The sequence below is a fragment of the Saccopteryx leptura genome, chromosome 8 (genome assembly GCF_036850995.1).
Source record: "Saccopteryx leptura isolate mSacLep1 chromosome 8, mSacLep1_pri_phased_curated, whole genome shotgun sequence".
Classification (NCBI taxonomy): Eukaryota; Metazoa; Chordata; class Mammalia; order Chiroptera; family Emballonuridae; genus Saccopteryx; species Saccopteryx leptura.
In genome coordinates, this window is record NC_089510.1 from 17355419 (window position 1) to 17427507 (window position 72089).

The 72089-nt window shown below is 36.4% G+C and overlaps 1 pseudogene; it reads right to left on the reverse strand.

Moving 5' to 3' along the window:
* Positions 1-49182: 49182 nt before the first annotated feature.
* LOC136379487 (survival motor neuron protein pseudogene) lies at positions 49183-56225 on the reverse strand (annotated as a pseudogene).
* Between the last annotated feature and the right edge of the window lie 15864 nt (positions 56226-72089).

Genomic DNA, 72089 nt, shown 5'->3' on the forward strand with positions numbered 1-72089 from the left:
TCCGGTGGGAGGAGTGATGTCAGCAATAGAGCAGATTCCATAGTCCCAGCTCTTCTTCCCTCAAGAAGACACAGACTTAAGAACAATATACAACCAGAACACTTTTATAATAACTCCAGAAACCTGTTAAAAAGTTGTAGTGTCACAACAACAACAAGTAAAAAATTGAGAATTGTTTACATCAAAATGAATAAGAAGAACTTTTCTTTTTACTTAAAAATTCCCCAGTCCCAACCTGGCCTGTGGTTTCTCCCTTGGGAAAGAAAGAAAAGAGTGGAATATATGTGCAATATGCTTGCTTTTTAGAAAGCTTCCCAAAGGGAATGATTTGTGTCTCACCTGACTTGAGATGCTGATGAAACTGTCATCGTTTTTATGTCTCGGCACTGCTAGAAGCAAAGGAGAGTGTGGGAAGCTTGTTGTGGCTGGAGAACCACCAACAGAGATTGGTACCGTTTAGCATAATTGAGGGGAGGCATCCAACTTGTGGCTTCTCCCAAAGAAGTGAGAAAGACTATAGAAGCAGGTGTTCAGTGTTCTGACGATCTGCACAAAGAAATGATATCTGTCTGGCCTGATTCTAGTTCCGGGGTAGCCAGCATACTTTCAATGCCTGGAAGACACAGAGAACAAAGAGTGGGGGTGACTTGCTACTGTAGCACTAGAGAAATTGAAATACTGTTGACAGACACCAGAGACCTCAAAAGGTTGTGAGCTCCTGAAAAAGAAATGGGCAATCCTCTAATTGAAACCTTCCATGCATAAGTCCAGATAAATTGTATTCTTCTCCCTCGCCAGAGGTTTCGGAGACAATCAGAATATCTAGCCAGATTGATAGTGAAAAAGATCTTCCCCTGTAGAGAGCCAGTCAGTAAAGACAGAGAGAGGTAGCTGTTTTTGAAATGCATAAACCTCATTTAAAAATATTATGTGGCATATGAAAAAACAGAGAGCATATCTAAATAAAGGGGAAAAATCAACCTCCAGAAATCACCTCTGAGAAGATGAAGATTTATGAATTATTTAATAAAAAATTCACAATAACTGTCTTAAAGGAGCTTATGATTGAAGAAAGAACACAATGAAAATAAATAAAGAAATAATGTATAAAAAATAAGACTATCAAGGAGACAAAAATTATAAAAAAAGAATCAAACAAAAATCCTGGAGCCAAAGAATACAATAACTAAATCTGAACATTTTATTTAGGGTTAACAGCAGACTTATGAAGAAAAAATAATCTTTAAATTTTTAGAAGGTCATTTAAAATTATCTAGACAGAAGAGTAAAAAAAAAGATAAGAAAAGAAAGCCTGGAAGATTTATGGGACACCATCAAGTAGTCTAAAATACATGTTCTGGTAGTTCTAGAGGAGAGAAAGAAATGAACAGAGAGCTTATTTGAAGATTTGAAAACATTCCAAATTGGAGGAAGGAAAAGAACATCCAAATTCATGAATCTCAAAAAAATCTAAGATGACCAGAAAGAGTTCCACACCAAGATCACATTAAAATCAAACTGTCAAGGCCCTGGCCGGTTGGCTCAGCGGTAGAGCATCGGCCTAGCGTGCGGAGGACCTGGGTTCGATTCCCGGCCAGGGCACACAGGAGAAGCGCCCATTTGCTTCTCCACCCCTCCGCCGCACCTTCCTCTCTGTCTCTCTCTTCCCCTCCCGCAGCCAAGGCTCCATTGGAGCAAAGATGGCCTGGGCGCTGGGGATGGCTCTGTGGCCTCTGCCTCACGCGCTAGAGTGGCTCTGGTCACAACATGGAGACGCCCAGGATGGGCAGAGCATCACCCCCTGGTGGGCAGAGCGTCGCCCCATGGTGGGCATGCTGGGTGGATCCCGGTCGGGCGCATGCGGGAGTCTGTCTGACTGTCTCTCCCTGTTTCCAGCTTCAGAAAAATGCAAAAAAAAATCAAACTGTCAAAAGTTAAACATACACACACACACACACACACAAAGAAGAAGAAGAATCTTGAAAGTAGAATAAGAAAGGCAGCTTTTCACATACAACAGAACTCCCATAAGATTTCAATGTATTTCTCAGCAAAAATTTTACGATCCAGAAGGTAGTGGGATCATATAAACAAAAGTGCTGAAATGAAAATCTGCCAAGAATAATATATATCCTGCAAAATAACTTTCAAAAGTAGTGATTTTTTTAGATGAATAAGATATAAGGGAGTTTTACCTCTCCACACTAACAAAATGCACACAAAATAAAAAAGTGTTCTGGTGAAGGTATATATATAAACTAATACACATGCCATGATATTGTAATGTTAGTACCTGAAGCACTTTTATTTGTGGTAAATAATTCAAAATACCAAACATAAAAATAACTAGAACCATGAAACTGTTAATGGATATACAATGTATAAAATAAAATGAAAAAAATTTTTTTTGAATAAAATTGAAGGTAAGTAGTCATTATTAGTTTACAATATCTTGTTATAACTATAAGATGTTATACCACTTACAGTGGGTTTCTATTATTATGAGATGTAAGCTCCATGGTTACTACAAGAAAATAACTATAGAAGATAAAAGAAAATGAGAAAAGAATCAAAGACTGTCAGTACAAAAATTCAATGAAACAAAAAGTAAAGCAATAAGAGAGGAAGAGGCAGAAAAAAGTAATTAGCAAAATCATCATGTTAAGCCCTTTCTTATCAGTAGTTACTTTAATTGTAAATAGATTAAACTCCCCAATTAAAAGAAAACATAGAGTAACTGAATGGATTTAAAAAATCCAACTTTGTGTTATCTACAAGAGACTCATCTATAATGACACATATAGGTTGGAACTAAAAGACTTTTAAAAAATGATATTCTATGCAAATCATAATGAAAATGTTACCATGACAGATGAGGATTCATGTTGTCTGTAACCATGTAATGGCCTCCTCTTTGTTTCCTAACTGACTTCTTTTTCCTGTTTCCAGGATGAGTCCTGGAGACTTGAAAGCTTGTTGAAAGATCTAGGCTTTTTCTCTGGATACTTTATTTGCTTTTTTGGGGGGAGGTTGTTTTGGGTTTTTTTGGTATTTTTCTGAAGTGAGAAGTGGGGAGGCAGATGGACTTCTGCATGTGCCTGACCAGAATCCACATGGCATGCCCACTAGGGGGTGGTGCCCTGCCCATCTGGGCTGTTGTTCCAGTGCATCTGGAGCCATTTTAGCTCCTGAGACAGAGGCCGTGGAGCCATCCTAAGCACCTTGGCCAACTTTGCTCCAAGGGAGTCTTGGCTAAGGGAAGGGAAGAGAGAGATAGAGAGAAAGGAGAGGGGGAAGGGTGGAGAAGCAGATGAGTGCTTCTCTTGTGTGCCCTGGCTGGGAATCGAACCGGGGACTTCCACACGCTGGGCTGAAGTTCTACCGCTGAGCTAATCAGCCAGGGCCTTCCTTGGATACTTTATATCCACAGTCAGCCAGGTGATTCAAGGTAGCTAGGTATATCTAAACAATGTTCAAGGATGCTCCTGTTGAAGGGGAAGACATCTACATATTATAGTAAGATGCCGTTGCTTAACTTTAGCTTCGTTAAACCCTAGCCTAACACTTCACTAAAGAGAGTGGGAGAATTCTGGAACCTGTGTGGCAGGACTATCCAGCAGTGTTGTGTCTTAACTTGTGAATCTTGGTCCTGTCATTCAAAAGCAAAAAGCCGTTGAGACTCTGCAGCTATCAAAATACAAAAGAAGGCATCCTTCAAATCTAAGACAGAAAACCAATTAGCATTCTCTGGAATGATGTTGATTAACATGTAGGGCTTCGGAAGAGTGGGGTATATATCTTGTAGAATATTACTGATGGCTCTCAGATCCTGAACAAACAGATGTCCCCTGTGCCTGACTTCTTTACTGGCAGAATTGAGGTGTTATGTGGGAATCGGCAAGACCTAGTAAGTCCATGTTCAGCATAGGCTTGAATAATTGGCTGAATCCTCCCTAACGTTTCCCGTTTCAAGGCACACTGTTTCTTATTAGGGGTCCAGGATTCGGGCTTCACAGTAATAAAAATAGGGGTTGCATTTCTTGCTTTCCTGGCCGGCCCAGTGGCCCATACACAGGTGTTTACCTGGTCCTGAAGGGCGATAATCCAACCATCTTCTTCCTCTCATTTCAATTCCCAAGGCTTGACTAGAAAATGCCAGGCTTGCTCCCACCGCACCTGCAGGTGGAGCTCCTGATCCTCAGAATTGAAAGGTATTTGTGCCCGCAAATTGGCAAGTAAACCTCCTTCCGGCATGAGTAGAGGACGTTCCCAGATATATTGACATAAAAAGTTGTGACTCAAGACGGATTCTCCCACAGCGCACTCCAGTGGTTCTAGGAAAAATTGGGAGTCTGGCCTTCCTGTGACCCCAGTGATTGCGCCTTCCTATTTCAAGATCTGGGTCAATGGTATGTTAACCACAATGAGATACCACCTGAGACCTGTCAGAATGGTGCTTATTAACAAAACAACACATAATAAGTGCTGGCGAGGGTGCCGGGAAAAGGGAACCCTCCTGCACTGCTGGTGGGAATGCAGACTGGTGCAGCAACTGTGGAAAACAGTCTGCAGATTCCTCAAAAAATTAAAAATGGAACTGCCTTTGACCCAGCTATTTCACTTTTAGGAATATATCAAAATAAGAACAACAAATCACTGATTAAAAAGAAGATATGCACCCCCATGTTTATTGCAGCTTGTTTACAATAGCCAAGGTCTGGAAACAGCCCAAGTGTTTGTCAGTGGACGAGTGGATTAAAGAGCTGTGGTACATATATACACAATGGAATACTACGCGGCTAAGGAAGAAGGAAATCTTACCTTTTGCGACAACATGGATGGACCTGGAGACTATTGTGCCAAGTCAAATAAGCCAGGCAGAAAAAGAAAAATACCATATGACCTCACTCATTTGAGGAATCTAATAAACAATGTGAACTGAACAATGGAACAGAGGCAGAAGTGGGATCAAAGGGACCAGAGGGAAAGTGGTCAGAGGGAAAGTAGAAGAGAAGATGGGATCAGAGAAGGGAAAGAGATTAATAAAATTATATAAATATATAAATAACATAGCATTATAGAGAACAGGACAGCAAATCCTGGAGGAAAGGGGGGAGGGTGTTGGGGGGAGGGGACATAGAGGGTGAGGGGGGTAAGGAATGGGGGGGATATATTCGGTGGGACATGAATCTATGTAAACACAAATTAAAATCATTTTAAAAAACATGAATACAAGTAAAAAAAGAAATAGCAAAAAAAAAAAAAAAAAAAGGAATGAATGCACTAGAACATAAAAATACAAACTTTTTAATAAAGGGACAGATACTGTTTTTGGCTTTGCCTCTGATGACATTGTTGAATAGTCAGATGTTTGCATCTACCTGGGAAACCATGGTAAGTTCAGGAAGTTTAAATAAAAATTAAAGGACATGTGCATGTGAATGCATGTTGGCAACTCAAATAGCATTGGTAGTAGCATTGTGGGGGATGACATAGTTTTCCAAAATTGTAAATGATACTTGGTAAAATATGAGCCAAATAAAGAACAAATTATATGCAGGGTCTTTTTATTTACATGAACACTTGGTAAAATTAGAAATTGCTGGAGCCATACCAATAGTTGGGACAATAAAAAAAGTAATTTGCCCTGGCCGATTGGCTCAGTGGTAGATCGTCGGCCTGGCGTGCGGAAGTCTCTGGTTCGATTCCCGGCCAGGGCACACAGGAGAGGTGCCCATCTGCTTCTCCACCCCTCCCCATCTCCTTCCTCTCTGTTTCTCTCATCCTCCCGCAGCCAAGGCTCCATTGGAGCAAAAGATAGCCCGGGCGCTGGGGATGGCTCCTTAGCCTCTGCCCCAGGCGGTAGAGTGGCTCTGGGCTCTGGTCGTGGCAGAGCGACACCCCGAATGGGCAGAGCATCGCCCCCTGGTGGGCGTGCGTGGAGGATCCGGGTCGGGCGCTTGCGGGAGTCTGTCTGACTGCCTCCCCGTTTAAAGCTTCAGAAAAATACAAAAAAAAAAAAAAGAAAGAAAGAAAAAAGTAATTCTACACATTTCTAAAATATCTTTCTGATAGTGCGACCATGCCCCTGGAATCTTAATTTCTGTTAAATTATTAAAAATAAAAACTGTATATATCACAAATAGTTATTATTGTGTTTTATTTATATAAAAATTCAAAGTAGTTGTATCCTTTCTGAGCTAGGGAATGAGCATATAACTTTCTAACGAGTACATGATTAGTAAAAAAGGTTTATTTAGATGGATTTCTCTCACACTGTTCTTTAACTGCCATATTTGTCACTTAATCTTATAAATTTATAAAGATATATTACTTAATTTCATCAGAAAGGGGCACAGAAAAATCCAAATATCATGAGGAGCCAGGAGAAAAAGGTGGGCAAAAATACCAACTTGTTAAAAACTGGAGTGGTGCAGTGTCGCAGTCTCTGGGTGTGATTGTTCTTGAAAGCTGGCTGCATAATGGAACTTCATTGTGAGTTTCTCTATTGCTGGGATCTTTTTTGGGGGCATGCTCACTCAACCCTGTCTGAAACCCTAAGCATCTGAAGTCACATAGAGCTTTTTGCTCGGTTACATAAAGCTGAAGTCGCACTCTTGGAGAAACGAGGGTTGCCATTTAAACTTCTCTAATGTATGGGGTCCACAACTTCTCCTCAAGAGACATAATTCAGTTTTGACCATGCATATTTCCTCACCCTTTTTTGTTGTCAGGTGTGAATTAAACACCTGACTTAACTTGCAGAGGACAATTTTGAAACTCCTGAATTCTCTCCACAAATTGTTTTCCTCACTTACTTTAATATAAAGAAAAATAAACCCACATCCACAGCGAAATAGAGCTTTCACTAAAATGCTACTTAAAAAAAAAAAAAAGAAAGAAAAACTAGTTAATTTCTCAAATTTCTCCACAACTTGTATATTTTACGTGGATAAAAAGAGACATAAATATGATCTTACATTTTTACCTTTTTTTTTTGTGCATGAACTACTGATATCATCAAAATTTACTTTGTCCTTGAACTTTGCTGGACATTTTTACTTGAAAACAATGCTATTTCTGCCTGAAAAAGGACCTAGGTAAAATCTTGTTTTACTATAAAGTGTTCAGAAGCTGAGGTCTGGGGAAGAGACAACAGAAATTCAAATCCCAGCTGCACCACTTTTATCAGATTTTAGAGCACAGATAGCTCTAAAATCCCAACCCTCCGCATAGATACCAAAATATATTAGTAAGAAAGCGATTTGATATATTAAAGAACAGTGCTTATGTAACATGGTAAATTGTCAATAAGTGTTTCCTAAATATCATCATTGGTTGTCACAAAAATTCTTCTTTATATTGATATGTAACAACTATCTTTCTAGCTTAAGATAGGTTGACACAGATTGTAGTCAGCTGCAGGGTAGGGGGAAAGAGGTGATAATTGCCTACTACACTGGGTTGCATTTGGTTTTGTACTATTTTTTGGTTTAGATAATTTTGTGACATTTCCCTCTTCCCTCCATAAAAGTAAATTATTTTTTACTCCCTTAACTAAGTCAGTTCGTAAGTGAGGCTGCCTATAATATGCTAATGACACGAATCAGAAGATGTGCGTGCTGGAACAAATTCATTGCCAATTAAGAATAATCATTGCTTAAGGATAAAATTGTATGTTAGACAATATATGCAATGATGCACCTATTCTGGCCATATCAGCAATCAGATTTGTTCTCCCATGAAAAAATATATGTCCTTAATATTTTTGCTTTATAAATATGACATCAAAATTTATAGATTGAATTTTGACTGTAATACCATACTGATTTTTTTTTCTTAAGCAAAATTTTTACAATTTTTTCTAAAGATTTAATTTTTATTCATTTTAGAAATGCGAGAGAAAGAAAGGGGGGAGGAGCAGGAAGCATTGCCTCCTGTATGTGCCTTGACCCAGCAAATCTAGGGTTTTGAATTGGCAACCTCAGCGTTCCAGGTCATCGCTGTGTCCACTGTGCCACTCCAGATCTGGCAGCAAATTATTTCAGTTCTTCCTCTACTCCCTTACCTTGTTGCTCCATTGTACAGAGATTTTTGTCTGTCTTGTTTAGTATTGTATTCTCAGGACTGATGTTTATACTTATAATGTACTTAAATATTTTTAAAAAATAAGCCAATAGGAAAATAAATGGATACTTTTGCATGAAATAAGTTTGCTGATTTTATATTAAAACATATCAAAACTAATATGCTCTGAAAAATTTAGTTTTAGCTTAAACATAAGAGTTAAAAAGTTATCCAATCACTATGCAGGGGTTGCCTTCTCTGTATAAACACTTTGTACGTTATATTTTGGACTGTTGTATGGGTATTTAAGAAATGCACTTATATAATTTAATGGTGAAAGATATATTAATATTATGGAATGATCTAGACACACTTAAATATTAACGGATTGTAGTGGTGAGAAAGGTGAACAATGTGAAAAAATTTACTTTACATGTGACCCTCATTGATTGTAATTCTTGGCTCTTTTGCCCAGACAAATGACTGTCTATAAAGCAGTGGTCCCCAACCTTTTTTGGGCCATGGACCGGTTTAATGTCAGAAAATATTTTCACGGACTGGCCTTTAGGGTGGGACGGATAAATGTATCACGTGACAGAGACAAGCGTCAAGAGTGAGTCTTAGACGGATGTAACAGAGGGAATCTGGTCATTTTTAAAAAATAAAACATCGTTCAGACTTAAATATAAGTAAAACAGAAATAATGTAAGTTATTTATTCTTTCTCTGCGGACCGGTACCAAATGGCCCACAGACCAGTACCGGTCCACGGCCTGGGGGTTGGGGACCACTGCTATAAAGGACAGCTATTTCTTTAGCAGCAAGAAATAAAGGCAATGCCTGGTTTAGGGACTAAAAATGTATTTAAATTTAGAGATTTCATTTCTAAACATCTCCGACATTCGAACTCTTTTCAAATATATCGCTCAATTTGCTCTATTCCAGTTGGTCTGAGCTGGTGTAATGTATTTACTAACATGACTTGAGGGTTGTGGTTAATGAGAGCCAGGGTGGCATGATGGTAAAGGATGTTGGCTGTGGAGTTAAATCACCCTGACTCAAACCAAGTGCCAGCTAGCTGAGTGGCTATGGGCCACTCATTCTGTCTCTCCAAGCCTTTTCCGTAAATAGGCATGATAATAATAAAATTATTCTGTATATTAAAATGAAATAATGCACATAAATGCAAGAAACACCTGTAGCCCTTCAAACCTATTTGGATGACAATGTATTAGCATATGGAAACAATACATTAAAAAGTGTTAGTATTGGAAAGAATTAGCATGTGGAGAGCAATATTACAATTTTATCTGATGTGCTCTGGTCATCAACTGATAGAAAAGCACCTATGAGTGACCACTGGGAGAGTTGACAACATAGTGTCATGTGGGTCTCTGGTGCTGCTTTCTTTTCCTATTCAGTAGACAAGTCTACAGGTTTTTAGGTCAGTGGAGCAGTGCCCAAGTCATTAGCTAATAATATGGTTTGTATATCATCTTTAGATGATTTGGAGAAAAAATATTTTTACTAGTTAATATTTTATTATTATATTATTATTTTTAGCTATTTTTTTTTCATCCTGAGCCTATGAGGTTAAAGACAGTGAGTGTAAAAATGACAACACCACCTCACAACACAAACATATTAGTTTTGTGCCCTCAAAGGCAACTCCTGACATTTTATTTCATCTTTACACCTGTCCTCCTATCCTTTTCCAGAGGAAGGGCTGGGATCCATTCATTTCCAGATATATGTGGTGTCGTGACCCAGTTTACTCCCATTGTTTTCTATTTAACTTAGTATCTTCAATCTCTTTCCTCTTTGATACTATTAGAAAGAATAAAAACATCCCAAGCCTCAGAGCTTTATAGATGTAGCTAAAAGAAAAGCTTTTGCAGAGACCAGAAATCTAGCATATAAAGTTAACTTTTTGATCAACAAAAGATGAGTGTTGCAATGAGAAGAAAAATAGATTTTTTTTAAAAAAGGCTAGTAACACAAATGTGTATATAAAAAAGAGTGGAATATAATGTGTGACATTTGTGACTGCAGAAAATATATTTTTTGTATTTTTGCACAGGTAGTACTTTCTGGAAAAAAAAAAAGAAAAGAGAAACTTGGGACCTGAATTAAAGAACAAGCCTTTACCTGAAAGGTGACTGAATAAATAGTAAGAGTTTTTACATTGGTTGAGACATATTTTTAAGTGTTAAAATGGGGGATAGAATCCAGAAAAAAACTAATATTCCAGAAAGTGAAACAGATGACAGTGGAGGTGTTTGCATTGTTATATCTTATATGTTTTGACCTCTATTCCTTTGTTTGAATTGTTAAATATTTTACTAATAAGGAAAAACATGGGACAGGTTGAGTGGAAATAGATGAAGGAAAACATTTGTTATTTAAAACACGGATCAGGGATTGTTTAGGGGAAAGATCAATATTATTCTGTTCTTCAGTGGCTGGAAAAGCGTTCTACACCCCCTTTTATTTATTTATTTATTTATTTTTATTTTTATTTCTTGTATTTTTCTGAAGTTGGAAACGGGGAGGCAGTCAAACAGACTCTTGCATGCGCCCGACCGGGATCCACCTGGCATGCCCACCAGGGGGTGATGCTCTGCCCATCTGAGGCATTGCTCTGTTACAACCAGAGCTATTCTAGAGCCTGAGGCAGAGGCCACGGAACCATCCTCAGCGCCCGGGCCAACCTTGCTCCAGTGGAGCTTTGGCTGTGGGAGGGGAAGAGAGAGACAGAGAGGAAGGAGAGGGAGAGGGGTGGAGAAGCAGATGGGTGCTTCTCCTGTGTTCCTTGGCCGAGAATCAAACCTGGGACTCCTGTACGCCAGGCCGATGCTCTACCACTGAGCCAACAGGCCAGGGCTTACACCCCCTTTCCTATCCATAGCTCTGAATAATATAAATTATGAAACTGTTAAACGACTTGGTCATTTATTTCCATACTTCATGTCTGCAATATTTTTCTTAGCTTTGATCATAAGAAATTCTTCTTTTAGTATGTCATGCTTTCGATATTGTGTCTAACTTAATTTTCCTTCATCTCTTTATCTTATGGCATACTTAAGTATAAGAAATTTAGGGGAACTAAAGGGAATAAGCTACCTGATCCTCTTTTATTCATCTAAATTTTCCTGTTCTTACCAATTAGAATAGAACAGGAAGTCATCACCCTACTCCCAAACCCATGTAATGCTTTATTATGAAAGACATTCATTCTGTTAAGCTCTTTTCTCTGTATTGTAGTCATTTTGAACAGACTTCAGAGACAGACACCACATGTTAAATTTTTTATAAAATAAAATTTAAAAAGTATAGAAGGCTCTACCAACGATTAAATTGTGATGTACTTTTTCTTATTTATAGCTGATGAGTCTAAATTGTAAACAGTTGTGTTCTGGCGACATCCAAATACACTAACACTTTAAATCCTTTGACGTTTCACAAAATATTCAAAACATAAGCACTCAATAACTTTTAAAATTTGAATGACTTCTTGTTTTATTTTTTAATGAGCACAGGGTTTATATTTTTAAAAAGTATAGGAAAGGGGAGAGATAGAAATGAGAAAAAATAAAATAAAAGTTAAAAATAAAGAGATAGAGAAATACAAGATAGAAAAGAAGAAAGAAAAGAGGTGTACAACATGAACTATATCACAGAAATATATTATTGCATCAGAGTGTAAAAGTTTGAACAGTGATAGTGTTACTTTAGTTTTATTTTTTTATAATGTTTTCATTAAAATGCTTTTTAAAATATACTTGATAACATTAAATATTGATACAAAGAAGAATTTCTGTGATGATATTTAGGACACACTTATTAAAAATTTACCATGTTACATCAACATTGTTCTTTAAATATATATATATATATATATATATATATATATATATATATATATATATGTATATATAGTGACAGACAGAGAAAGGGACAGATAGGGACAGACAGATAGCAAGGGAGCAGATGAGAAGCATCAATTATTTATTGCTGCTCCTTAGTTTTTCATTGATTGCTTTCTCATATGTGTCTTGGCAGGGAACTACAGCAGGGCGAGTGACGCCTTTCTCAAGCCAGCGACCTTGGGCTTCAAGTCAGTGACCTTTGGATCAAGCCAGCAATCATGGGGTCATGGCTATGACCTTACGCTCAAGTTAGCAACCCGTGCTCAAGTTGGTGAGTCCCCATTCAAGCCAGATAAACTTCTGCTCAAGCCAGCAAACTTGGGGTGTCACACCTGGGTTCTCTGTGTCTCAGTACAATGCTCTATCTACTATGCCACTGCCTGGACAGGTTGTTCTTTGAGGATATTAAGTTGCTTTCTTACTAATATCTTTTGGTATCTATGTGGAATGGTGGGATTTTAAAACTATTTGTGCATGTCACAAATCTGATGAAAGTGGTACAGTTAGATTTGAATTTCTGTTATTTATTTCCCAAACCTCAACTTTTGAACACTTTGTAAAACAAGATTTTCACATAGTTACTTTTTCAAGAAGAAATGGCATCATGTTCAAGTGAAAATGTCCAGCAAAGTTCAAGGACAAATTAAATTTTAATGAAACCAGTAGTTCATGCATAAAAAAAGGAAAAAATGTAAGATCATGTCTAAATCTCTTTTTCTACATAAAATATACAAGTTGTGGAAACATTTGAGAAATTTACTAGTTTTTTTTTCTTTTTTTTAAGTAACATTTTAATGAAAGCTCTGTTTTGCTATGGTTGTGGGTTTGTTTTCCTTAATATTCAAGTCAGTGGGAAACAATTTATGGAGATACTTCAAGAAGATTCAAAATTGTCCTCTGCAATTTAAGATAGGTGTTTAATTCACACCTGACAACAAAAAAGGGTAAGGACATATGCATGGTCAAAACTGAATTATGTTCTTTGAGGAGAAGCTGTGGACCCCATATATTAGAGAAGTTTTAATGACATCCCTTATTTCTCCAAGAGTGCAACTTCAGAGGGAAGTGGACCTGAGCAAAAAACTTTATGTGACTTCAGATGCTTAGGGTTGAAGACAGGGTTGAGTGGCCAGCAAAAAAGAGATCCCAGCAATAGAGAAACTCACAATCAAGTTCCATTATTCAGCTTTCTTTCAAGAACAATTACACCAGAGATCATGACACTGCACCACTCCAGTTTTAAACAAGTTGGTATTTATGCCCACTTTTCTCTCCTGACTCCTCATGATAGTTTGATCTTACTGTACCCTTTCTGTACAAAAGGGATATGAAAGAGAGGTTAGTAAACTGAAGGATGAGCTTACATAGATAGAAAGTGAAAAGAAAAGAACCAACCTTCACCAACTTCACACCCTACATAGTCAGACTTACCAAGTCTGGCTAGGGGATTAGGACTTTTTGAATTGAAATAAAGTTTAAAGTTATTTTTTTATTAATTTCATAAGAACAAACATACTTATCATTTATTTTAATATAATTTTTATTATAGCTTTATAATCTTTTCACAGCAAATCTAAAGAGATAGTATGAGAAGTTTCCATAAACTTCCTACCCCCAAGTGCCTAGAGCCTGCATGAGTATCAAATCCCCTACTGGAGTGGTACATGTTATACTTGATAAATGTATTCAATGTTTTATTACCATTCAAAGTTTTTAACTTACAACAGTGTTACTCTTAATGGTCACTGTTGATGCTCACTCTAGCACAATCGGAGGATCATATAGAAAGGGTATAATCATTTTGTAGGAAACTGTCAAACTATTTTCAAAGTGGTTATAAAATACTGCATTCCCAACAGTAATAAATTAAAGTTCCTGTTGTTCCACATCCTTGTCATGGGTTAGTGTTGTCAGTGTTTTGGAGACATATGCAATATTGATCAAGAGATACTGAATCACAGGTACATGAAGGCCCTGGCCAGTTGGCTCGGTGGTAGAACATTGGCCTGGCGTGCGGAAATCCCGGGTTCGATTCCCGGCCAGGGCACACAGGAGAGGCGCCCATCTGCTTCTCCATCCCTCCCCATCTCCTTCCTCTCTGTCTCTCTCTTCCCCTCCTGCAGCCAAGGCTCCATTGGAGCAAATGATGGCCCGGGTACTGAGGATGGCTCTATGACCTCTGCCTCAGGCGCTAGACTGGCTCTGGTCACAACAGAGCAATGCCCCGGATGGGCAGAGCATCACCCCATGGTGGGCGTGCCGGGTGGATCCCGGTCGGGCGCATGCGGGAGTCTGTCTGACTGCCCCCCCACCCCCCCGTTTCCAGCTTCAGAAAAAAAAAATACAGGTACATGAATATAAACTGAAGATATTTTGCCAAAACATCTCTTGAATTATTCAATTATTAGCCCTACAAATTCATAAAAAGGAAAGAGAAGAGTCAATTATAGTTCCTGAATAATATAACTGAATGGTGATACGTACATATTTTGTTACATAATTAAGATGTGTCCAACAAAAACAAAAACAAAAAACACAAATTAATAAATCGGTAGAGAACCTGAATAAACACTTCTCCTAAGAAGACATACACTGACCGACAAATATATGAAAAGATGCTCAACTTTACTATTAAGGAAATGCAAATCAAAGCTGCAGTATACCACCTAATACCTGTTAGATGAGCTCTTATCAACAAGACATGTAATAGCAAGTGTTGGAGAGATTACAGGAAAAAAGAAGCCTCATTTACTGATGGTGGGAATATAAACTGATACAGGAACTATAAAAATCAATATAGAGTTTTCTTACAAAACTAGGAATAAAGTTACCATATGACCCAGCAACACCTCTTCTGGGTATCTACCTGAAATATTTAAAGACATTTATTTATAAAAATATATGTACCTCTATATTCTTTGCAGCATTATTCACAGTGGCCAAGACATGAAAACAACTGAAGTGTTTTTTGTTAGATGATTGCATACAGAAGATGTGGTATGTATATACTATAGAATATTACTCAGCCATAGGAGAGATGAAATACTCCCATTTGTGACAGCATTGATGGATCTTGAGGAGATCATGCTAAGTAAAATATATCAGAAAGAAAAAGTCAAAAACCTTATGATTTCATTCATGTGTAGAATATAATATTTAAAACATGAAATGAGACTGACTGCTGACTGTGGTGGTGCAGTGGATAAAGCGTTGACTTGGAATGCTGGGGTGGCCGGTTCAAAACCCTGAGCTTGCCTGGTCAAGGCATATATGGGAGTTGATACTTCCTACTGCTCCCCCCTTCTTGCTCTCTCTTTTTCTCTCCTCTGTCTCTCTCTAAAAAAATGAATAAATAAATTTTAAAAATTATTTAAAAACAACAACATGAAATGAACTAATAAGTTAAACAAAAATTTATAGACACAGTCAATAGTATGGTGGTTACAAGAGTGAGAAGGTGTTGGGGAGTATTTAAAGGCAAAGGGAGAAGTGTCTATTCATTTCTTTTGCCCATTTTATTTTATTTTATTTTATTTAATATTTTATTTATTGATTTTTAGAGAGAGAGATAGGAGAGAGAGAGAGAGAGAAGGGAGGAGCAGGAAGCATCAACTCCCATATGTGCCTTGACCAGGCAAGCCCAAGGTTTCGAACCGGCAACCTCAGTGTTCCAGGTCGATGCTTTATCCACTGCGCCACCACAGGTCAGGCTCTTTTGCCCATTTTATGATTGGATTATTTATCTTCCTGGTGTTGAGTTTTACAAGTTCTTTATAAATTTTGATTATTAACCTCTTTTCAGACGTATTGTCAAATATGTTCTCCCATTGTGTAGTTTGTCTTTTTATTCTGTTTATATTGTCTTTAGCTGTGCAAAAGCTTTTTAGTTTGATATAGTCCCATTTGTTCATACTGTCTTTTATTTCACTTGCCTGTGGAGATAAATCAGCAAATATATTGCTGCAAGAGATGTCAGAGAGCTTACTGCCTATGTTTTCTTCTAAGATGCTTATGATTTCCCTACTTACATTTAAGTATTTTATCCATTTTGAGTTTATTTTTGTGAATGGTGTAAGTTAGTGGTCTAGTTTCAATTTTTTTGCAGGTAGCTGTCCAATTTTCCCAACATCATTTTTTGAAGAGGCTTTCTTTACTCCATTGTTTGCTCTTACCTCCTTTGTCAAATATCAGTTGGCCATAAGGGTGGGTGTATTTCTGGGTTCTCTGTTTTGTTCCATTGATCTATATGCCTGTTCTTATGCCAGTATCCGGCTGTTTTGAGTACAATGGCCTTGTAGTATAACTTAATATGAAGAAGTGTAATGCCTCCCACTTTATTCTTCCTTTTCAAGATTGCTGAGGCTATTTGTGTTCTTTTTTGGTTCCATATAAATTTTTGGAATATGTGTTCTATATCTTTGAAGTATGTCATAGGTATTTTAATTGGTATTGCATTGAATTATTAAATTGCTCTGGGTAATACGGACATTTTAATGATGTTTATTCTTCCTAACCATGAGCATGGTATATGCTTCCAATTGTTTGTATCTTCCTTGATTCCTTTTATCAATGTTTTTATCAAAGAGGACATACAGATGGCCAATAGGCATATGAAAAAATGCTCAACATCATTAATCATTAGAGAAATGCAATTTAAAACCACAATGAGATATAACCTCACACCAGTCAGAATGATGTTCATCAACAAAACAACACAGAATAAGTGCTAGGAAAGATGTAGAGAAAAGGGAACCCTCCTGCACTGCTGGTGTGAATGCAGACAGGTGCAGCCACTGTGGAAAACAGTATGGAGATTCCTCAAAAAATAAAAATTGAACTACCTTTTGACCCAGCTATCCCACTTTTAGTAATATACCCCAAGAACACCATAGCACTGTTTCAAAAGGAGAAATGCACCCCCATGTTTATGGCAGCATTGTTCACAATTGCGAAGATCTAGAAACAGCCAAAGTGTCCATCAGTGGATGAGTGGATTAAAAAGCAGTTGTATATATATACAATGGTATACTATGGGGCCATGAAAAAGAAGGAAATTTTACCTTTTATGACAATATGGATGGACCTGGAAACTATTATGTTAAGTGAAATAAGTTAGGCAAAAAAAAAGAAAAATATCATAATACCTCACTCATTTGAGGAATCCAATAAACAGTGCGAACTGAGGAACAGAATTGAGACAGAGGAGGGGTCAAAGGGAACAGAGGAAAAGAGGACAGAGAGAAAGGAAATGATGGGATGGGATAAACCTGAAGGGAAGGGGGGAGGGCGCTATGGGGAGGGGGTAAAGGAGATTTTGAGGAGAATACGGGGGAGGGGGGATGCATTTGAGGCAACACTAGAATCTATGTAAACACAATAAATTAAAATCAATAAATAAAAGAAGCAATATTAAAATATCCTAAACAATAGATTTATTGTTTTTGTCAGGTATTATTTAATATTTTTTCATTAATGTTTTAACACTTTCTTATAATATAATCTAGTTTGTGTACCTCTTTTAACATTCTTATTTAAGTATTAAATGCATGAAATAATAAACTACAAAAAATAAAAGCAAAGAGAATCAAATATATAGTGATTGAAGATTTTACTTTGGGTGGTAAGCACACAATGCAATATACAGTGATGCATCATAGATTGCTACACTTGAAATAAATATAATTTTATTAACCAATGTTACCCCAATAAATTGAATAAAAACTTTTAAAAGATATTTCTACTATACCTATTTTAAAGCCCTTTAAATTAAATACAATTAGTTTACACATGTTTTAATGATGTCTCAAGCTGAATTCAGCCTGACATTTCTTATATTTGGGGACATCTAAAATTGTTTGCTGTGGCTGACTTTAAGAATATTCATTAGTTTTACTTTTTAACATTTACTAAGTATTTTACATAGAATATTCTGGGCATTATGCTAAAACTGGAGGTAAATATATGAATAAAACATGGATTTTATCCTTAACTAATATACTGATGAAAGTTGTTTTGGCTAAATGTGACCTAAGCTCTGGTCACGCTGCTAAAACAGAAGTAAGAATTTATTGCTCAAATAACTAGGGTGTTTAGTAGTAGAGCCGCCTTCAGTCCTGTAGGGTCCTTATGTGCCTTTCTTTGTTTCTGTCTCTTAGACTCACTGTCTCTTTCTATAAGAATTTATTACTTCTTTGTGTATTGTCCAAATCACTCTTTGCCTAGCTACAGATGAAGTCCTGATGAATAGTACAGGTAAGGGCCTTGCTGAAAAAAACTCTAAAAATAAATCATTTCCATTTACAATCCCAGGAAAAGAGAGAGTTTTCCTCTATCTCAGCATGTCCTTGAGGATCTTATTCACTCGACTTTGTTTATATGTTCATCTAGGTTTTATTTTGAGTATGTGGGAGGGGATATTATGCCTAGTTAAAGATGGGTTAATAGTTGGAGAGTACTTTGAATAGTCATGACCAGATAATTCAAAAGACGCAATAGATCTCACAAAGTGTACTTATATAAGGCTTTAATCAAGATAGGGAGTATGGTAAATTAGGAGAAATGAAGCATGGGGAAGAATGTGGGGTTGAAGATTTCCAGGTGTAGCTAATTAGGATTCTTTTATAGTCGCACAGAAAGTGTTTCATCTCTGGATTATGCTCCATCAAGATGTGTGTAAGAAATGTGGGTTAAAGGAGACATTGTGCAAAAGTTTTCAATGGAGAACTTTAAACCCCTGTGATCAGGTAGCTAAGCCAGATTGTGCATGCAGTTAATACAAGAATAAACCACCAATTTATAACTCCAAACCATGTAGTGATAACAAACAAACAAATACAACAAAGACTAAATCTGGCTCAGAGTGTCACCACAGAAATTCTGAATTTTAAACAGCAGATTATAGAGTATCACCTAACTTCATTATTCTTGTCATGGCCAAATCATCAACATTAAACTTTCAAATGTCCCCAAAAATAAGCACAGAACTCTTCTAGTTCAAGTGAAAGATAACTCTTACATGAAGTGTCTGTGTGACCAGGTACAAGGAAAGTGTGCTTTCTTATAGTGTGATAATTGGAACAATTTATACTACTGGGAAAGACCAAAAATGAAAGGAAATGATTGAAAATCCAGGTTAGAAAAGACATTGTTACTTGATTAAGTAAATAAAGAAGTTGGAGAAAATGGGATAAAAAAGAGATAATGCACTTAACTTAAAAATAATAGAATGAATAACTCTTTTAAATGAAAAGAAAAGGGGTAAGAGCTGATGTAGAGAAGCAGACTGTGGTCAATTTAAGAAAGATATCTAACCTTGCTCTGGAGGAGAAATGACAAAAAAACAAACAACAACAACAAAAAAAAAAAACAAAAAAAACCCAGACTTGTGAAAAGCACCTATCATCCGGATTATACAACCGGAGATGTTCAGTACACAAATGATAGAATTCCAGAAGAGAAAGATCTTCCAACTTTTGTTATATTCCGGAATGGTCCTCTTTCCTTTGTTTCACAGGAGCCTGAGTTGTTAGTAGGTTTATCTGTCTTTAAAAAGGTTCTATCTAACTTAGACCTTACACGTATACTTGGCATATACATATTTATTCATTATGACTTGAAGATAGTAGTGAGAGGCTGACAGATGGGTCTTAGTCAATTTCCTGGTCCTTCTTTTATCATTCATACTATAGTGAGGACTCTTAGATCATTCATAGCTTTTCCCACTGGAGGAACATGGAACTGCCTAGCTACAATGGACTAGGAGAAGTTTCAAGTTAGAAAAAAAAAGCAGAGGCCTGAGGCGCTGGAGAACCATAGAGACAGGAACCACAGAGAAGACACAGGGAAGTGACCAGTCTATGGAGTCACCAGTTACTTTAAAGAAGAGACCACCAAGAACCTGAGAATAGCATACAGTTCCCTGCGGCTTTGAGGACACAGGTCTTCTTTAAACAACGAGATGCCATCTTTGGAAAGAGAAAGGAATATTTCTAATTTGAAAGACTTATAATATGCTAACAAATAAAGTCATGCAAAGACATGATTTAAAGACATCAGATCTGTTTAAACTAAATACAGTGGTACCTTGAGATACGAACAAACCAACATAAAAAATTTTTTTAAGATACGAGCTGCGACTTGGTCTGTATTTTTGTTTGATTTCTGAGTGAAATTCTGAAATATGAGTCATGATTTGGGAAGCTGATGCTAGTTGGCACGTTGGCACACGGGTCCAGTATCGGCAGTTTGATATACAAGTTGACTGACTTACAAGCTCGGTTACAGAACGAATTAAATTTGTATCTCAAGCTACCACTGTAGTTAAAATTAAAATAAAACTCTAATGAAGTTTGAAAGTGTTATGTAATAAGTTTAACTGCCCCACACCTTGAATAATTGGGTGTAAGAGAAGATTCTGTGTCTTATAAGAATAATATTCTGAGTTTTTTACTGATTTCTATCATGTTCTCAATTGTTTATGACAACAAAATTCTCATTTTTTATTAAAACAATTTCTCTTTAAATTTCTGCTCCCTCTTATGAGTGTTTTTAAAAACTTTCATTGTCATTTTGATTAAATTAACAACTAAGTACTGTTTCTTGATAACCCATAATCCTATTTGTAGTGGGTTGAATAACAACACCCTAAAATCCATGTGTACCTGGGTCCTCAGAATTCGATGTTATTTTAAAATAGAGTCATTCAAGATGTAATTAGTTGGAAGAGGTTATACCATATTGGGGTGGGACATAAATACAACGACCAGAATTCTTAGAAAAGAAGAGAAGGCATACAGAAAAACTTACAGGAAAGAAGGTCATGTAAATGAGAAGACAGAGATTGGAGGGAGTTGTCTACAAGCTAAGGAATCCTGGAAATTGTGGGGGGATCCAACAGAAGATAGAGGAAGACAGAGGGATTGTTTCCTAGAGAGCTTCAATGATAGCAGGGCCTCCTTGACGTCTTGAATAACTGAAAAGTATCTCCGACTTCTGTCTTCTGAGAAATTGCCCATTGCAAAGGACTGCCCGTGTATTATAAGAACACACCACCTGTACCCTGTCTTCTTTCTTCTTGATGACTCTTCTAAGACTTCCTGTTCATACTTCCACACTTTTCTTGTCTCTATAAAACCCCAGGCCCTGTTTCTTTTCTTTGAAGCACTTCTCATTAATAAAGAGTCTACCTATTGAGATAGCCTAAATAAAATTATTACATTAATTGCTTAGTGCATTTTTATTTCTCATAACCCTGCTTAAAGAACATTTTGGTATAAAAGTGTCAGAGTACAAAATATGAATTTCTTGGAGGGGAGGAAAAGAAAAAGAACAGAGGAGATTGCAAAATGATTCCTTGAACTTAGATAGTGAGTTATTTATTTATTTATTTATTTGTATTTTTTCTGAAGTTGGAAACGGGGAGGTAGTAAGACAGACTCCTGAATGCGCCCGACTGGGATCCACCCAACATGCCCACGAGGGGGCATGCTCTGCCCATCTGGGACATTGTTCTGTTGCATCCAGAGCCGTTCTAGCACCTGAGGCAGAGGCCATAGAGCCATCCTCAGTGCTCGGGCCAACTTTGCTCCAATAGAGCCTTGGCTTCAGGAGGGGAAGAGAGAGACAGAGAGGAAGGAGATGGGGAGGGGTTGGAGTAGCAGATGGGCACTTCTTCTGTGTGCCCTGGCTTGGAATCGAACCCAGGACTCCTGCACGCCAGGCTGATGCTCTACCACTGAGCCAACCAGCCAGTGCCACAATTTATTTTTTTAAGTGAAAAAGGCACTGTACTTATCTCTCCATGAAACAAAAAGGTATTATAAAAAGAAATTTCTTGCATTAATGCTAACTATCTTGACCCAGGTTGCTATGCAGAGTATTGGCAAAGTCCCTGATTTCAATTGGGTAATTTTTAGAGGAGCCACAAAAATGGTCTTACATTATCTTTTTATTTTCTTATAAGATGTAAAAGCACATGTGTCCAATTGCAAAGGCTCCAATGATTTATTTATATCAAAATATTCATTTGATTTAAAGAAAAAAATCATACCTCTTGTTGAAATCAAATATTTTCTGAAGAAACATATGTTTCTAAAAAGTCATCTTAAATTCTTGAATAGTTTCAATAACATCAAGGGAAGAAAAAAATGAGTCAATGTAAACAATAATTGAATAATTTTAGCAAAGTCTTAGCAAATAGAATGAATAATAGAAACAACTACAATTTTATAATATGTAGGTTAAGCCACTGCTTTTTGAAATGCATAGTTATAAAAAATTGTTTGGGTTCTTGAGGATATATATAATATTATTAAAATTATTAGCTCTAAGGCAGTGTGATATAATTATCCCTTTAACCATTTTAAGTCTCATTTTCATTATAAAATATGATAGGCAAATTTTGATTTTGACTTTTTATTTTTGGTTTTACATTTCAGGTTTCAAATATTGCCTCTGCAGAGATAACTAGGTGCTTTAGGCAAATTGAGATAAAATCTATTTTTCAGAGCATACTTATGGATCTTTTATTTACTAACTACAATTTAAATTTTCAAAAAGTTACACAGGATTGTAGCTCCACATAATTCCTATTTACTCTGTTAGAAACTGTATTGATTAGTTTTACAGTACCTGTAACCATTGGATAAGATTAAAAAAAAAATGTAAGTATTATGGTAGCTAAAGAAGCCTAAGACAATACAGATATGAGCAGCATGTTTTTCAAAAATCAACTGTCTTCTTCTAGTTATTCTAAATAGATACATGAAGATAACAATTTTACTATATTAGGTAAATAACCTCCCCCTAAGAGTCTAGTTAACCTATAACTATAGAGTTATATAATGGATAATTGTCATTAAGTAAAATTCAAACAACCAAGCATATTACTTCTAATGTTTCAAGTAAGTGTTTCATTGCATCTCTGGTTGTTCCTGTTCATGGTCCAGTATTTCATTCTTTTTCCATGGAGGAGACAGACATGCATTAAGAGGATAGAGGACTGCCAGCCCAGGCAGTGGCGCAGTGGATAAAGCAGGGGTCAGGAACCTATGGCTTGTGAGCCAGATGTGGCTCCTTTGATGGCTCCATCTGGCTTGCAGACAAATCTTTGATAAAAAAATAGTAACGTTAAAAATATAAAACATTCTCATGTATTACAATCCATTCATTTCCTACTACTCATGTTCATGGTTGCGGGTGGCTGGAGCCAATCACAGTAGTCCTCCGGGACAACTCCAAATTTTTACTGGATAATGCATAACGTACATGAGTCATTGTGAGGTCAGGAAGTAAACTTCCCTCCTTTTAATAAAGTAGTCAGCTAGCTAATTTTGACGAAGATGATGGCTAAAAGAAAAAAAGATGAGGAGTATCATATTTTTCAGCAGGAATGGACAGAGGAATTTACCTTTGTGGAGAGAGCAGGTTCTGCAGTGTGTCTAATATGCAATGATAAAATAGCATCGATGAAATGGTCAAATATAAAGCGGCACTTCGACACAGTCCATAATACATTTGCATCGAAAAATCCAGTGGGGGACAGCAGGCAGAAAGCATGTCAAGAGCTACTGTGCAGAGTGCAAGCTAGTCAGCAGCAACTCCGTGTTTGAACCCAACAAGGTGACTGGAATTCGGCTAGCTTTGCTGGTGCTTTAGCAATTGTGAGAAATGGAAAGCCATTCACAGATGGGGAAGTATGCCAAAACATTCATGCTTGATGTTGCCAATGACCTATTTAATGACTTTCCGGATAAAGATAAGATAATAAATGAATAAAATACATGCCTCTGTCTGAAAGAACTGTTCATGATCGTACCATCATGATGGCAAATCAAATTGAGGCAACACAAGTGAAGGACATAAATGCAGCACCATTCTTTTCTCTCGCTTTGGATGAGTCAACAGACGTAAACCATTTATCCCAGTTCAACATGATTGCAAGGTATGCTGTCGATGACACACTACGTGAGGAAAGTTTTGCTGTTTGGCCTATGAAAGAGACAACAAAAGGGGAGGATTTATTCAAGTCTTTCACTGAGTTTGCTAAAGAAAAAAATCTACTGATGGATAAACTTATTTCGGTGTGTACTGATGGTGCTCCATGCATGGTGGGGAAAAACAGAGGATTCATAGCACTTCTTCGTGAACATGAAAAGAGACCCACCCTAAGTTTTCACTGCATTCTACATCAGGAGGCGCTTTGTGCTCAGATGTGTGGCAAGCAGCTTGGTGAGGTGATGTCGCTGGTCATTTGGGTGGTCAACTTTATTGTTGCCCAAGCTTTAAATGATCGCTAGTTTAAAACATTGCTGGATGAAGTTGGGAATAATTAGCCTGGTCTGCTTCTGCACAGCAACGTGCATTGGTTGTCAAGAGGGTAGGTGCTCAGCCATTTCGCAGCTTGTCTGAGCAAAATCCGGACTTTTCTTGAAATGAAAAATGTCAAGCATCCTGAGTTAGCAAAGTTCTACTCCTGAAGTTCTACTATCATGACTGAACATCTGAACCAGCTCAATGTGAAAATGCAAGGCGTTGGAAATACAGTCTTATCCCTTCAACAAGCAGTGTTTGCATTTGAAAACAAGCTGGAACTCTTCATCGCTGAAATTGAAACAGGTGTTTACTACACTTTGAAAAACTAGGAGAGTTTAAAGATGCATGCACAGCAAGTGACCCTGCTCAACACCTTAATCTCCAGCAGCTAGCTGGCTTCACATCTAAACTCCAGCAGTCATTCAAAGCATGCATTGGAGAATTTTGTGAGTGCACTCATCTTTTTAAGTTCATCACCCATTCACATGAGTGTGCAGTGGACAGCGCCGACCTGAGTTACATCCCCGGTGTCTCCATCAGAGATTTTGAGCTACAAATTGCTGACCTGAAGGCCTCAGACATGTGGGTGAATAAGTTCAAGTCACTGAATGAAGATTTGGAAAGACTTGCACGACAGCAAACAGAGTTGGCGAGTAAACACAAGTGGGGAGAAATGAAAAGACTTTAACCCGCAAACCAGCTGATTGTCAAAACTTGGAACGCACTTCCTGTCACATACCACACACTGCAGCATGTGAGTATTGCTGTGTTGACAATGTTTGGCTCTACATATGTATGTGAGCAGTTTTTCTCACATCTAAAGAACATTAAGACCAACCTATGATCACATTTAACAGATGGAAGTCTCAACATCTGCATGAAGCTTAACCTCACCACATGTCAACTAGACTACAAAGCCATCAGAAAAACCATGCAGCACCAGAAGTTGCATTAATGGTAAGAAGTACTTTATTCATCATTGGTTAGCAACAGCCTAACAATGTTATTAAAAGGAATTCAGAGACTTATTGTACTTTAAAAGCATTGGTCTTACATAAAATGCACCCATTTATTTGTATTTAGTGTTAAACATATTGTATGGCCCTTACAAAATTACATTTTAAAATATGTGGCATTCATGACTCTCTTGGCCAAAAAGGTTCCTGACCCCTGGGATAGAGCATCAGACTGAGACACGAAGGACCCAGGTTAGAAACCTCAAGGTCGCCACCTTGAGCGCAGGCTCATCTGGTTTGAGCAAAGCTCACCAGCTTGGACCCAAGGTTGCTGACTTGAGCAAGGGGTCACTCAGTCTACTGTAGCCCCCCGGTGAAGGCACATGAGAAATCAATCAATGAACAACTAAGGTGCCACAACGAAGAATTGATGCTTCTCATCTCTCTCCCTTCCTGCCTGTTTGTCCCTTTCTGTCCCTCTATCTGACTCTGTCACACAAAAAAAGATGATAGAGGGCTTAAATCAAGTAGGTTGCCTGCTACCTTTGAATTCCAGCAGTTATGAATCTGTGTGTAGCCAAATAAAAATGAGAGAGATGAGATCTGACTCACATCAATAAAACAATACAGATATACGCTGGTCATTTAGAAAAGTTATTTAACTGGGTTGCTAATAACCTAAGTTGGAACTCAAGCTTTCCTTAATATTCTGTCTGATGCCAGGGAAATACATGTTCTCTCCTTTGTCATAGGAGCTTGCAAGCAGCACTCAGAGTACCTTTAATGAAATGCAGAGGGGGCAATGCACAAGGTTAGCTTTAGTGTTGTTATATCAGGCAAAATATTCATCACTTAAACAATGGAACTTTTTAAATGCCAATTTGAAAGCCATGAAAAACCTTCAACAAATATATTAAAATCAAGAAGAGTGAGCTAAATATTTTTCACATCATTTACCAGTGATTTTTGCAAATATACTTCCACCTTAATTAATAAAAGATGATTTCAAAATGAATAAATCACAGAGGATTTTCTTCCAGCACTTGGCCTAATGATGAATAAATGAAGACAAAAGAATTCAGTTGGAACATAAAGATCTTTTTTTAAAAGGTGAGCTTAAGTAGCTTTTAAAAATACACAAAGAAAATGTGTTTTACTGAAAAGATACATCTTCATATAGGTTAGCTGACATTAAAGCTAACTGAAATCTGTAAAAATGAAGTCTTTTCAAAACCTCTTTATTAGTAAGCTTTCTGATGCACTGATTGAGAAGAGAATAATATTTTTCTTCCTCAGATTAAAATAAAGTTAAAAATATATGCAGTTAATATAACTGAACAAAAGAATCAGTCAAGTGAAATAGTCAATGTTATGGAATGATGAGATAGAATTAACCATAACAAAGGAAATTTTAAGACAGGGAAAGAAGTTAGAAATGCAATTTACTGTTATGTTAAGGGGGTATGTTATGTCCTTATGAAGAACATTGTCTCAGCATATTTTAAGCATCCCACATTGAGAGAAGTGTTCATCTTTGTCACATTATTAAGTTTAGGGGCCCTGGCCGGTTGGCTCAGTGGTAGAGCGTCGGCCTGGCGTGCAGAAGTCCTGGGTTCGATTCCCTGCGAGGGCACACAGGAGAGGCGCCCATCTGCTTCTCCACCCCTCCCCCTTTCCTTCCTCTCTGTCTCTCTCTTCCCCTCCGGCAGTGAGGCTCCATTTGAGCAAAGATGGCCCGGGCGCTGGGGATGGCTCCTTGGCCTCTGCCCCAGGCGCTAGAGTGGCTCTGGTCGCAACAGAGCGACGCCCCGGAGGGGCAGAGCATTGCTCCCTGGTGGGCGTGCTGGGTGGATCCCAATCGGGCGCATGTGGGAGTCTGTCTGACTGTCTCTCCCTGTTTCCAGCTTCAGAAAAATACAAAAAAAAAAAAAAAAGTTTAGGGTTGTGATTAAATAAAAGTGAAAAAGGCCTTGGTCAGTTGGCTCAGTGGTAAAGCAATAACTTGGTGTGTGGATACCCCATATTCTCTTCCCGGTCAGGACACACAGGAGCAGCAATTAATTGCTTCTCTCCCCCTCCCCCTCTCCCTTATCTCTCTCTCTCTCTCCTCCCACAGCCATGGATCAATTGCTTCAAGTACATCAGCCCAGGTGCTGAAGATTACTCCCTGTAGCCTCTGCTTCAGGTGCTAAAAATAGCTTGGTTGTGAGCACAGCTCCATATGGACAGAGCATCAGGCCCAGACAGTGGTCATGGGTGGGTCCCAGTTGGGGCGCATATGGAAGTCTGTCTCTCTATCTCCCCTCTTCTCACTTAGAAAAAAAAAATATGTAAATAAATAATGGTAAAAAAGCATTATTACTTGCAATACTAAAGTCAAGATTTAGTATGACCATTAATATGTTCTTTTTATATATATATAGAGACAGAGAGAGAGTCAGAGAGAGGAATAGACAGGAAGGGAGAGAGATGAGAAGCATCAATCATCAGTTTTTCGTTGCGACACCTTAGTTGCTCATTGATTGCTTTCTCATATGTGCCTTGACCGCGGGCCTTCAGCAGACTGAGTAATCCCTTGCTCGAACCAGCGATCTTGGGTCCAAGCTGGTGAACTTTGCTCAAACCAGATGAGCCCATGATCAAGCTGGCGACCTTGAGGCCTCGAACCTGGGTCCTCTGCATCCCAGTCCGATGCTCTACTCACTGTATCACTGCCTCATCAGGCAATATGTTCTTGATCTTATAGAAGTCAATTGCAGTTCAAACTTTAGATTTTTTAAATAAAGATTGCATATAAGAAAAAAGAAGATCTTTAACTCTACTGGCATTAATTTTAAATTAAAAAAAATCTTCTGACATGACTTCAAATAACAGAGAAACAAAGGAATCTCTATAAATCTTAAGAAACCCACACAACCTTAGAGACCTCAATTTCATTAGTGCAGCTTTTGCATTTCAACAATTGCAGAAAGATTTTTAAAACAAAATAAAACAAATCAAAACATGTCTAATTTTTTTAACATAGAAGATGAAATAATAAGATGGGTTAGTATGACAGAAATGTTTTTATTCTGTTTAGCTTAGTTTCTTATAGAAGTAAGGAAGTGATATGAGTCTGCTGATAAAAAGCTATCATCCAAAGTATGATGGAATGTCATGAAGAAAAACACAAACTCAGTATCAAAGTCAGGTGGACTCAAACTCAGTATCAGTTAAACTTACATCCTTTTTCAAAGATAAGGCCTGACCAGGTGGTGGCGCAGTGGATAGAGTGTCAGACTGGGATGCAGAGGACACAGGTTCGAGACCCTGAGGTCTCATCTGGTTTGAGCAAAAGCTCACCAGCTTGGACCCAAGGTCGTTGGCTTGAGCAAGGGGTTACTCGGTCTGCTGTAGCCTCAAGGTCAAGGCACATATGAGAAAGCAATCAATGAACAACTAAGGTGTCCAACGAAAAACAAATGATTGATGCTTCTCATCTCTCTCTGTTTCTGTCTGTCTGTCCCTATTTATCCCTCTCTCTGACTCTCTCTCTGTCTCTGTAAAAAAAAAAAAAAGAAACATTATAAATCAGAATACTATAAACATTTTTCACTAGGCATGGATTGAAAATCTTTTTAAAGGTTAATTAGCTACTTCATCTTTCTCTATTTCAATGACAACAGTTCTTCACAAAAATAAAAGTTTTCAGGTATTCAGTTTCATGTCTTCACATTGTGACTCATTATACTTGAAAAATATTTATGAATTTGGTAAAACTTTTTAGCTGGCTATGTGCCCATGTATAATTTATAAACTGTACCTGCACATAAAAATCCAACTTTATCACAGAACTCTCTTCCACATATAACATGTTGCAAGAATTCATTTGGGGGCAAAAGTGCAACATAAAGAAAAGAAATTGTTCTGTTGTATTCATTTATTTTTTTTTTATTCAGTAAGAGGAAGGGAAGCAGAGAGGCAGAATCCCAAGACACCCCCTTGGGGATCCACCCAACAACCCCACCAGGGGACAATGCTCTGCCCGGCTGGGCTGTTGCTCCGTTGCTTAGCAGCCAAGCTCACAGCACCTGAAGTGGAGGCCATGGAGCTGTCCATTGCACCTGGGGCCAACTTGCTCCAATTGAGACATTTCTGCAGGAGGGGAAGAGAAAGAGAGAACTAGAGAGAGAGAGAGAGACAGAGAGAGAGAGAGAGACACACACACACACACACACACACACAGAGAGAGAGAGAGAGAGAGAGAGAAAAGCAATAGGGGGAGGGATGGATAAGCAGATGGATGCTTCTCCTTTGTGCTCTGACCGAAATTGAATCCAGGACATATACAAGCTGGGCTGACTCTCTACCACTGAGCCAAATAGCCAGGGCCTTGTTTGCTTTTATCTGAGTTTTCTCCACTCTGAAATGTAATCTTAATAAGTCTAATATATTATTGACTTAAATTTTTAAAAACAGACTTTTTTGTTTTGATTTTTGCTTTTCTTCTTTTTTGTGTGCAATCAATTTTATACTCAGATTAGTTGAATTTAAGTATCTTTAAAAAAATCTTTAATTCTCTAAATTTTCTAATTCCAATTTCTTGCTTTACTTCAAGCCACTTTCCACCCTGAGAGTACATGCACATTTTCCTATATTTTAAGCAGCATGCTCTGTTTTGTACATTCTGTAGTGATTCACCTTGCCATGGAGAATGGGGTGTCATACCTGAGCTCTTTGAAGTCTTTCCTGGAAATCATGCCCAAAGCATGAAGCTTCAGTCCTGTTACTGAGAAATGATAGAATTTAGAATTCGTAGATACTTAAAAAAAAAGCCTACCATATCATATTAAATTTGTTGAAAGTTTTTCTAACCAGAAACAGAACCAGTCCATTTAATGAGACAAATGTAGATTCAGACTTTGGAAGGTCTATAACATTTGGTATAGGTGTAGTAAATTCACAATTTAGAGCTATAAGGAAAATAATGTTGTAGCTTCTCATTTTTTTCTGTGTAGAACTAACTAATGAGATAACATTGTCCAACAAAAGTTTTTGTTGAATTTTACAATATGATTGATTTCTAGTCATGCATTAAACTTAGAACAACTTTGCATTATAGAATCATGTAAATAAATAGACTTGTGCAAATAAATAAAAAGAAACCAGATGTTCTTTGGTAAGTGAATGAATAAAAAAACTGAGGTACATCTTCTAGACAATATAATATTATTGAGCTAAAAAAAATAAAAAATTAATAGAGATCTAGGAGGATGCAGTAGTTAACATTTTGGCATCGTGACACAATGATTCTTAAAATGAAATTTTCAGACCAGTACTGAAGCTTATTATTGTATATATTTCTGATACACAGATAAATTTTATTGTAGTAAAGAAATGTAAATGTTTTCTTGAGCCAGGATTAGTTCATGTTTAATTTAATGTTGGGCTATCATTTTGGAAAACTTTATGTAGTTACAATTTGATTTTTTGTCTTCTCTAGAAAAACATATTTTTAATATTCTAAATATAGACATACTGCAAGATTATAGAAAATATTTATCACAAGTATTTTCAAGGAAAACAGTTTATTAGATTTGATTTCTTTTTGAAATCTGCAATTTCTGAACTAAATATTCTAAAAATGTGTGAACTAAAATGACAGGCTATTAGCAGAATTATAATCATATATTGAAGCAACAGTAACACATTTATTTCATTTATTATTTATTTATTTCCTACTTTTTTCTTAAAATTCATGCTTTTGCACCCAGATATTTCCATTAAAATATATATATATGTGGTTCTGTATAACAATTTACATTGCTCTTTTCTTTCACCTATAAATTAATTCACATGACAGCCTCTGGATTTCTTGCTAGCCTGGCTACTTCTGGTATCTTGTCTTTGTGGGAATTACGGTCCTGTTCCTTTCTTAAAAAAAAAAAAATAGAACAGAAGATTTAGCTGGTAAATAGCCAATATCAGGTGACGGAGAACCTGGTATCTTCCATGGTAGAATACGCTCCACCAGAATAGAAACTCCATGAAAACGAGTGCTTTGATTTTTTACAGAATTGAATTGCTTTGCACCATTTATATTGAAGGTGTTCAATAGATATTTTTGAAATAAATTAATTGATATGTTAACATTTTTCTCATTTCTTGAGCCTTCTAGAATGTATAAGAATATTTAAGAAAACCATTAAGTATACTCCCCAAAATTTTTAAAGATTTTTTTGTCAAACATCAAGAAAGAATTATATTTATTTTGTAATTTACAAAATAATTGCTAGATTCTCTATTTATAAAACATTGACTAATCTTTATTAGTCTTCTTAAGTGATAGACATCAGTTAGAGTAGTTTTTCCCTGATGTTCTCTTATTTTATAATCATGATAATGATACATACATATATATATATATATATATATATATATATATATATATATATATAGTGACAGAGAGAGAGAGAGAGAAAGAGAGAGAGAGGAACAGATAGGAACAGACAAGCAGGAAGGGAGTGAGATGAAAGCATCAATTCTTTGTGGCAGTTCCTTAGTCTCCTTAGTTGTTCATTGATTGCTTTCTCATATGTGCCTTGATGGGGGGGAGGGCTATAGCAGAGCAAGTGACCCCTTCTTCAAGCCAGGGACCTTAGGCTCAAGCCAGCGACCATGGGGTCATGTCTATGATTCTACGCTCAAGCCAGTGACCCCACGTCAAGCTGGTGGGCCCCTGCTCAAGCTGAATGAGCCTGTGCTCAAACCAGCAACCTTGAGGTTTCAAACTTGGGTCCTCTGTTTTCTAGTCCGATGCTCTATCCATTATGCCACTGCCTGGTCAAACAACAACGGTAAATATTAATTAGTTTGGTGTTGGGAAACTTTCTGTTCTTGAACTGTTTCATGGGTTTGAGAAATACTAAAGACCCTCTTCCTCATTTCAAATCCCCTTAAGAACACTGGTAGATAAAAATATATTTATCTCTGGTCAGTTTCATGAATGGCAACTGTTTAGTATTTCTTTATGGTTGGGATGGTTTACTCTTCCTATTTATACTTAAGAATACACAGATGGCATTCAATAACAATATTTTATTTCTTATTTGGGTACAAGGAGGTAGTAGTCCTATATTCTCTAATTGAATTATTACAAAATAGCAAGTTTGGAAAAATTTTCATAACATAGTTAAAATAATTTAAAAATTATTTTGTCTGTTTTTCTTATTATAACTTTTTATAAATTATCTCATATGAATTTAATAGTTTTGACCATGTTTTCCTCATAAGAGTTTAGAAGTTCCATATGTTCGGAGCTAAATAAAACATTGCCACATGGTAAATAGCAAAAGAGCCCCTCAGGCCTGCTGACACAGGATTTGCCAAAAGCCCCCTGGAACATCAACTATTGTGCAGGTACAACCCAGCAGAATATGTTTGCACCGGATTTTCCCAGAGGGCTTTGTCTTTTTCAAGTGACAAAAAGTATTGCAAACTTTTAATTTTGAGTTATGATTCTGAACCAGAGATAACTAGCTACTTGAGTAATATAAATCAGATCAAGAAACTTAAGATAATGATCTCTAATGGCTGAAAGACCTCAAGATGCTAGAAATTAACATACTTAATTATTTCCTTATCACCCATTAGTATGACCATTAACAAACATTGCTTTGCACGTAATGACAGGGCATCTGGCCTCTCCTAGGGCCGCTAACGCGAGTCCCCTTTGTTTACACTATATTATTTTGATGTTCTGCCAATCATATCTGGAATATTACTCAAACCTCTGCTAACACATTTTTGTATACACTTATAAAAACCAGATGAAATGTGTTGTGTTGAGAGATATATAAATTTTATAAGGTTTGTATATGAAGAAACAAGAGTTTCATGGATATCCGCTGACTGAACCTAAGGTTTCTATGGAGAGTCAAAAGACCCAGAACAACTGAAATGACATTAAAGGTAAACAAAGTTGGAGGACTTACACTACTGAACTTTAAGAATTATTATGGCCGGACCTGTGGTGGCGCAGTGGATAAAGCATCAACCTGGAATGCTGAGGTCGCCTATTCAAAACCCTGGGCTTGCCCGGTCAAGGCACATATGGGAGTTGAAGCTTTCTGCTCCTTCCTTCTCAATCTCTCTCTCTCTCTCTCTCTCTCTCTCTTCTCTAAAATGAATAAATAAAGTCTTTAAAAAAAAGAACTATTATAAAGCTAGAGCTGGAAAGATAGTTTGCTACTGGCAAAACAATAGACAAACCAATGGAATAGAGAGAGTCCAGAAATAGACTGTCATAAATATAGTCAGTTGATCTTTGACAAAAAGGAAAAGAATAATGCAATGAAGCAAAGATTGTCTTCCCAGCAAACGCGGCTGAAACAACTGTCTGTCCACATGCAGGATGATGAACCTACACACAGATCTTACGGGTTCCACAAAAATTTTTTTTTTTTTTGTATTTTTCTGAAGCTGGAAACAGGGAGAGACAGTCAGACAGACTCCTGCATGCGCCCGACTGGGATCCCCCCCGGCACACCCACCAGGGGCAACGCTCTGCCCACCAGGGGGCAACGCTCTGCCCCTCCGGGGCGCCGCCTGCCGCGACCAGAGCCATTCTAGCGCCTGGGGCAGAGGCCAAGGAGCCATCCCCAGCGCCCGGGCCATCCTTGCTCCAATGGAGCCTTGGCTGCGGGAGGGGAAGAGAGAGACAGAGAGGAAGGAGGGGGGGTGGGGAAGCAAATGGACGCCTCTCCTATGTGCCCTGGCCGGGAATCGAACCCGGGGCCCCCGCACACCAGGCCGACGCTCTACCGCTGAGCCAACCGGCCAGGGCTACAAAAATTAACTCAAAATGAATCACAGACTAAAATGTAAAATAAAACAAAACTATAAAACTACTAGAAGATAACATAGGAGAAAATATAGATGATAGACTGTAGTGATGACTTCTTATATGTAACACACTGAAATTAACAAGGGATAAGTGATATTTCATTAAAATGTAATATCTCTGTTCTGTGAAAGACACTTTTAAGAGAATGAGAAGAAAAGCCACCGACAAGGAGAAAATATTTTCAAAAGACACTTCTAATAAAAGTTATATCCATAAAATACAATGAACTCTTAAAACTGAACAAAAAAATGAAAAAAATGAGGTGATGACTTTAAGAAGACACCTCAACAAAGATGGATGGAAGGCAAATACACATATGAAAAGATACTTCACAATTATGTCATCAGGTAAATATAATTTCAAACATGAATGAGATACAACTACATACCAAAATGTCCAAACTCCAGGAACCCTGACAACACTAAATGATGGTGAGCACATGGTGTAACAAGAACTCTCACTCATTTCTGGTGGGAATGCAAATGGTACAGCTACTTTGGAAGCAGCTTGGCAGCTTCTTGCAAAACTAAACATACTCTTAAACCATATGCTCCAGCAATTGTGCTTCCATGTATTTACCCAAAAGTTGTAAAATCGTATGTCCACACAAGAACCTGCGCGTGGATGTTTATACCAGGTTTATTCTAATTACCAAAACTTGGAAGAAACCAGGATGTCCTTTAACAAGTGATTGGATAAACAAACCAAGGTATACATTCAGACAATAGAATATTACTGAGCACCAAAAAGCAGTAAATTAGCATGAAAAGATAGGAGAATCTTGAGCATTATTAACTGAAAGAAATCAATCCGAAAGCCCTACTACTGTGGGGTTTCTACTCTAGGAGATTCTGTAAAAGGTAGAACTATGAAGACGAACAAGATCAGAGGCTGGCAGAGGTTAGGTGTGGGCACAGGTGAACAGAGAGTGCACAGAGGATTTTTAAGCAGTGAAAATTATTTATATGATACTATAATGAAGGATACATGTCATTATACTTCAAACCCATTGCATTTACACCACCAAGAGTAAACCACAATGTAAACTTTGGGTGATTATGATGTGTCAGTGTAAGTTACTCAATTGGAATACATGTCTTACACTGGTGAATGGTGTTAATACAGGGGAGGCTATGCATTTGTGGGAACAGGGTAGTCATGGAAATCTCAATACCTCTTTTCATTTTGTTGTGAACTTAAAACTGCTCAAAAAATAAAGTCCTGTAAAAAGTAAAAGGTTTTCTTGAAAGTAAAGTCAAATAAAAGGTACATTAAAAAAGAAGCGGTATGTAGAAAAAGAATTAAGAAGAGAGCTATTCTATAGAGTCTGATTGTGGGGGTGGGGCCAGTAGCCAGCCGCAGCCATCACAGCCACCTGGCCTGTGCAGGTTCACATTTGATTCGAATAGATTGTAATGAGACTTCGGAACCAAGAACTGGTGGGCCATTACCTTTATTCCTAGCTCACACTTAGCAAGCGAGTAAACACAAACACCCTGGGTTCCAGAAACCGCGCATTCAGCACTCACAAAGCTAATGACACATCGAGTTTTCCTAGAATCAAAGGCCATCACCAGTTCAGCAGAGCTTCCAAAGCCCCTCACCTATGTTCCCTTTCAGCACACCTCCATCTTGGCAGCCTTCTCTGCAACCACATGGCCTCTCTGCCTGGCAAAAAACGTGGTCTCCTCTCTTTGCAACAAAGTGGTCTCCTAGCTCCTCCTTTTGAAACTTTTGTGTTGGAAAGTCCTCCTCCAGCACATATTAGCATAACCACGCCCCTTCCCAAGGAGGAAGGTGATTAATCATATCACCTGGTTAATGGCCATTCACGTGGGCAGTGCCATTTTTAATAATAAAAGTGAGAAAAACAACACAAATTTTACAAACTTATTTGTTCAACAGTGGGATAAGTTAGTATTGGCTAGCAGGCAAACCAATGTGGCCAATAAAATGTCCGTTAACAATTTCTCCATAGAGCTACTTTAAGTAGTATATCTTAAATTGGGCAGTAGTATATCTTAAATCTAAGCTTCCTAATTCAGGAAATGTTGTCTTCTTAAAAAAAGTATCTATTGGTGCCTGACCAGGCAGTGGCGCAGTGGATAGAGCAGGGGTCGGGAAACTTTTTGGCTGAGAGAGCCATGAACGCCACATATTTTAAAATGTAGTTCCATGAGAGCGATACAATGACCCGTGTACATTACGCATTATCCAATAAAAATTTGGTGTTGTCCCGGAGGATAGCTGTGATTGGCTCCAGCCACCTGCAACCATAAACATGAGCAGTAGGAAATGAATAAATTGTAATACATGAGAAAGTTTATATTTTTAATGTTATTATTATTTTTTTATTAAAGATTTGTCTGTGAGCCAAATGCAGCCATCAAAAGAGCCACATCTGGCTCGCGAGCCATAGGTTTCTGACCCCTGGGATAGAACATCGAACTGGGACATGGAAGAGGACCCAGGTTTGAGACCCCGAGGTCACCAGCTTGAGCACAGGCTCATCTTGTTTGAGCAAAGCTCACCAGCTTGGACCCAAGGTCGCTGGCTTGAGCAAGGGGTCACTCGTTCTGCTGAAGGCCCACGGTCAAGGCACATATGAGAAAGCAATCAATGAACAACTAAGGTGTCACAACAAAAAACTGATGATTGATGCTTCTCATCTCTCTCCGTTCTTGTCTGTCTGTCCCTATCTATCCCTCTCTCTGACTCTTTCTCTGTCTTTGTAAAAAAATAAAATAAAATAAAACTATCTATTGGTTTACTTAGAGAATAGAGGAGAGGAAATGGAAAGAAAGATTCAACTGCTGCTTAAAGATGCATATATTAGCAAATCATGACAAGGATCTTAGTGTAGACCCAAATTAATTAAATGGAAGGTGTCATCAAAGGACAATAGCAGCCATCATTCCTAGCAAAAGATCAGGTAATGTTTATTTCATAGCAGAAATTAAAGCTTTTTTTAGGAAACATCCTGAAGTTGCTTTTCTAACTCAATCTGTACAAGGTCAAATAGCCCTCCTTAAAGACTTCCAAAAAATTAGTTTTCTCAGAGGAAAAATAAAACAAACTGAAGCAAAACAAGACCCATTTCCACAGACTGTCTGTGAACAAGGTTTTTAAAATGGTCTTAGCTTTTTTTCCCAGTGAGACCATCTATATGATTGACCTTCATATATGAGTAAACTTCAGCCTCACTCCGTTTTATATTAGAGGAATTCTCTGAGATATTATTTGAAAATATTTATCTCTGAATTATTCTTTGAGCAATCCTCTGAATATTCAGAGGGATACAAAAGTAAGTTTACAGTTTTTTGGATGGATAAATGTATAATATAAGAATAAATTCTGTTTCCTGTACTTGCAACTATAAACCGGCTTTTGCCCATTCCAGTATATTAAAGTGAATCACAAAGAGAAAAACATATTTATAATAAGAAATAAATTTTTTGGATTTTGGGATTCTCAGGAACATGGATGGTAAATATCTTGACAAGTAATTACTCTGTGGACATGAACAATTCTCCTTGTTATGACTCATATATACAATGACTTCTACCTTCTCAGAATGTGGGACTGTCTGTGCCTACCGGGTTAGCATGTGGGAAGAAAACAGAAGTCAGAATACAACATGTCTAATAACACAGCGAGGCAGTCATAAAATTTAAACTAAATTGTACTTTATTTTTAAGTTAACCGCCTAAGGTCATAGTTATCCATATGTAATTCCAACTTAAAGAAATTAATTCATATAAATTAAAAATGTTTATAGACAATGTGGGTTAATGGAAAGATATAGTCTAGAGAGAGTAAATTTTATTTTAAGCTGATAAAAATTTTAATTTGTTGCATGGTCTTAAAAAAAATAACATTTCTTTGAGCCTCAGCTTACTCAAAGAAAGTGTGAAAACTAACCAATAGATTTATGCTAGTGATAGAGGAAGGCAATTTATCTAAAAGCCTTAGAACAATCGTACTCAATATGTAATTATTTCAGCCCTGAGCGTTGACTCAGTGGATAGAGCGCCAACCTAGTGCATGGACATGCTGGGTTCGATCTCCAGTCAGGGCACACATGAGAAACAACCATCTACCTCTCTCCTCCTTCTTCTCCCCCTTCTCTCCATTGTCCCCTATCGCAGCCAGTGGCTTGATTGGTTGGAGTACTGCCCAGGGCACTAAGGATAGCCTGGTTGGTCCAAGCATCAGCCTCAGGCACTAAAATATAGCTTGATTGATTTGAGCATCTGCCCCAGATGGGGGTTTCCAGGTAGATTCCAGTTGGGCACATGTGGAATTTTGTCTCACTATCTCACCTCTTCTCATTAAAAAAAAATATATATATATATATATATGTATATATATATATATATGTATATATATATCACCATTATACCTTTAAAATAATTTTCTCTAATGTATACTTTAAAAGTTTTAAAATGCATATTATTTTGTATTACCTTATTCAACTTAGAGATTCTATGTTAAAAGTACTGATGTATAATTATTTTAGCAATGGTCATTTTAGTTTTTTATTTTTATTTCTACTAGTATATGCACACATTGGCATAAGATGCATTTTTGATATTTCATCACCTGCTTATTGTGTCATCACACTTATTTCATGGAGCCTAACTAATCCTTCCAGTGTAGGTTTACAGTTCTTAATACAGAAAATAGTACAAAAATTAGTAAGTAATAATATAAAAATAAACTCTGTTACTGGTCCTCCCAGCTGCAAACCTACTTTTGCCCCACCTTGCATTTATCCAAATTGCAACTGGTGCATATCTAATGAAGGTCAAATTCTATAGCAATTTGAATGGCAAATATTAGAAAAAGAAAGAAAGAAGCTGAATGTATCAGCAAAAACACACACACACACAAAAAAAAAACAAATAAAAAAACCTATCTTTACTCAGCATCACTTTTTCTCTCATACATAATTCTGTCAATGACAACAATTCTTTTCTATTTTTGAGGCACTTTTAAACACTCGACGATAAATGTCATGCTTTATTATTGTTTGATTTGATACGAATTTCATCAAAAGACTATCTTAGAAATAATACATCGTATTTAAGTTTGTGTGTGTATAAACATAATAATTTTGTATGTTCAACCTAGTCTTTATCAAAAGGTGTTTGGGAAATGTACAATATTAATTAGAATTTACCAGCATTAAATTGCAACTGGAAATGCACTTAATAGTTAATGCAAACTGCCCTTTATTTGCGGCACATTTAAATTTGCTAAAATAGAAGACAATATATTTTCTACTTGAAGGGGAGAAAGGTTAGGTGACAGAGTGAATTAACTATAAGCCTGTCTCTTTTCATCTTGAAGACCTGAAGGTCACATTTACTTATATTGACTTACAAATAGGAAGTATAGTGGTTGCAGAAATCACCCATGTACCACAGAAATTGCCAATCATGGAGATCTATGCTCAAAAGAATCCCCAAAACAACAAGAGGAAAATGCCACAGATAAAAAATTATATACTGAGTCTTTACAGGAGTTTTTTGTAGGAAGCATGATGAGTTCTAACTGAATTTCTTAATGCCCTCCATAATGTTCTATAGTGATAAGACGTATAATCCTTTTCCCATTTATTCTTTTCTTTTTAATTTATTGAGAAAACTATGAAACAAGAAAGTAAGCTAGTCAAGGTCAGTTCACAGAGTAAATTAGAGCAAGACTCAGAGGAAGCCATTATGTCTGCTGAATCTTTTTCAAAGTTGTTGGAGTCACTGAAATACACTGAAAATAACTGCTTTTTTTTTTATTTCTCTACCACCTCAGGTCACTGTTCTCAGTAAAATGGTAAACTTAAAATATGCATTATTACTTTATTGATATTTGTATAAATTATCACTACATTTAAAAATATAATTATATAGTGAAAATTAATAGACTACATAACTATGACTATGAATAAAATAAGCAAAATAAAAAGATGTCTTAAGTAGTTTCAGCTACTACAACTTTAGGATATATATATTAAATACCATAAACCTGGAAATATTCTATTTGACTTTAAGTGCTGAAAAATGAACTTCCTGCATTTACATTTTGTTTGCTTTTCTTCTTTTTCTAAGTGTATCATAAGTGTTTTCAAGCAATGTAACTTAGAATATGACCTTTTTTTTGAGTGTCTCAAGTGTGTGGAGGATTGGAAAAATTACTCTGGATACCAACCATCCTTTAGAATTATTCTCTTCCAAATATAGTCTTTTTTAAAAATTATTTTTAATTTATTGAGATGACATGGTTTATCGAACCATACAGGTTTCAAGTGTACAACTCCATATAACAACATCTACTTACCTCATTGTGCACGCCCCCCACCCCAGGCAAAGTCTGTTCCCGCTCCCATTTTTCCCCTTGCCCTTCTCCCCCTACGTCCTCTGGCTATGGCCACTCTTTTGTCCTATGAATTATTTGGTATTCTGAATACCTATGAATTATTTCTATATGTTTTTTGGCTAATACTTCCACCATCTTTCATCCAGTCATTCACTCCTCTCCCCCTGGCAACTGTCCATCTGTTCCACGTGTCCATGCCTCTTCTATTTTGTTCCTCTTTTGATACCAACATAAGAAGATGAATGGTGAACTAGAGGAAGATGGTGGTGAATCTTCAAACTGGTGCTAATAATGCCAGTGCATCCTCACCGTAACCAGACAATAACGTCTTTTCCCTATCCCAACCCACACAACCACCACCGGAAGAAAAACAGAAAATTTCATTTCTCCTACTAATATTTCTAAGAGAGTGATTGCTTTGTAATGTCTTATTATTATCTTTAATATGATTTCTTTTTTTTTAAATAAAATGAACAATGTTATTTATCCTGTATATCTATTTACTTTTAAACACTTCAAATGAGGAATCTTTAAATGTCTTCAATGAGAAATAGATAGCTCAAAGCAAATAAGCCCATTATTTTTGCAAAACAGTTCATTTTATACATAAAAATTAATCTAGAATGTTGCTGTATGGCAATGATAATTGTAAAAATTAACAAGAGGAAGATATGAAATTTGAAAATATATGTTCAATATTTACTTATCCACTATAAAAATATGACTAGATATTTATGGAAATACACATATTGTTTTAAGAATACAGATAACCTAAATAAAGTGATATCAAATATTTCAAGTGTAAATGAATCTGAGTGGGTGATTGTTTATCTTTCCACTATAAGGAGTATCTGTAAGTCAAACCAAGGTAAAAAAGATATAAAAGATGTTAAATGGATACGTGAAAGATAGATAGATTGGTGATAGACACCTACATATATATCCTTGACTATAATTTTTTTTGTTTTTTTTTGTATTTTTCTGAAGCTGGAAACGGGGAGAGACAGTCAGACAGACTCCCACATGCGCCCCACCGGGATCCACCCGGCACGCCCACCAGGGGGCGACGCTATGCCCACCAGGGGGCGATGCTCTGCCCCTGCGGGGGGGGGGGGGGTGATCATCTGTTGCGACCAGAGCCACAATAGCGTCTGGGGCAGAGGCCAAGGAGCTATCCCCAGCGCCTGGGCCATCTTTGCTCCAATGGAGCCTTGGCTGCAGGAGGGGAAGAGAGAGACAGAGAGGAAGGAGAGGGGGAGGGGTGGAGAAGCAGATGGGCGCTTCTCCTGTGTGCCCTGGCCGGGAATCGAACCCGGGACTTCTGCACGCCAGGCCGACGCTCTACCACTGAGCCAACCGGCCAGGGCCTTCTTGACTATAATTTTAATACTACTATATTTTTCACACTTTGACTTGTCTTATATAATAATAGAACAGTCCTCTTTGGTGTACATCACTGAGTGTCAATCTCTTTAAAAGTTTTCACTTCCTACTTACTTTCTCTTAGTTAATATTTTCTGCCATTTTTACTAGGCATGAACTTCCTTTTATTATTACATATTGGTTTTGGGTGTACGGCTTAGTGGTTAGACAATCATAAACTTTACACAGTCCCTGGATATTTTCAGTATACAAACTGGTACCATATATAGTTATTAAACTACTATTGACTATATTTCCTACGCTTTATGTACTTTCTTAAGACTATTTTGTAGATACAAATTTGTGCTTAAACCTATTTTTTAAAGACTCACCAGTGATTCTGTAAATAATGTATTCCAAGCACTTAGTTATTTACTTTTTTATCACTAATTGTTTGCCCATGCTTCACATACCATATAACTCCAAATCTTCAGAGCATTCTTTTGTTTCCAGTCTGTTTTGAATATGTTTATTGCTTTTTTACTGTTCTTCCCTTGATATATATTCAAAGTGTAGTTTTAATAATATATAAAATGAAAATGGTAAAGTTCTAAATGTATTCTGTCCTAAAATGAGATTATACTGAAACCCATATCTTAAAAATTTAAATTCCAGTGCTGTAATTTTCCAAACCCAAATTCTAACAATATATTTATACCTATAAAATTCAAAGTGATTGCAAACATTCACGTGAAACAAGAGGCATTTATTTTTAGTGTGACTATATCAATTCTCTTAAGAGTATAGCCAGATATATTGTACTTCAAGTTTTCCACTTACAAGACTAAAACTGATGCAAACTCTCTAAATTCTTAAAACCTGTTTTATCCAAATTACATTCAGTGTTCATTTGAGCTGTGTTGTACCCACCAAAGAGATTTGTTTTTACTGAAACAAAAATAAGCAACTTACTCAATATGCAGAAAGGCACATATTTGATGCTTTTAGATTCATAGCTGACTATGAACTTGATTCCTTTTTCAATATGTTCACAGTATTCCGTGAAAATAAAAAGATAAACTTTTTTACATTAAATATGTCTACATTGGTATTCTGTCTTCAAATTATTATAGGCTATCATAGTAATGTAATTCTGAGTTTCAGACTTTAAATTTCAAATTTACTTGATGTATTTTATATTGCTCACAAATATTGGTTCTATTAGCTTTAATATATATATATATAATTTTAATTTCTAACAAGATATTTGACTTCTTTGCATACTTCTATAAAACTATTTTGCTAATCTTTATATTATTGTGTGCCATAATACAGAAAGATGTAAATTTAATTGCAGACTTTTCAGATAATATTAAATGGTCTGCCAGTTTCTTTTCATTTTTCCTTAAACCTTTTTAACTTTGTTTAAATATATTAAATTTCTATTCTACTGAATTATGTACTCACTGGAGCTACCTGTAGAAGAAAGTTTTTTTTTGTTGTCGTTGTTATTGTGGTTGCTTTTTATTTTTATTTATTTTTTGCCAAATTAGATATTAGCCCTATCCTTGGTGAATCTTCTAAAAATATCTGATTATAGTTTAAAATTATTATTATCAGCCCCATAAGGATTTCATTTCTCTACTTTATTTCTTTGAAACACTCATAATTAGGTGCGTGCATAATTAAGTGTTTCATTAAAATTGTCTTAATTGGTATTTTCCCAATGAAATGGACAAATAAATTTAGTCTACTTACTAAGGAAGGACCAGATTCATAAAATATTTTATGCATCATTTCATGCAGGACTTTAAGCATGGTTTTTTATATTGGAGATTTCTGGGCAAAATACAAATAATTCTGATTTATAACAAACCCTAGAGAGAATTTACATTTTTGTTATTATACTCCTCATTATGTGCCATGCATAACTTTAGAGGAACAATTTATTGTTAATGAAAGATACAGTGGCCTAATTAACAAATTACTGTGAATTTTTTCCATCTAAATTATAGATGACTGCAGATAGTAGGAAGATTGGCTTATACACAAATACTAACAGGCATGTCATTTCATATAAAATGTGTAGCAATTAGAGAGACTAAAAAAGCATCCAAGAGGTCCATGGTCATGTACTTTGGATTTGATAAACTTTGACTTAGCTTTGTATGTTCAAAAATGGTTTTTTTTATGAAAAAAAATAAGTACTCTTTATTCTTGAAATTCATTTGGACCAAACGAACTACAGCTAATACCAAATGATTCATTTTCTTTCCTTTTCTCCTCTTTGTTTCCACATCTTCCTATTTAGAAATTACTGCATTTCTTTATTATTCTAAGCTTTGTTAGGTGACTGGCTAAATGATTTGTAAAACTAAGTGGAGTTGAAAATTACCTCATTTCCGGTGCTTGTTTTTATTTTGAAAGGACACTTGAATGTTTCCTGTTAAATAGGAAATATTTTTCTTTGTACGCTAGTAGAACAAGACATCTATTATACTTAGCAGAGTGGAATTATTGGATTAAAGAAGTTAAAAAATAACAAAACAGGAACTTCCATGAGTGTGTCCCTCCATTCCTTCCTCAATACAAATTTTCTTTTATTTAATTTCTATCACTATCTAAAAATCATCATTGTGCCAGACTCACTAGAATGGAAGTGTGCTGACAACAGGGATTTTTATTATTCTATTCACTGTTGTAGCCTTAACAACTACAATAGTAGCTAATGTAGTATGAATGAATAGTTTTAGATGTTAAATAAATACATTCCTAGCACGAGAGGACATAGGGCTCAGACATTTAGTTGCCCCCCTTCACAAATGTTATTTTTATTTAGTTTTTTTTTTATAAAAAACTGCTGATTCTTTCTATTTTTAATTTTAAAAAAATTATTTATTCATTTTAGAAAATGGAGAGAAAGAGAAAAAAAGAAAGAGAGAGAGAGAGAGAGAAGGGGGAGAAGCAGGAAGCGTCAACTCCCATACATGCTTTGACCTGGTAAACCCAGGGTTTTGAACCGGCGACCTCAGCATTCCAGGTCAACACTTGATCCACTGCGTCACCACAGGTAAGATATAGCTTTTTATATGTGTTTCTTTTATTGTTAAATTATACCATCTAAGTACTTTTTCTTATGATACATTCAAATGCTTACTTCCTAAGTCAATATTACTCTCCATAGATTTGTATTTCCAGTATGAATTAATGAATCGACCAAAAATACTTTTTTTTCCTTTTTTATCTAGATTTAAAGAGATATTTGTTTCTTTTCTGTGCAGGATGTTGGTTTTTGTATTCTGGAAAAATGCAGGAGCTCCAGCGCCAGAAAAACCTGTGTTTGAGTCCGAGCTCTTCACCTTGCTTCCTATATAATACTGGGAAATTTGTGTACATCCCTGAGTCTCAATTATATACTCTCCAAAATTAAATAAGAATCTTTGTTCAAACTACACCACAGAATTAAGATAGTAAGAAAACTTTGAAATTGCATGCTAAACACAAAAGATCTATGTTTGTATCTTTTTTTTTTTTTTTTTGGTATTAAACCAACTAATAAATCATTTCTTTGAAATATTATGTAAGAGAGCTTCCTTCTATTCTGGCATTAAATTGAACTATGTTTGTAATTAGAAGAGTTGGATTATTAAATTTAAGATAATCAAGAACTTTAAATCTTTATACTCGGTTTTACTAATTATTTTATTAACATTTTACAGAATTTTACTAAGTGATATTGGAGAATATTAAACATATAGACTTTTTGCAAAAAGTTTAAACTCTAATCTGAAAAGATAAGTATAAATAAAATAAATCTGGCCTAGATAATGCAGGAAGAGTGTGAGAATAATTATTTATATATCCAACATTTCCTCAACCAAGTAAATAATAATAAATTCCCAATAATAAAGGAATTTTAAATACAAATAATCAAAAGTGAAATCTACGTGACAGTAGATGGAAATTCCATGAATTTTGAGGAATTTCAGAGTTCCATTTAACATATAATCAATGATTAACAAAAGTTAATAAAGTCAACTTGGCAAAGACTATTGAAACAAATAAGGGAGTTCTTGGCTCAAACAACACTTGTTTTAAGAGAATAATTGATGATGATTATGGAAGGTCATAAGTTGAAACTCCACATGGATTTTTTTAGTGCAATTTAGGGAGACCTGTACACATTGTCTCAGAGTCACAAACAGTGATATGAAGCCATTACTTTTTGGTCACCTAGGAATGTTTTCTATAGGCCTGAAATACCTGGACAAAGACCAGGCAGAATTGTTAGGTCACTGTTTTAGTAAATGCAGGATATAGGCAGTTACTTGTTGTGGCTGAATTTCCTTACCCCCGGACTTTATAAATTGAAGCTCTTATTCTCAATGTGACTATATTTAGAGAGTGTCTGAATAGAATTATCATTGGTCAATAATGAGTAATTAAAAAAAAAACCTGGTAACTTTATGAAAAAAGATTCTATAACATAAAGACAGAAAACACATGTAACTATGAAATGAAATGGTCAAAAACATCTTAGAAAGTGTTTCCTATAAGAATGAGGACTCAATTTAGACTACAATAATTGTGTACTCTAAAGTAAAATAAAAACTGTGGATTGTGAATTATAGAGTAGATAAAATAATAGAATGAGAAAAATGGGCAAGTGACTTACTATGTGGAAGAATTTTAAAAGGTGTTATGAAAATAAGCAAATATTAGTTTTATAAAACACTTTAAAACATTAAAAAATTAAAATTAAGGCAATAGATAATCATATTAGCATGGGCCAGATGCCTAGATTGTCTAGAATAAAAATGATTAAGCATAGGACAATTATCAAAAAAGTAATAATGATATGTTCATCCATCCATTTAAATCAAATATTAAGTGGCATTTATTTACTTATACAATATAAAATTCACTTACTATACTTGGCACTGAGGAGTATATTATGAGCATTACTAGATCAAATCTTGCCTTATATAATGTCATAATTTAAAATCTAGGTTAAAAAAAAGTATTTATCAAAATACACACAGATACACACATATATACATACATATACACACACACATACACACACATGAACACACATACATCCATTTTCTTTTGCATAGTCTCACACAGGAGGCACATAGTAGCAGTACCCGGAGAAGACCTTCCACTTTTGTCTGTTTCCATTACCTGTGCATCTAGTAAAACAAAAGAAAAATATTGGGAGACAGGAAAGATAGAGGACTTTGTAATCCCGCACCCTATTTGTTCATTTCCACCTCCAGATCTCTGAAGTCTTTCCAAGGAGACTCCTTCAAATTCAGACAGCACAGAAACTCACCCCTGTGACATCTCCATCCTTTTTTTCTTATTTGGCACCATTTACCATATATTTTCATGACAAGATAAACACATAAATCACATGTGAGCTTATCATTCATACTTTTGGAAAAAGAGGAAAAGTTTCTGATTTATTTTTCCTCACAAGTAACAGATGTTACTTCATTGAGTCTGGCTGCTAAAGTTCATTGATTCTAAGAATATCAGAGAACTGTATTTATTAATTAATGAACTATATTTAGATAAGTTTTAGGTTTCATAATATTAAGCAGATAGTACAGGTAGTTCCTATATATCTCCTTCCCTCCTCTGACTTCCAACCCATATTACTAACATCTTTCATTAGTGTAATAGGTTTGTTACAATTGATGAGCCAATATTGATATGCCAATATTGGTACATTGTTATTCACTAAAGTCTATAGTTTGCATTAGTGCTCATTTTTTGTGTTGCATAGTTCTATGGTTTTTACAAATGCATGATGTCCTATATCCATCATTATATTATTATACAGAATAGTTTCACTGCTCTAAAAGTCTCCTGTTCACGACCTTAAAAGTCTCCTGTTCTCGACCTTTTCACCCCCCACCCAGGCCCATTGCAACTACTGAGCTTTCTATCTCTACAGTTTTGCTTTTTTCTAAATTATGACATCATTGGAATCTTACAACATGTAGTAGCCTTTTTCAGAATGGCTCTTTCACTGAGCAATATACCTGTAAGTCTTTTTTCCATGTCTTTTTATGGTTTGAAAGCTCATTTCTTTCTATTACTGAATAACATTCCACAATATAGATGTGCATAGTTTGTTTGTTTACTCATCTTTCAAAGGACATCTCAGTTGTTTCAGATTTTGCTCATCCATTTTTATTAACAAATATTTAATTTCACTTCCTAATCGAATTGCTACTATGCCAGTGGTAGAACAGGTATTTCCCAATAATGTTGCATACCTTAGTACTTCACCCAGTCAGGGATGCAACAATGTATTTGGCTGCTGTGCCTTTTATGTCACATTCAAACTAGAATAGTTACCCACCCACACCGTTTTTCTTCACGATACTGACTTTCTGAAGAAATGAGTCCACTTATCTTTTCAAACATTCTACATTGTGAAACTGTCGGATTATTATTTTTTTATGGTGTGATTTCACTTGTTGCTCCATCCTCAGTATTTCTGGCAAATGGGAAAGTAGATCTTAAAGGCCTGATTAAATTCCTGTGACACTGTTTTGTTTAGAACACTTCATAGATAACAGTATATTTCATACTGCCTCACAAATCAGCAATCACATCTGGTTGTCTGACCATAACGATATAGTTTCAATACTGAGTATAAGAAATTTTTTGTTTGTTTTTAAGTGAGTGAGAACAACACAGATAGACAGAAAGAGAAAGAGGTGAGAAGCATCAACTCGTAGTTGTGGCACTTGAGTTGTTCATTGATTGCTTTTCACACATGCCTTAATCCCCCCCTGGGGGGGCTTCAGCTGAGTTAGTGACTCCTTTATCAAACCAGTGACCTTGAGCTCAAGCCAGTGACCTTGGGCTTCAAACCAGTGATCTTTGAGCTCAATCTAGAGACCATGGGATCATGTCTCTAATCCCACATTCAAGCCAAAGACCCTGCACTCAAGTTGGATGAGCCTATTCTCAAGCCAGGCACCTTTGGGTTTTAAAGTTGAGGCCCCAGCATCCCAGGTCAATGCTCTATCCACTGTGCCACCTCTGGTAAGGCTGATTCTAAGATCTTTTTTTTATTATTATTAAACAGTATTTTTTCTCCATTCCACTGAACAACAAGTATTTGATGAGATGCTACCTTGATATCATGACAACTACCGAGAGGATTTCAATAAACATTTAATCAAATAGTTTTGGCATCAAAATGTTTTTAATACTGTTTTATATTAACTTTTCTACATTTATTTTTAAAAAATGTTTTCCACAAATTACAAAATTTATACAAATGTAAAATTCAATTCTATAATGATGACAGACTTATTCCTTAATGAAAAATTTGAGCACCTTCCTATTTTTTTTATTTTGTTTGAAACGCATATAGTAACCAGTGTGATAGCCACTCACGGAACAAGAGATTAATGTACTTCCCAAAGCATTAGCATCATCACAAGAATCTGGACACAGGAGAGGTGATGGGGGGATTGTTGGTGGTCCAGAAGGAAGCAGAGACAGCCAGCATGACAGGAGGTGTGACGGTGGCAGTGGTGGTGTGACCGTGGTGGTGTGCCATTAAGTTTTAGTCCTGGTTTTCCTGGTCCCGGTCCTGTTCTTAGCCTGAGGGGACTGGCTGGGTGTGTGTGTGTGGGGGGGGGGGGGCAGAAAATAGTTCCATGAAGCAGTTTTTGACTTGACGTTATTTGGTTTATTTCCAGGAGACCTGGATGAGTTCTCACTTTCAGCTGTTGAAATTTGACTTTCGTTTTCATTGTCCTGAGCATTCTGTTTTATATTATTAGCTTTCAGATGTTGGGGAAAGTGGATCAGACAGATTCTGCTCCTCTCTATTTCCATGTCCAGTATAAACCACAACACAGGGTTCTCTCCTAAAGTCACCGGAATCAGTGGTAGCTGGGTAAATGCAGCCATCTCTGACCAAATGGCAGAGCATTTGTCACCAACTTTCCTTACTTTGAAGGAGTTGTAGTATTCTTTTTATTTTTTGAAGGGGGGGGGGATTTTATTCTTCTTAGCAAGTTTTCTTTTAGGTGTGTCTTTGGATTTATTTGAAGCTTCAGAAATGTCACCATTCTTTAGGACATGTTTAAACGAAGCCACAGCTTTGTCATAAGCTTTTATCGGTGCTGTATCATCCCAAATGTCAGAATCATCACTCTGGCCCATGTGGCTCCAAAACAGCACTGGGGCCTTTGTTCTGGGATGCCACCATCTCCCTCCCCTCCATTTCCATGGTGAGTAGGAATCACAACATTTAAATTCACCCAAGAGTGGTATTAGTTTTTCTGGAAGTTCTGTCATCAGTACACAAGAAAGAACTTCAGTCTTACGGACACTTTGTACTCTCTAGGCATGCCAAAGATGATGTCCTCCTTTACATATATTATATTAATTAATCAGTTCTGAGGCACTCCTTCATTTTATAGGCATGTTCCTTTGATGTTATCAATGGATACTATTTAATTTTTTTTTAAAAGCCTTTTTTTTCTTTTTTAATTTAATTTTATTTATTCATTTTAGAGAGAAGCGAGAGAGGGAGAGAAAGAGAGAGAGAGGAGAGAGAGACAGGGGGGAGGAGCTGGAAGCATCAACTCCCATATGTGCCTTGACCAGGCAAGCCCAGGGTTTCGAACCGGCGACCTCAGCATTTCCAGGTCGACGCTTTATCCACTGCGCCACCACTGGTCAGGCCCAATACTATTTAATTTTTATATTTTAGGTGTTTCTTGCTAATTGCCATGGAAAGTAAGAAAGATATAAGGGGCAAAAATGAAATATTTGCAACATTAATATACTTTTATTTATCTCAAATAATTGGCTCAAGATACATAATTCTACAGGTATATCAGCCCCCTTATTTGAATTGTCTTTATTTTTGATGGTGAAGTAAATTAGATTATGTAAAACAAATACTAGTTTGAACTAAAATATATAAGTTCTTCACACAGAAATAATTTTTTGAAACAGGGTTATTATTATCATCCATTAAAGTTAAAATGGTAGATGATCTCAATAACTCTACAATTTAGGCACTACACAAAATGATTATTATTAAAAGTGAAATGTTTAAATGCTACTGTTGGATTATTAAAATAGATTGTTTTGGTTAGAAACAATTTTTTAAATAGAGGCCATTTTTTTTTCAGTGAAATTCATAAATAATCTTAAATATATAGTTGATTTTTGACAAATGCATATGTCTGAGTAATCCACAATCTATCGCGTTATAAATATTTTCTGTTGCCTTTCCACATTCAATCCTTGTCTCCACGAGAGAGAACTGTTATTCTGGTATCTATCACCCTAGGTTAATTTTGCTTTGTTTTGAAAAAATCATATACATGCAATTATGCAGCAAGTACTATTTTGAGTCTGGACATTTTCACTTAGCATAAATGATTGGAGATTCATTCATATTATCATATGTATTTGAATTTTTTTCTTTTTTGTTTTCAAAGAGTGTTTCTTTATAAGCATACTAAGCATATCTCCTTTTATTGAACTATACTTTGTTGCACTTCACAATTTCTTTTTTTTTTAAGAAATGGAAAGTAAAATCCTCTATTAGCAGAGAAGTTAGAACTCACTTAGGATCAGGTGGTGGTTAGCATTTTTTAAACAATTAAGTATTTTAAAATTAAGGTATGTACTTTTTAAAAGACAAAGTCCTACTACACCCTTAATCTATCAGAGTATAGTGTAAACATAACCTTCTTATAAACGTGAAATCAAAAAGAAAATTGTATGACTCACTGTATTGCAATACTTACTTTATTGTGGTGACCTGAAATCGAACCCACGATGTCTCCATGGTCTGCCTGTGATGTGGATTTACTACAATTGTTTACCTAGTCTTCTGGTGAATTTCTGTTTGTTATTGGTGAGTAAACCTGCCTCAGTTACTCCATATTGTCTGAATGCCGTGGTTTATTTAAGAAAATATTGGTTGCCTGACCAGGCGGTGGTGCAGTGGATGCAGTGTCGAACTCGGATGCAGAGGACCCAGGTTCAAGACCCCGAGGTCACCAGCTTGAGTGCAGGCTCATCTGGTTTGAGCAAAGCTCACCAGCTTGGACCTAAGGTCACTGGCTCCAGCAAGGGGTTACTCGGTCTGCTAAAGGCCTGCAGTCAAGGCACATATGAGAAAGCAATCAATGAACAACTAAGGTGTCGCAACAAAAAACTAATGATTGATGCTTCTCATCTCTCTTCATTCCTGTCTGTCTGTCCCTATATATCCCTCTCTCTGACTCTCTCTCTCTCTCTGTGTCCCTGAAAAAAAAAATTGGTTAAGAAACACAACACGCACAGCAAACTGTGACTCTCAGACACAACTCAGTATCCCAAGCACACATTGCTCAATGTTGTGTTTACTTATGGGAAATGAGAGGGACTGCAGCAAGATCCATCTCAACTGGGACAACCATTATCAGTGGGGTTCTCTCAACATTCATTTCCTTTCAGCTGTTGCTGAAAAGACAATCACAGGTTATAAAGTGATCTTGAATCTCTCAAGCACAGCGTATTTAGATACTTATTTAGAACAGAATACATAGTAAGATAACAAAAAAATCCATGCTTATTTTGGATCTGGAACAGTTCTAAATTTTTTTTTTCTTTGAGTTTCTTACTGAAAAGAGTTTTACCAATACTCAAAGTCTCAGGCATTTTGAAGGCTAAAGAGATACGGCAGTCATCGGTTGTGTCACTCATATCTGTCTTCAAAAAAGATCCTCTTTGGCCCTGGTCGGTTGGCTCAGCGGTAGAGCGTCAGCCTGGCGTGCGGGGAACCCGGGTTCGATTCCCGGCCAGGGCACATAGGAGAAGCGCCCATTTGCTTCTCCACCCCCCCTCCTTCCTCTCTGTCTCTCTTTTCCCCTCCTTCAGCCAAGGCTCCATTGGAGCAAAGATGGCCCGGGCGCTGGGATGGCTCCTTGGCCTCTGCCCCAGGCATTAGAGTAGCTCTCCTCGCAAAAGAGCGACGCCCTGGAGGGGCAGAGCATCGCTCCCTGGTGGGCAGAGCGTCGCCCCTGGTGGGCGTGCCGGGTGGATCCCGGTCGGACGCATGCGGGAGTCTGTCTGACTGTCTCTCCCCGTTTCCAGCTTCAGAAAAATACAAAAAAGAAAAAAAAAAAAAAGATCCTCTTTTCACCTGCAAGGAGTTCAGTAACCTTTTATGTCAATACCGACAGGTCCCACTTTAGCTTTTGACCAGGGCAGTACTCCTCTGGGGAAGCCCATGACCAATAAGCTAGTTTAGTGGGAGTCCTAGGGCTGACCTATTTATACTTCAGGCTGGATGGTATCTTTTTTATCTTTTTTTTTTTTTTTTTTTGCGTTTTTCTGAAGCTGGAAACAGGGAGAGACAGTCAGACAGACTCCCGCATGCGCCCGACCGGAATCCACCCGGCATGCCCACCATGGGGCAACGCTCTGCCCACCAGGGGGCGATGCTCTGCCCATCCTGGGCGTCGCCATGTTGCGACCAGAGCCACTCTAGCGCCTGGGGCAGAGGCCACAGAGCCATCCCCAGTGCCCGGGCCATCTTTGCTCCAGTGGAGCCTTGGCTGCGGGAGGGGAAGAGAGAGACAGAGAGGAAAGCGTGGCGGAGGGGTGGAGAAGCAAATGGGCGCTTCTCCTATGTGCCCTGGCCGGGAATCGAACCCGGGTCCTCCGCACGCTAGGCCGACGCTCTACCGCTGAGCCAACCGGCCAGGGCTTGCATGGTATCTTTTTTTAGATAATCTTTGTTCTGGAGCATCCTATGGGGTTGATTAACACTGGGATATAGACATCATAGTTTGATGTTCTCTTTGCCCATTTAGCTTACTCCCCACCCATCCCATCTCTTTTCTTTCAAGCCTGATTCTCTCTAGTTTATGCCATCTGTTGCAATGACTATCTCTGTGTTCAAGCTTAGAAGTAACTTAAAGGATTGTATACCTGTGAAGTCCATCATCTTTCTTCTTGATTTAGTCAGATAGAGTTAGAAGGTCAAGAGATTCATTGGGGAAAAAAGGAGAAGAACACTTATAAAAAATAAAAAAAACAAGCTGAAATGAGCAGAAAAAAGCCTTTGGAAGACAATATGTAAATTGAGCACTAATTATTCTGAAAAAAATTAATTCTATCTAACAATAAAATAACTGTTTCTGTTAATAAATCTACCATTTGATTATTTCTACAAGATATTTTAATAACTATGTTATTGCAAATTTTTGACACTTCCTAATGTTTTGTGTCTTCACTAAAAATCTTACCATGTTCACTAAACTTAAAATATTTCCACTGGTTTTGTGGATACTTGTATGATATACCAGTATAAAAACCAGAGTGGCAAAATAGGGCAATTGTTTTTATTAGCCTGAAACTTTAGAAGACTCAATTCAAAAGAAACTCTTGCAAGTGATATTGTTATAAGTAGGTTCCTCAGCATAATTTTTACTTTAAAAGTCCCAATGAAAGAACTACAAGGCTCTGTAATACCAAAACCAAATTTTCTTTCATGAAACATTTAAAATAATTCCTCAATCCCATAGGTTTCATTGTATTTATTAAAATTCTGAATGGAAACTGAACTTACTAGCTTTTTACCATTTATTCCTTATTTTCTGAGTGACTACTGTAATCAAATTTAAATTTTCTTTGAAATGCCTTAGTAATGTAATAATACTTCACAATGGTACATTTCTCATAGCATATATCTTCAAAATCTGCACATGTCCTAGATTTTTAGTAACTAGTAAATACATGTGGTTTTGTGCAAAATATAGAAAGCAGGTACCCATTCTTCTTTATTTATTTGTTTCTTTATTCATTTGTCTAATAAGCATGCAGTGATTGTACATGATGTGTCAATTAATGACTGTATAGAGAAACAGTCCCTGAACATAAAGGAGTAATTGAATATTTCTGCCTTTTCTTTTAGAGCTTACTACAACGATACTGGAATAAATATACTGTTTTTATAATTTACATACAATTGTTTTAGTTACGTGCATACAAAAGTCCTGTCATTTATAATCATCTTCGTTCATCTTTTTTTTTGGGGGGGGCGTTTGTTTGTTTGTTTGTTTATTTATTTTACAGGGACAGATAGAGAGTCAGAGAGAAGGATAGATAGGGACAGACAGACAGGAACGGAGAGAGATGAGAAGCATCAATCATCAGTTTTTTGTTGGGACACCTTATTCATTGATTGCTTTCTCATATGTGCCTTGACTGCGGGCCTTCAGCAGACCAAGTAACCCCATGCTGGAGCCAGCGACCTTGGGTCCAAGCTGGTGAGCTTTCTGCTCAAGCCAGATGAGTCCGCGCTCAAGCTGGCGACCTCGGGGTCTCCAACCTGGATCCTCCGCTTCCCAGTCCGACACTCTATCCACTGCGTCACCGCCTGGTCAGGCATCTTCGTTCATCTTTATAGACTTAAAAAAAGACACAGACCTAGTCATGTGTGTTATACATGTAGAATTAAGTCACATACAAGATGTCTTTCTATGCTCTTCCAGCTCTGGGATATCTCAGGCTGATTTTCTCTGGTTTCTATTTAATGACTCGCTTTTATGTCATCTAAAACATATAGATACCTAGAGTTGTATCCTCTTTCTTTGATGAACTTAAAGATACCTGAAGTTTGTATATTTTTATATAGTAAAAAATGTTTATATTTAGGGTTACTCAACTGAACTCAGCTGAGTTGATCCCAGTTAACAAAATTGAGATCCAGTCAAATAGATGCTTTCTATTCTTCATCAGACCTTTTTTTTTTTTTTTTTTTTTTGTATTTTTCTGAAGCTGGAAACGGGGAGAGACAGTCAGACAGACTCCCGCATGCGCCCAACCGAGATCCACTCGGCACGCCCACCAGGGGCGAAGCTCTGCCCACCAGGGGGCGATGCTCTGCCCTTGTGGGGCGTCGCTCTGCCGAGACCAGAGCCACTCTAGCGCCTGGGGCAGAGGCCAAGGAGCCATCCCCAGTGCCCGGGCCATCTTTGCTCCAATGGAGCCTTGGCTGCGGGAGGGGAAGAGAGAGACAGAGAGGAAGAAGGGGGGTGAGGGTGGAGAAGCAAATGGGCGCTTCTCCTATGTGCCCTGGCCGGGAATCGAACCCAGGTCCCCCGCACGCCAGGCCTACGCTCTACCGCTGAGCCAACCGGCGAGGGCCTCTTCATCAGACCTTGATCAGAGTGTTGACCTTGGCCATACCAATGTCGTAGGCCTTCTTTACAACCTGTTTGATCTGGTGCTTGTTGATGTTGACATGTACAATAAACACAAGTATATTGTTGTCTTCCATCTTCTTCATGGCTGACTCAGCAGTCAGGGAGAACTTGATGATGGTACAGTGGTCAAGGTTTCTTTTCTTGGGGGTCCTTTTCCATGGATATTTGGGCTGCCTTCAGAGCTGCAATGTCTTGGGTCATAAAAATGTAGAGAGTGTGCAGATCTTTTTTGGGTGGTTATAGACGTTTTCAGCACTAGTTTCTGTTTTTTGTTTGTTTGTTTTGCTTTTAAAGCTTTTGCTCGGGGAGGAATAGAGGTTTTTTTTCTTCACTTTCCATGCTATCTTGGTAAAAAGTGTTTCTGAGACCTGTTCTCAAAGGCTTATAGAGCCAGGGATACCCGAGATTTTGACTGAATGTAATTTGCGTAGGTTAGCTCAAATGAAATAGGAGTTTTCAGGAGACTAAGCTCAGCCTAGCTGACTCCTGGCTGCGGTATCCATGTTCAACCCTTGAAGATGTAAGGAAAGGTAACTGGTCTCTGACTTTCAAAGGACTTCCTAAAAGAGGAAACAATGGTGCTCAATGCTGAGGAAGCTTCAAGTATGTCAAAAAGACCCACTCTGCTCCCTTTCTCACCTCTTTGCAAGTGTAATACTATCTTGACCCGTGATTATGCAGTACTTTTATCTCTTTTGGATTATATACAAAAATGGAATTGTCTTTTTTTATGACTGGTTTTACTGCTCAATACCTTATAATTTTCTTTGATATTGTTGCAGGCAGTATCAATTTATCTTTTCTCAGGGATATATGGTATTGTATTGTGTAATATGCACAGTTCATTTATACAACCCACATGGATGAAAATTTTCCTAGTTTTCTGTTTGCGGTTATGATACCTAATAATATCAACATTGTTGCACTTGTCCTTTGGTAGGCATTTTGGATAGAGGTGTATTTAATATATACCAAGGCACTTCTTGGTTAGACAATCTTCTTTGGTATTATATTATTCTTTTGAATCGGCCTCAAGGAGAAAAAGAAACCTAGTGTCATTATACTATTATTTATTTATTGTGTATGTATTTAAGTTATATATTTATGTAGCATTTTATGTAATATATTTTTGATTTGTTCATCTCAACTAAACAGTAGTCTTTCATTTGTTATCCATCTATTAGTTCATGTATCAAATATTAACTTATTAACTCTTTTTTCTTTAAGTGAGAAGATGAGAGATAGAAACACGGACTCCCGCATGCATCCTACTGGGATCCACCCAGCAACCGCCCGTATGGGGCGGAACTCGAATGAACTGAGCTATCTTCAACTCCTGAGGCTGACGTTCAGACCAACTGAGCTATCTTCAATGCTCAATGGAGCCACTGGCTGTGAGAGGGGAAGAGAGAGAGAAAGGGGAGAGGGAGGAAAAGAGAAGCAGGTGGTAGCTTCTCATGTGTGCCCTGACCAGGAACCAAAGCCAGACTGTCCACAGCCTGGCCAATGCTTTATCTACTGAGCAAACTGGCCAGGGCAAAATTTTAATTCTTATGTATTTATTAAAGACATAATCTGGTTAGACACTATTATTTTTCATCACTGTTGTATTGGCTATATACTTTCAGGTTTTTGACTCTCTATATAAGTTTTTATCATATAATCAGTTTACAAATATTCAAAAGCTTTTTACTTTATATAGATTCAAGTTTCTTACCTTTATTATATGTGTTCTCACTAAAAGAATACTAAAGGCGGTCTACAAGTAACATCTTTCCTTAAATTTAGTGTGTCTGAGGAAGTTCCTCTGGATTTTTAATGGATTTTTTCTTCAAGTTTGATTTTCTGTAGTTTAGAAATGTTATGCTTAACTGCCGTTTTTTGTTTGTTTGTTACACATATTCAGCTTGGTGCTCTCTGATATCCTGACTGTGGATTAGTGGTAACAGTCTATTATTAATTTGGGAATATTCTCAGTCATTGATTCAAATATTTCTTCTATTACTTTCTCTTCTTCATCTCCTTCTGCTATTTCCATAACCTGTATGTTCTGCCATTTGTAGTTGCTCACAGTCTTTGGATAATCTTTCAATCTGTGTTCTCTTTGCTTTTCAGTTTTTGAGGATTCTATGATATATATATGATATATATATATATATATTATATATATGACATATAGTGTCTAGCTCAGAGATTTTTTCTCATCCATATCTAGTCTTCTAATAAGCCCATGCATCAAAGACATTCTTTTTTTCTTTAACAGTGTTTGTGTGTGTGTGTGTGTTTTAGAGAGAAAGAGGAGACAGCGAGAGTGAGAAACAGCTGAAAAACATACACTCATAGATACGTCACTTTAGTTGTTCATTGATTACTTCTTGTTTTTTTTATTTTATTTTAATCTCTAGCATTTTGTTTAGTTCTTTCTTAAAATTTCTATCTGTTTATAGTTGCCATCTATTCTTGCATGCTTTCTAGTTTATCCATCGGAGCACTTAGCATATTAATTATACTTGTTTTAAATTCCAGGTCTGATAATTCCAACATTCCTGCCTTCTCTGGTTCTGATAATTGCTCTGTCTCTTCAGATTGTAGTTTTTGCTTTTCGGTAGGTCTTGTAACTATTTTTTTGATAGCTGGAGATGATATACTTCTGAAAGGGAACTTCTGTGATTAGGCCTTAGGTAATGCTGTGGTGAAGCATGGGGAAAAAAGAAGCACTCCAGAGTTCTAGGATTATGATTTAGACTTTCATGAGCCCGTGCTTCTGGACTGTGAACTTCACAAGAGTTTTTCAGTTTGTTTGTTTTTTTTTTTTTTTCCACCACCTTTAAGCGGGACAAAATGACTAGAGTTACCTAAAGTCATTTCTCTACTCTTGGGTCCGTTAGGCTCTGATATTATCCAGCAGGCCAGTCCCTGGTTAACTAGTTTTCTCCATAGGACTGGCCTACTTAAGAAGAACAGAGAGCTCTAGTATATTTCAAAAACGTTCTCTTTTCCCAAACCCTGGCAGAACCTGAAGGCGTTTTTATTTGATATTTTCTATGGAAACCTGATTTAGCTCTTAGAGATTAAAGTCACAGTATTGTGGAAGCCATGTTGAGCTTTCCGAGGCAAATCTCACGATGCGACTGGTTCTCGCTGGAGTTTTTAACTCTCAGAGTCGTTCACACTAAGCCTCGAGCAAATTCAATTACAGTTCAAATTTTCCTACCTTGGCACTGGTTTCCACGGTGATTTCAACTCATGAGTCCCTACTCTGGTAAATCGCGAATTCTTCTACTTGGGGCCTGTAGGCCTGTATCTCCAATCTTGAGGGCAGCAGTTTGTGTTGTGTTCCGCCTTTTTTTTTTTTTTTAAAGTAATTTGAAGAGTTTATTTTTCAGTCTGTTCAGGTTTTTCTTGTTGTCAAGACTGGATGTGAATTTGTAGCTCAAGGTATTGAAAGCTGAAACTGGAAGTCTACAAATTAACTCGGAATAATAAAGCTGTAAGTTAGGGAAAATCTATTTATACACATATTTAGACTTTGTGAATGAGGACATTATCTGTGTTCTTTGGACAAGCAAGAAAAATGTCTTCTCTGTGTTACCTATATATTTACTTCAAAGTGTTGCTTTTATTATATATATACAGAATGTTCCATACATTGTCAAACTTTGTAGCCATTTATTCAAATTAATACTCAATATTTTTAGCTAAATTACAACTTGTTATACAGAAAAATTGTGTCTGAAAAAATTGTCCTCATGGAGTTAGATAGATACAGAAATAATAGAAAACAGAAACATAGATTAACCTGATATATATATATATATATTAATTTTTATGGGGTGGTATTGATAAATCAGGGTACATATGTTTAGAGACAACATCTCCAGATTATTTTGACATTTGATTATGTTGCATACCCATCACCCAAAGTCAAATTGTCTTCCGTCACCTTCTATCTGGTTTTCTTTGTGCCCCTCTCCTCCTCCCCCTCTCCTTCCCTCTCTTCCCTCCACCTCCTCCTTCCTCTCCTCAATCCTCTCCTTCCTCCCCCCCCATTACCATCACATTCTTGTCCAAGTCTCTGAGTCTCATTTATTTTTATTTTTTTGAGACAGAGTGTCAGAGAGAGGGATAGACAGGGACAGACAGACAGGAATGGAGAGATGGGAAGCATCAATTATTAGTTTTTCATTGCGCATTGCGACACCTTAGTTGTTCATTGATTGCTTTCTCAAATGTGCCTTGACCGCGGGCCTTCAGCAGACCAAGTAACCCCTTGCTCAAGCCAGCGACCTTGGGTCTAAGCTGGTGAGCTTTGCTCAAACCAGATGAGCCTGCGCTCAAGCTGGCAACCTCGGGGTCTCGGACGTTGGTCCTCGGCATCCCAGTCCTACGCTCTATGCACTGCGCCACCGCCTGGTCAGGCTTTGAGTCTCATTTGTATGTCCCATCTGTATGTATGGAATCATATAGTTCTTAGTTTTTTCTGATTTACTTATTTCACTCTGTATAATGTTATCAAGGTCCATCCATGTTATTTTAAATAATCCGATGTCATCATTTCTTATGGCTGAGTATTATTTTATAGTATATACAGTGTGTCCGTAACGTCATGGTGCACTTTTGACCAGTCACAGGAAAGCAACTAAAGACGATAGAAATGTAAAATCTGAACCAAATAAAAGGAAAACTCTCCCAGTTTCATACCTATGCAGTGCAGTTCGATGTGGGCTAACACACAGATTTTTTAGGGCTCCTTAGGTAGCTATCCCGTATTGCCTCTACCAGAACGGGGTTTCTCCACCAAACTGCCGGTTTCCTTCAACTGCTTATCCCACCGAGTAATGTTATTCCTATGTGTTGGCGCTTTGTTATAAACACGTCAATATTCACGTTGCACTTTGGTTATGGATTCGAATTTAGCGAACCACAGGACACACGGAACTTTCCTCTGTACTGTCCATATCTGGACTGCATGGCCGTGGGCTGCTCCGCTGTATACACGATGTTACATCATCATCTGTGCATGCACACATGCTGCCAGATCATCCTACAGAAACTGGGAGGGTTTTCTTTTTATTTGGTGCAGATTTCACATTTCTATCGTCTTTGTTGCTTTCCTGTGACCAGTCAAAAGTGCACCATGACTTTACAAACATACTGTATGTACCAAAGCTTTTTAATCCACTCCTCCACTGATGGACACTTGGGCTGTTTCCAGATCTTCGCTATTGTGAACAATGCTGCCATAAACATGGGGGTGCATTTCTCCTTTTGGAACAGTTCTATGGTGTTCTTAGGGTATATTCCTACAAGTGGGATAGCTGGGTCAAAAGGCAGTTCAATTTTTAATTTTTTGAGGAATCTCCATACTGTTTTCCACAGAGGCTGCACCTGTCTGCATTCACACCAGCAGTGCAGGAGGGTTCCCTTTTCTCCACATCCTCGCCAGCACTTATTCTGTGTTGTTTTATTGATGAGCGCCAATCTGACTGGTGTGAAGTGATATCTCATTGTGGTTTTAATTTGCATTTCTCTAATGATTAGTGTTGTTGAGCATTTTTTCATATGCCTATTGGCCATGTGTATGTCCTCTTTGAGGAAGTGCCTATTCATTTCTTTTGCCCATTTTTTGATTGGTTTGTTTGTCTTCCTGGTGTTGAATTTTACAAGTTCTTTATAAATTTTGGTTATTAACCCCTTAACAGACGTATTGTCAAATATGTCCTCCCATTGTGTAGTTTGTCTTTTTACTTTGCAAAAGCTTTTTACTTTGATATAGTCCCATTTGTTTATCCTGTCTTTTATTTCACTTGCCCGTGGAGATAAATCAGTAAATATGTTGCTGTGAGAGATGTTGGAGAGCTTACTGCCTATGTTTTCTTCTAAGATACTTATGGCTTTGTGCTTAGATTTAAGTCTTTATCCATTTTGAGTTTATTTTTGTGAATGGTGTAAGTTGGTGGTCTAGTTTCATTTCTTTGCAGGTAGCTGTCCAATTTTCCCAACACCGTTTGTTAAAGAGACTGTCTTTACTCCATTGTATGCTCTTACCTCCTTTGTCAAATATCAGTTGTCCATAAGGGTGGGTGTATTTATGGGTTCTCCATTCTGTTCCATTGAGCTATATGCCTGTTCTCATGCCAGTATAAGGCTGTTTTGAGTACAATGGCCTTGTAGTATAACTTGATATCAGGAAGTGTGATATCTCCTGCTTTATTCTTTCTTTTCAAGATTGCTGAGGCTATTCGTGTTCTGTTTTGGTTCCATATAAATTTTTGGAATATGTGTTCTATATCTTTGAAGTATGTCATTGGTATTTTATTTACTTGGTATTGCATTTAGTTTTTTAAATTATTATTTATTTATTTTTAGAGAAGAGAGACAGAGAGAGAAAGAGAGAAGGGGGGAAGAGCAGGAAGCATCAACTCCCATATGTGCCTTGACCAGGCAAGCCCAGGGTTTTGAGTTTTTGAACCAGCGACCTCAGCATTCCAGGTCCATGCTTGATCCACTGAGCCACCAGATGTCAGGTCAAGTATTGAATTGAATTTATAAATTGCTTTGAGTAATATAGACATTACTTCCACTTGTTTGTATCTTCCTTGATTTCTTTTATCAATGTTTTATAATTTTCCGAGTATAAGTCTTTAATCTCCTTGGTTATATTTACTCCTAGGTACTTTATTTTTTTGGTTGCAATATTGAAGGGGTTTGTTTTCTTAATTTCTCTTTCTGACAATTCATTGTTGGTGTATAAAAAATGCCTTTGATTTTGTGTATTAATTTTATATCCTGCCACCTTGCTGAATTCATTTATCAGGTCCAGTAGTTTTTTGACTGCGATTTTAGGGTTTTGTATATACAATATCATATCATCTGCAAATAATGATAGTTTTAATTCTTCTTTTCCAATTTGGATGCCTTTTATTTTTTCTTCTTGTCTGATTGCTGTGGCTAGGACTTCCAGGACTATGTTGAATAAGAGTGGTAAAAGGGGGCACCCCTGCCTTTTTCCTGATCTTAAGGGGATTGCTTTTCATTTTTGCCCATTGAGTATGATGTTGGCTGTGGGTTTCTCATAGATGACCTTTATCATGTTGAGGTATGTTCCCTGTATTCCCACTTTGCTGAGAGTTTTGATCATGAATGGGTGCTGGATTTTATCAAATGCTTTTTTTGCATCTATTGAAATTATCATGTAGTTTTTCTCCTTCCTTTTTTTTATGTGATGAATCACATTGATTGATTTGCGAATATGCCTGACCAGGTGGTGGCACAGTGGATAGAGCATTAGACTGGGATGCCGAGGACCCAGGTTTGAGACTGCAAGGTCGCCAGCTTGAGCATGCACTCATCTAGTTTGAACAAAGCTCACCAGCTTGGACCCAAGTTCTCTGGCTTGAGCAAGGGGTTACTTAATCTGCTGAAGGCCTGCAGTCAAGGAACATATGAGAGAGCAATCAATGAACAACTAGGGTGTCTCAACAAAAAACTAATGATTGATGCTTCTTATCTCTCTCCATTTCTGTCTGTCTGTCCCTATCTATTCCTCTCTCTGACTCTCTCTCTGTCTTTGGAAAAAAAAGTGAGATATATATTTTTTACATAATAATTAGATAAAGCATTTCCAAATGTTCATAGATCTTTTCAAAGCAACACAATGGAGGATTGCCCCCTCCCCCCAGGAGAAGCTAGAACTCTTGTAGAGGAAAACATTGTATTATCTGCACATATTATGGTGTAAGGCTTTATAAAAGTGTAGTGAAGCTCATCAGATGACAAGCCCCAAGAAAGCTCACAGGGATCCCAATCAGATTCTGTACACATATCCTTAAATATGGCTGGAAAATCAATTTTATTGAGAATAACATATGGAAAAGCTCTCAAAATTAATAAATTAAACTTAATCTGATTGTTAACACTATCAACACAGGTAAATTGCCTGGATAGATTGAAAAAATAGCACAGGCCCTGGCCGGTTGGCTCAGTGGTAGAGCGTCGGCCTGGCATGCGGAAGTCCTGGGTTCGATTCCCAACTAGGGCACACAGGAGAAGCGCCCATCTGCTTCTCCACCCCTCCCCCTCTCCTTCCTCTCTGTCTCTCTCTTCCCCTCCCGCAGCCGAGGCTCCATTTGATGGCTCCTTGGCTTCTGCCCCAGGCGCTAGAGTGGCTCTGGTCGTGACAGAGCGACGCCCCAGATGGGCAGAGCATCGCCCCCTGGTGGGCATGCCGGGTGGATCCCGGTCAGTCGCATGCGAGAGTCTGTCTGACTGCCTCCCCGTTTCCAGCTTCAGAAAAATACAAAAAAATAAAATTGCACAAATGCAAAATGTAATCTCTGATAGGTCATAGATATTATAGAGATTAAACACTGAAAATATCTTTAGAGATCATATTAGTCTAGTCCTTTTTTTTTAGATCCAGGAAACTGGAGTGACATGTCCAAATTTGAAAAACCTAAAAACTGGCATAACTACAATTTATTACATAATTTATATACATTTCAGAATAATTATTTTTAAATGGTAATTTTATTTTACACAAATCAAACAGGTCTTTTTCTCTCTCCCACTATCCTTTAAAGGAGAGAGACAAGAGTTTTTCTAAAAAGTGAAAAAATTATAGTCTCTTTGTTTACTTATTATGGAATAAACTTAGCATAGAAGGAGGAATTCATTTAGAAGGACATGAGTAGGGAAGAGAACAGGAAAAATTCTTACTATGCATCTTACCTAGCACCAAAAGTTCCCTTGCTGTAGGTTGAAGGGAGACCAGAGGAATTTATTATACCCTTATATTTTCAAGAAAAATATTGAGAGCAACAGTATTTCTCTTGGGAACCTTAATAATTTCTACCTGTGAAGGTTCTACCACTTTTTGGTGTCATTGTCTTCAGTGTTTAAGGAAGGTTTGATACTGAGTAGTGTATAGACTCTCAGGGCACTAGGGACAGGTGAAATGATGACTGAAGTGTATGAACTGCCCTGTGACAGTGATTCTGTGGTTAGCTCTGCCCATGAAAGGAAATGTAGTTTAGTTGCTTCTTTAGCTGGACAGAATAATTCAGAGGACACCTGAAAAATTGTTATAAATTTGAATTCATTCTTTCTATAGCTTTGCAATAGTGACCCACCAATTTAGTGAAGATAGCCTAAGTTATGTTTTAATAATAAATTCCAAAATCTCTATAGCAAACACAGCAAATATAGAGTACTTGCTTGCACAACTTCTGCCATAGGACTGAGTCACTCTCCAGGATAGCTGTTCTCTATGTTATAAATCCGTCATTCAAAGTATTTCATACAGGGGTCGGGAAACTTTTTGGCTGAGAGAGCCATGAACACCACATATTTTAAAATGTAATTCTGTGAGAGCCATACAATGACCCGTGTACATTACACATTATCCAATAAAATTTGGTATTGTCCCGGAGGACAGCTGTGATTGGCTCCAACCAACTGCAACCATGAAGATGAGCAGTAGGAAATGAATGGATTGTAATACATAAGACTGTTTTATATTTTTAACGTTATTATTATTTTTAATTAAAGATTTGTCTGCGAGCCAGATGTAGCCATCAAAAGAGCCACACCTGTCTCGCAAGCCATAGGTTCCCGACCCCTGCTATATAGCATTTCCATCTCAATACATGATTCTGCTATTGTAGCAAGGTAGCAGGTAAAGAGAGTTGTGCAGAATCTTTCACAGACAAATGTTTTGACTTAGAATTAATACATGCCACTTCCTGTTAGATGATTGTTCAGACACAGTCATCTGATCAACTAACTTCTAGGGGCCAAAAATGCAAATTTCCTACAAGTAATAAAAGTATTGAGAACTGGATGCAAGTAAGTGCTTGAAATCTCTGGTATATCTGTTTAGTTGTCTATTGCAGTGTCTACGTGCAAAAGGAAAGGTTTACCAGAAATTATTAATGGAACTTTTAGGATCTTTGGAAGAATGGAAAAAATGCATAATATCTTTTGAAATTATATCATGAGGTTGCTGTTTTAATATTGGTCTTAATAGAGAAAGAAGATTCTGTGTAAAAAGATTCTGTAATAAAATATGTATAATTAGACAAATTACATGTGATAACTTAATAGATAGAAATTAGTAAAAGATAATTTTAATTAAAATTTTGAAAAGCAGCAATGGATCTTAGAATAATGTCATAAAATCTTAAACCTAGGTTTTGCTTGTTTGCTTGCTTGTTTTAAGAATTGCTATATAACCCTGGCTGGATTGGTCGGTTGGTTTGCGCACCATCCTGAAGCCCAGAAGTTGTTGATTTGATCCCTTGTCTGGCCACAGACAGGAACAGATTGATGTTCTCTCTCATACCCCTTTTCTCCCCTTCTCTCTCACTAAAAATCAGTAAGTAAATGTTTTTTTTGAAAAATGTATTACTGTATTAGACCTTTCTCATTTCAACTGTGTAATTCTTTGGATATTTTTCTACAGAGATAAATTTCAGCTTTATTATGAAGTTAACATCAATGGTAATTATTTCTTGTAAATTCATCACTAGATGCAAATCTTAAAAGGACCATCTAAGAGTAGTAGTAGTATGTTTTAAGACAATAATTGGTATCACAGGTTTGCGAGTGTGTTGTTTTCTATTTTGCTTCACACCTGCATCATAACCAACTATGAACCCCGCTGATTTATCTACCATGAGTTAATCATATAAGATGTTATTGCTGTAAATTAGAATCACTGCTCTGTCGTCTTGCGAGGAGTTAAATTAAAAGAAATTAGACCTGTAAGTCCTTGCTTTAATATTTATGCTCATCCACAAGATTATTTCTTGGAGAAACTCCATATCTTCTTTAGCTGGTTAACTCACTGATGTTTAGAAACTGATGATGGAAAACATGTGTGTTAGATTATTACAGTGATTATCTATTTTCTTTATGGCCAAAACGCTATCTGCAATAAGTCAAGTCTTTTTAGAAGGGTGTCACCTGGAACATCATTTATTAATATTCAAAATATTAATCAGAGCATTTTTCTACAATAATAAATAATATTAAATACAACAATAAATATTATATTGGTACTCGCCATTAAACTATAACTCAAGTTCAAAATGAAAATAATATAATCTATGTGAAATAAACAACTAATTTATTCAGATGATTTTTGCATTTTCAAGTTTATTATATATTTATATAAGTTAGAACCCTTTATATAAGGGTATGGTATTATTTATATTTAAAAATTTAAAGTTTTATGAATAACATTTGTTATTTTGAAAATGTACATTAAATTATTTTATTTTATGTGCAATGTGATTAAGTTAGCTGCTATGGTATATTCAAAATTTAACTTTAGATCATTGGTCAATGTAAGTTTGGATTAGATTTCAAAATAATTTATATAATTTGATAATTTTTTTTCTTGTAAGTTAAAATAAATATTAAATTATGAAGAGCCTATAGGTGTTTATTTTGTCAGAAGTTATTCAATTAAAAACAATTTATTATATGTGGGTATATATATTTATATTTTTCCATAGGTAGTACATTGTATAAATGTATATATACTAACATATTAATACAATTCATTTGGATAATGGAAATTATATAATTATTTTAGTGCATTTTTTAGATTTAAACATTTTTACAATTAGTATGTTTTTTAATTGAATTTATTGGGGTGATGCTGGATAACATAATTATACAGTTTTCAGGAACAGAAAACATTTTAAGTTATGACATTTATTGTAACATGGTTTTGACTTGGTTCTCTATTTACTACATACATTTACAAAGACCCAAGTACATGCTTTCCATATTGATTGCCTCCTTGATCCAAGCTGAATCAGAGATCTATTTAAATTTGTTCATCTCTTTATTTAATTTCAAATTACAAAATATAAAAAAAATAATATAGTATGTTGACAATCCTTCTTAATTATTTTCCCTGCAACCAATTTTGTCTTCTATAAATTGTCTATTTATGTTCTTTGTCCTTTGTTTCCCCACTATTGAAGTGTTAGTATTTTTATTGTCTAAATGTAGGAGTTTGGTCCAAAAAGAACTTCCTCACTGGTGTGTTACAACAGCCTGGAATGACTCAGAAACGGAATGGTCTTTATCTTCTTTGTTGTCTGGTGTCCAGAACCCCTCATTCCTTGTCAGAACTTCAAAAATATGTCCATTTATCAATGGTGTGAAATATGGACACATTAGAGAAGCACGTGCTTTGATAGAGGGTTGTAAATATTTTTCTTAGTTTTTGTTTTTGGTCCTTTAATTTTGTTTCATGAATGTTTTATGCAAAACTTGAAAATTTTATGTTGTTGGTTTTATCAATCTTTTACAGCTTCTGGGGTTAGTGTAAAAATTAAAAGCATTTTTACCATTTGGAGATTATTTAAAAATTCCACCACAATTTTTTCTAGTATTTTATAATTTTTTTTTATATTTAAGATTTTAATTATTTTGAAATTGAGCTAAGTGTAATAAAAAATGACATGGTACATAACTTTATTACAATTTTCTGATCAAATATACCAAATTTATGCATTTTTTCAATGACTTGAAGTGTGTTTACAAAATAGAAAAAGTGAAAATATATTTTGGCTTTTATATGAATTTTCAACTCTGCTCTTTAAATCTATTTGTGTATGCATATGCAATTAAGTTGGTCTTAAAATTACTGAGGTTTTATAACTAATAGGAAAAAAATTGAAAAGTTAGAGTGACCCAGTTCTATTATTTATTTATTTATTTTTGAGGAAAAAGTAACTGATAATTTTTTGTTACTTCTGTAGCAATCAATATCTTTTCTTTGCATTGTTGAAGACGGTTTTGATAAATCATATTTTCTAGAAAGCTACTCATTATCCAATTTGTGAGTGTCCTCTTATGACAAAATAAACTGGATAGTTTTTGATGTAGTTGTTTTATTTCAAAGAACAACCTTATAAATTTATTTCGTACTTTTTTAGCCTTTTTTTTTCACCTCTTTGCTATCTTAATTTCTTTCTTCTTTTCTTAGGATTATTTTGTTGTTTGCTCTAAGTTTCTTTTCTTTTCCTTTTTTCCTTTTGTTTTTATGAGTGAGGCACGGAGAGACAGACAGGAAAATCAAGTTGCTCCTGTATGTACCCTGACTGTGGAACTGAACCAACAACCTCTGCAGTCAGGATGAGGCTCCAACCAACTGAGCTATCCAGCCATGGCTTTTTATTTTATTATTTTGTTTTATTTTTTTGAAAGACGGAGCAAGGAAAGGAGAGAGAGGAAAAGGGGAAGGGGAGCATTTGTCATTACACACAGTTTTGCATTTTTTTGCTTGCTTCATGTGTGTGTCCTGACTGGGGATTGAACCTCCAATCTTGTTGTTTCCAGACGATGCTCTTAACCAACTGAGCTAACCTACCAGGGCCTGCTCTAATTTTTTTACATGAGAGGAGGGGAGATAGAGAGACAGACTTGCATATGCACCCTAACTGGGCTTCACTAGGAAACCCCAATTTGGGGCCAATGCTTGAATCAACAAAGCTATTCTCAGTGCCTGAACCAACGGTCAAAAACAAAGAAACCACTGGCTGTGAGAGGGGAAGAGAGAGAGAGGAAGGAGAAGGAGGGGAAGAGAAGCAAATGGTTGTTACTCATGTGTGCCCTGATCCAGGATTGAACCTGGGATATCCGCACACCAGGTCAACACTATCCACTGAGCCAACTGGCCAAGGTTCTCTAAATTCTTCAGTTGTTTTTGTACCATCATCCAATTTTATTTAAGTAAATACATTATTTATTATTAAGTATTTTCATTCATCTATTATTCAATTTATTTATTTAATGATATTCTGTTATTATGATTGAGGAAATTTGCATACTATTCCTTCATCATTTTCCTTTTTTTATGCTGAATTAATATTTAATTATCTAATACCTATATTATTGCGTTATATAATATTTACCTTTTGTTTTCCTGTTTTAATCCTCACAAGATTTTTTTTTTAAATTTTACAGTTATAGTTAATTCTCATCAACAGTCCTTTTGCTCCTCATATCTCTTGGTTACACAATGTTTATCCCATGGTTATATATACTCAGCAGAGTATAATGAGAAGAATATTCACAAATTCTTGCAAATTCAAAGCTGTTGTTCCCTTCCCTTACCTTGAGTGATAGTTAGGATATAAACTCTGTACTAGATATACTTTTTCAGTGAATTATTATAAATAATACTTTATTTTCTTCTAATATTGAATATTGCTATGATGAAATCTGAGCTTAAACAGATATCCTACTGCTGTTTTGTCAGATACTCATGTGTCTTCCTTTTTCGTTTACTTCTAAAATGTTTCTTATTTTCTTATTTTGTTACTTCTTGAAGATTTCATTTATGCATATATGGATGATTTTTCCCTGTCCTCTACAAACACAATATTCTGTTTGATTCATTTCATTGAGTTTTCAATCCATCAATTTATTATAGTCATATCTTGGGACAACTTACTTTGTTTCTCATGACGTGTTTTCACTTATTTTCCTACTAATTTCAACTTTATTTGTGTAAAATATTTTGTTTTTCTTCTACTTTTATTTTCATAAAAGACAACAAAATGTTATCTGATTATGTTTGCCATCTGTTCTGAGGTGCTGCTTTTCTATAGTTTTTATTCTATAATTTAATTCCATTTTGTTATAATTGTGAAAATTTTACTTATTTTGCTGCACTTTTATTCTTCAATATGTTTGTGTTTTCATTTTTTTATTTGCTTGTATTATCTTTGCATAGTTTTTTCTTTTAAATTATAAGCATGAAATAAATGAGATATAGTGAACTGGGCTCTTTGTGGTGGTTTTTGTGGTAATGATGTATCATGGCTATGTTTCATACTGGGATATTTCTTGGGATATAGTTTTGTGTTTGAGTTCTTATTGGGCCTTTCCCAATGTACAAAGACCCATATTTCTTTACAAAGCAAAGACTTTCTTCTCTGCTGCTATAAAAGCATACTGAATCCAAAATTATAGCTGGTCAGTTAAATTCTTTACAATCATATTTTCTGCTTCCATGAACTCAACTGGAACCACGGTGGCACTGTCATCAACCAAGGATGTCCCATTTATGCAGCAAACTATAATATAAAGTTTGTTCAATACCTTGGAGAAATGTGAGCTTTGCTACACAAAACTCTTAGATGTTCTTGGTACTGAGTTTTCTTTTCATAACTCTTTCTTCCACTTTTCCTTCACAAACACTGTTACTGTCACACTCGTTAGTTTTTAGAAGCCCTGTTGTCATTTTCTCCATAAGTTTGTAAGTATTATTTCACTATTATTACCTTCTAGTGTCCGATATTGATAAAATGCATGCTTGATTCTTTTTTCTCACAATTAAATTGGGAATTGTGTGCATTTCCATCTCTCTCTCTCTCTCTCTCTCTCTCTCTCTTATATTTTGATACTTTATTCATTAGATGGTTTTATTATTAATTGCTGTGTATTGGTTTGACTATTATATGTACATAAATTTTTACATTTATATGTCAATTTTAATTCTGTTTAGAATACTTAAAATTAATAATTACTATTATTAATTATTCCCTTTACTTCTTTCTCTTTTAGCATTTTTCTAGTATCACATCAACTTCTTTTGATAACTTGTTTTATCCTTTTCTTTAGAGTTTTATTTTAATAACATAAAAATAATTTTTATCGTTTGTTGACAATCTCTGCTAGGGGAGAATAATAGTATATTTGTGTTAACTGTAACAATTGACATATTTGACACTGTTTTAATTTTACCCTTTATTATAATAATTCTTTTCTTTTTTCCATATTACCTATGTTCTTCACCAAAAAAAGTATTTTCTTCATTGTTTGACTACTTCCATTCTAATAGGTTGTACCTTTTATTTTTTCATACCTTTTCTCAATAAATTTGTTTTTTATTTTATAATCATAATTTATCACTTTATGTT